Raw genomic sequence first — 72,089 nt, 5'->3', positions numbered from 1 at the left:
TATGTTGAGTTATGGGTTGATGGTAATACCTTTATGATAGATTATGAGGAAGACATGGCAAGTCTTAGAATCTCTATCTTTATATTCCAATTTTGACTAATTGATTCTAAGTCATGATATTACATTGAAGTATACCTTATACTAGAATTATATGGTGGTATGATGTTGAATTGAAATCTATTGACTATGTTGTGAGGTTGATTAAGGTGTATATGATAAAAGCATTGTGAAAACTATCAATGTGTCTTAATATGTTATGAAATGGTCATGTGTTAACCTTACTTATATGAATTGTGATGAAAGGACTTATACTCATACAACTCTTATTGAGCTATTGATGATGATGATTATACAAGGGGTATACCCTATAGCATCTAGCTATGATTGATAATTAAAGGCTTAATGACATTTTAAAAAAGGACTCTAGCTTAGAACCGAGTGAACTATATTGAGGAGTGTCCTTCCCACATAGGGAAGGTAGGAACACTACATTACTCTTTAGATTGGAGACTATAATGCATGGCGCATAAAGAGGGTCCCAACTAAATCTCCTAGTTCTTAATTTATGTTTCCCCCATAGGAATACTTGCTAGTGGATCCACATAGCAGCTATGTTCCATGTTTTGGTACTACCTTGGAAAGTAGTCCGCCTTCTTTCGGTGTAGGGTTCTATGACACTGGATTCCACACATAGTCATGTTGTCTATGTCGGTTAAGGAAAGATCTTTCCAAAAGGCATAGAGAATTAAAGGATTGAACTCTTATTTGGATAACCTAAGAGGTCTAGCTTTGTCTAGGTAGAGGTATGGGACTCTACCTAAACATTGGACTAGTTAACCTTAAGGGGAGTCTTAGGAGGAGGTTCTTATATATGTTTTTGTTATAATAATATATGATGTATATATGATGACCATGACACATTTTTATAATATATGTTGATTCGTTCAATTATGAATATGCCTTGGGTTATAATGTTAATACATGATGAAAAGTAAACCTAAATGCCATGATAAGTAAAGTTTGACATTGATCATGTTTACTTGTTGAGGACACTTTATTGAGTGAGGTTATGGAGCATTGCTTGATCATTGCACTTGCTGACTTGATAAGGACTTGTGAGTAGTTGTCTTGCTTATTATGATATGCTTAACTCTTACTCTTTCTTGTGATACTATTCCTTGATTTTAGGGTTGTAGTAAATAATGTTTTCAAGTATGTTGGGGTAAGAATTACTTGTTGAGAAATTAAGCATGTTTGGTTGATTGATATGACGTACTTGACTTTGCATTATGTCCCTAAGCGGTAAAATGACATGTTTTGATAAAAAGTCCTTTTTAGCATGTTTTGCTTGTGTATGTGCATAAGATCCCATAATTAGTACATGTGGAGTACTAACCCCATTTTCTTTCCTTTACCCAATCATTTTAGGTTCCGCTCATTGAAGAGATTGGAAGGCGACATTTTTGAAGGCTTAGATTCTTCCTTTCATCCAAATTGGGTAGGTCCTTAACTTTGGAGGGCAATGCCATCCTCTAGCTTACGGATGTTGTTATAAGCGTATTGACTCAATAATTCCTTTTCTTTTTAATTGATTATTGTAATTTCGTATGACCTATACATGGTCTTGTTGAATTGAATATGCCCATATTGTTATATTCGTTTAGATGGTATGAGATGAGAAAATCGTTTAGACTAATTCTATTATTTTTATATATGTATGTGCAATAAAAGTAGAAGGCTATGTAAACTTCCTATACGAAGGGTCTATGTATACTCGATATGAATATATATTATGTGTAAGTAGATGTCTATGTAAACCTCCAAGTAGTGATAATGAAAGTTTGAAATTTTTATGCGTTTTTCAACATATAAATGTAATGACATGAGACTAAGAGTCTAGTCTTAGTTCTTGAAAAGGAAGACAACGCTGGTTAAATCTAAGGGGTAAACCCGCATGTGACAAACTTTGTATCAGAGCGTGAGGTTGAATATTGTTGAGTTATGTCTCTCTCTTTACCACGTCCATGTAGGTTTCTATTCATAATTGTGAAGCGTCCCACACTTATGATTAGGAACCTATATGATGCTTAGGAATCACTCTCTTTCTTTGAAATCTTATATGGGTGCCAATAGAGTATACTTATGGTGTTCTTTTGCATCTAATACTATTGTTGTGCTTATAGGATGCATGAACACTCGAAGGAATATGGCTCGAATACATAAGGAGGATTTTGCTAATGGGGGAGCTCCTCCCCATGATGAGAATGTTCCTCAACTTTAAAAAGATCATAATGTGGAGCAAGCCCTGGCTAACTTTCCACCTATGACAGAGGCTGAGATGCGGTATGTTGTAGATTAAATGGACCAAGCCATGGTTACTCAAGATCAAGCCACAACGCTTTAGTCCGAAGCTATGACTGCCCCAGGCGATCGAGATATTTCTCTCCGTCCTTATAAACATGTCACTACTATGGCTTCCCGTCTAAGGGACTTCTATCGAATGCACCCTCATACATTCTATGGGTCTAAGGTTGATGAAGACCCCAAAGAATTTGGTGATGAGGTCTATAAGATACTATATGCTATGGGGATATCTTCAAGTGAGAAGGCCGAGTTGGCCACATACTAACTAAAGGATGTTGCTCAAACTTGGTATGTGCAATGGAGGGATAATATGTCGTTGAGGGGTGGTTCAGTGACTTGGTAGATTTATAAGGCAGCTTTTCTAGATCAGTTCTTCCCTAGGGAGATGAGGGAGGATAAAGTGACGGAGTTCATCAATCTTCACCAAGGAGGAAAGAGTTTCCATGAGTACTCTTTGAAATTTATTAAGTTTTCAGAATATGATCCTTCTTTAGTGTCCAATCCTAGAGACCAAATGAGTCATTTTATGACAAGGGTGTCGGTGGAATTACAAGAGGAGTGCCAATCGGCCATGCTACATGACAACATGAACATTTCCCGTCTTATGGTTTATGCAAGAAGGGTTTAGGAGGCAAGGGCTAAGCAAAAAAGTAGATATGCTTAGAGAGCAAGGTCATTTGATGGAGGTTCTTCAAAGAATAGGCTTGAGGTACAAGACAAGTCTAGATTTAAAAAGCGGGTTTCTACTCATGTCCCTTCCAAATTTTCAAGAGCTAGTGGTGATAGGGTATCTAACCCTAAATTCATGAAGGGAAAAGGTACTAACGCACCTAATGAGAAGCAAACTAGTGGAAAGTGTGGTGAAAAGAACTATAGTTATTGCCTTAAGGGGATGGATAATTGCTTTAGTTGTGGAAAGAGTGGTCACAAAATGTTAGATTGTCCAAACTTAAAGATCAAGACAAGGTTAGTGGAAAATCTCAAGCAAGTTGTTCTAGCGATGCTCCAAAGAAGAACTGCTTCTATGCACTCCGCTATAGGGGTGAGCAAGAGACGTCTCCCGATGTGGTGACAGGTATGTTGAAAGTTTTCTTTCTTGATGTATATGCCTTACCTGATCCCGGTGCTTCTTTATCATTTGTTACACCTCTAGTAGTTAAAAGTTTGAAATTTTACCCGATATTTTGCATGAACCTTTTATAGTGTATATTTCGTTGGGTGAGTCAATTGTTACAAAAAGGGTGTATAGAAGTTGTCCTATAATGTTGCTCAATAAACATTCTTATATTGATCTAGTAGAACTCGATATGCTTGATTTTGATATTATATTTTGTATGGATTAGTTGCATACGTTTTTTGAATCCATTGGTTGTAGGATAAGAGTGGTGAGGTTTAACTTCCCAAAGGAACCTGTTGTTTAGTGGAAGGGGGGAATTCTATTCCTAGAGGTCGTATTATTTCTTGTCTAAAAACATGATAATTGATCTCAAAAGGTTTTCTATATCATATAGTAAGAGTCCAAGGTCTAGATTCTGAAGTTCCTCCCATTGAATTGGTACACATAGTGAGTGAGTTTTCGGAGGTGTTCCCTAATGACCTTCCCAATATTCTTCCCCAATGGGAAATTGATCTTGGCATTGATTTGCTACAAGATAAAAATCCTATATTAATTCCTCCTTATCGGATGGCTCCGACCGAGTTGAAATAGTTGAAGGCTGAACTCAAGGTTTTACTAGATAAGGGTTTTATAAGGCCTAGATTTCTTAGAGGGGTGCTCCAGTTTTTTTTGTGAAGAAGAAAGATGGGTCCTTGAGTATGAGTATTGATTACCGCCACATCAACAATGTTACCATTAAGAATAAGTACCCTTTCCCTTTGATAGATGACTTGTTTGATCAACTCCAAGGGGCGAGTTACTTTTCAAAAATTGACTTGAGATCAGGGTATCACCAACTTAGTGTGAGAGGTGAGGATATACCAAACTCGGACATTCGGACTAGGTATGGGCGTTATAAGTTCTTGGTCATTTCTTTCGGTCTCATTAATTCTCTTGCAGCATTTATGGACCTAATTAATAGAGTATTTCAAAATTACCTACATTCATTTGCCATTGTCTTTATTGACAATATCTTGGTATATTCGAAGAATGAGGATGATCATATGGGTCATTTGAGGGTAGTATTGCAAACCTTTAAAGAACATCAATTGTATGCCAAATATAGTAGGTGTGGGTTTTGGTTTAGGTAGGTTACTTTTGATGGGCACATCATCTTTAGTGAGGGAGTTGAGATAGATCAAGGAAAACAGAAGCGGTGAAAAACTAGCCTAGACTATTGACTCCAATTGATATTAGGGGTTTCTTTTGTTTAGGGAGGTTATTATCGAAGGTTCGTGGATGTTTTTGCATCTATTGCATATCATATGACTACTTTAACCCAAAAGAGTAAGAAGTTTGAATGGTCGGAGGCATGTAAGAAATGCTTTCAATTGTTGAAAGATATGTTTACTTCCGCTCCGGTGTTGACATTACCAGAGGGTGCAAAGGGTTTTATAGTGTATTATGACGCATCCCGAGTTGGTTTGGGATGTGTGCTTATGCAACACGGGAAAGTGATAGCCTATGCATCTAGGAAACTAAAGGTATATTAGAGGAATTACCACAGTAATGACCTTTAATTAGCGGTCGTGTTGTTTGCTTTGAAAATTTTGAGGCATTACTTGTATGGGTTTCATGTTGATGTATTTGCTGATCATAAGAGTCTCCAACATGTTTTACCCAAAAGGAGTTTAATCTCCAACAAAGAAGGTGGCTAGAGTTGTTGAAATATTATGATATGAATGTCTTTATCACCCGGCAAGGCTAATGTAGTTGTGGATGCTCTAAGTCGTATGACTATGGGTAATGTATCCATCTTAACGAGGCCAAAAAAGACCTAGCAAGGAAATTGCATAGGTTAGCTAGATTGGGGGTGAGGTTGGAGAGTACTTTGGAAGAGGGTGCTATAGTTCATCATAACTCCGAGTCATCTTTTGTGGTTGAGATGAAGTCCAAACAACACCTTGGTTTAGACTTAATGGAGTTGAAAAAATTGATTCTCGACAAGTTTATTGAATTATTCTCCTTGGGGGAGATGGTGTGTTAACGTACCACGGGAGATTATGTGTTCCCAATGTAGATGTGTTGAGAGATCGGATCCTTGAAGAACCACATGGTTCCCGATACTCAATTCATCCGGGTTCGACAAAAATGTACCATGACCTAAGGCAGATATATTGGTGGGAAGGTGTGAAAAGGGACATAGCGGAGTTTGTCACAAAGTGTCCGAATTGTCAATAAGTAATCGGCGAAAACCTAAAACCGGGTGGCTTACTACAACAGCTCAAAATTCCTACTTTGAAGTGGGACGATATATATATGGACTTTGTAGTAGGTTTACCTCGTACCCAAAAGTCCTATGATTCCATATGGGTGGTTGCGGATCGATTGACTAAGTTCGCTAGCTTTCTTCCCGTCAAGTCTTCATATTCGGCGGAGGATTATGCAAGTGTCTTCATATATGATATTATGTGCCTCCATGGTATTTCGTTATCCATCATATCTTATCGGGTCGGACAATTCACATCTAGAATTTGGAGGTCGTTCCAAAAAGGGTTAGGTAATACGGTGAAGTTAAGCACCATTTTTCATCCCCAAACAAATGGTCAAGCGGAGCGTATGATAAAAACCCTTGAAAATATGCTTAGGGTATTCATTATTGACTTTAAAGGGAGTTGGGATAGGCATTTACCTTTGGTGGAGTTTTCCTACAACAATAGTTTTCGTTCATCCATTTCCATGGCTCCCTATGAAGCTTTGTATGGTAGGAGGTGTAGGTCTCTTATTTGATGATTTGAAGTGGGTAAGCCATCACTTCTTGGTCCCGAGTTTATATATAATACTTAGGAAAAGGTTCATATCATAAGGAACCGGTTGCAAATGCCCTATAGTCGGCAAGAGTCTTATATCGATAACAGGAGAAGGGAATTGGAGTTTGAAGAAGGTGATAAGGTGTATTCGAAATTTAACCAATGAAAGGGATGGTTAGATTAGGCATGAAAGGTAAATTGAGTACTTGCTATGTGGGTCCCTATTAAATCTTGCAAAGGGTTTGTAAGATTGCCTATAAATTGAAACTTCCTAGTTAATTAGCTTTAGTTCATTCAATTTTCCATGTTTTTATGTTGTAAAAGTGTATCAGTGATCCCGAGTTCATTCTTCCTATTGAGGGTCTTGGTGTCAAAGATAACCACTCTTATGAGGAAATTCCGATTCAAATTCTTATAGGCAAGTCATGAAGTTGAGGAATAAACAGGTGATTTCCGTAAAGGTGTTATAGAAAATCATCTATTTGAGAGTGCAACATTTGAGGCCGAGGCCGACATGAAGTCCCGTTACCCTAATCTTTTCGAAAATTAAAGTTAGTCATTATTTTTAATAATATAAATATGACTAGAAATTGAAATCTCTTGAATTTTTGGGTGAAGTTTTGCACATTCTTCATTTTTAAAAAACATACAGTGAAATTACTGTAGTATTTCTCTTAAAAACATGAAATTTTGCTCTTTGCTTTTTTGATTTATGATGTACATTTTGATATGGTGAGTCTTTATAAAACGATAGGTAGCATGTTGTTAAGTTGAAACTTGTGCTAATTGACTCATGTAATGTATGTTTAGCTCATAAGTGTTGTGAGAAGGAAATGCCTCATGATGAAGTGTTTTGAGCCTTACATATGGCTATACGAGTTTTCATATTTTAGTTGTTGAAAAAACATGATTTATGATTTGACATTGTAGATTGGTTGTGCTGCTAGTCTTGAACCTATTCCTTCGTTCAAAAGATTTTTGGTGTCATTCGGGGACGAATGTTCCTAAGGGGTGGGGGATAATGTAACATCTTCAAAATCCAAGACACATTGTAAAGCCTAACATTGGTGTCATAAAGTCAAAGCACTGTTTCTAAGTACATTTTTAATGAGTATTGTTATTTTAGGAGGTTTAAGAACCAAAACGTCCAAAAACATCCACGACGTACGGGAAGGTGGTTCAAATACATGTTTGAATTGTTTCATGGTTGAAACGTTCGGGTACGAGTCCCCAAGGACAAACCAAGAGCCCTTGAGGAGGACCTATGTAGTTTGATGCAACACTGCATGGTTGTGTGCATCGACGAGACAGAAGAAAGACCATGTGTGGATCGAGTGGACGTCGATGGCCCCATCATCCCACACATAGGCTGGTGGAGAAGGTCCGTTCACCTTCATAGCCTCGGAACTCATCAACGTTGTGCAGTGGTGCAGGCAACCGGTGCTTGTGTGGATCAACGGGGAGTCGATGCCACTATCATCCCATACTTAGACAATTTAGAAGAAGCCCTTGCCTGCACAGTCTCTTACCAAGACGATGAAGTGCAGGACGGAGGGGGGTTGTCCGTCGACTTATAGATAGCCTGTTGATCGGGTTTTCATTTGTGAGGGTCGAGTTTTCTGCCTAATTTAAGTTGGTCTTATTGAATTAATTAAGTGGTTTAGGGGTTGTTGGGGATTAAAGGGAGACTAATTAATTTGATTAAGTTCCACTATAAATAACCTCAACCCTCATTAACCTAAAGACAACGCTCCAATAAACTCTGTTCCTTCTCTCTTATTCACTCCCTACATGAGCTCACCATTGAAGACTAGCAAAGACTAGGGTATGGGGGCTGGAAAGGGACGAATTTAACATCAAATTGTTGACAAAATATTAAGGTATGGGTTCTAATCACCTTTGAGAAACTCTTTCCTCAAAGGGTTCCTTCAAAATAGATTTCCAAAAATTGAGTTTTCTTATAAGTTTCATTCAGTTCCAAAATTGAAGTTATGAATTGAATTGTTGATGATTTCTCTAGGTTAGAATGAGTACATTAACATGTAATTCAACTTGTTTATGGTAATTGTTGATGGTCTTGTCTAAATTCAAGAATATTATCCTTCATCCCTAACCCTAGATAGTGATCTTGACCTATATTGTATTGTGATCATTCAATTGGGTTGGTTGTTGTGTAGATTATTATTCAATGGTGTTATGATGATTAAATTAAGATTAATTATAGGCCTATAATTCTAGTTATTGAGATGTGAATTAGGTTATGAAATATAATATGAAATAAGCCTATGTATGTTGTCTCACTTTGTGATCTAAAGATGAATTGTGTTAGACATGAAATTGGCCTTGATGTTCTATTGATTATCATTGTGTGATTATGTTACTCCCAAAGTTAGGATGAGTTATGGGTTGATGGTAATACCTGGATGATAGATTATGACGAAGAGTTGGTAAGTCTTAGAATCTTTATCCTGATATTCCAATTGTGATTAATTGTTGCTAAGTCATGAGATTACGTTGGAGTACGCCTTATACTAGGATTATAGGGTAGTATGATGTTGAATTGAAATGTCATGACTATGTTGTGAGGTTGATTAAGGTGTATGTGATGTCAGGATTGTGAAAACTATTAATGTGCCATAATATGCTATGGAATGTTAATATGTTAACCTCACTTATATAAATTGTGATGAAAGAACTTATACTCATACAATTCTTACTTAGCTATTGACGATGATGATTATACAAGCGGTAGATCTTATGACCTAAATAAAGCTATGATTGATAATTAAAGGCTTAACGATATTTCAAAAAGGGACTCTAGCTTAGCTTCTAGTGAACTAGATTAAGGAGTGTCCCTTCTCACATAGGGAAGGTAGGAACATACATTACTCTTGAGATTGGAGACAATAATGCATGGCGCATACATAGGGTCACAACTAATCTCCTAGTTCTTGAACAATTTCCCCCCTATAGACTACTAGCTAGTGGATTCACGTAGTTGCTATGTTTCATGTTTTGATACAAACTTGATAATTAGTCCCCCTTCTTTCGGTGTAAGGTTTTATGACACCGGATTCCACACTAGTTCATGTGGTCTATGTCTGTTAGAGAAAGATGTTCCCAAAATGTAAACGAATTAAAGTACTTCAACTCTAACTTTGATAACCTAAAAGGTCTAGCTTGTTCTAGGTAGGGGTATGGGACTCTACCTAAACATTGCACTAGTTAGCATTGAGGGGAATCTTCGGAGGAGATTCTTATATATGTTTATGTTATAATAATATATGATGTATATATGATGATCATGACACATTGTTGATACTCTATGTTGATTAGTTCATTTATGAATATGCTTTAGGTTATAATGTCAATATATGATGAAAAGTAAACCTAAATGCCATGATATGTAAAATTGGACATTGGTCATGTTTTCTTGTTGAGGCCCCTTGATTGAGTAAGGTTATGGGGCTTTGATTGATCATTGCACTTGTTGACTTGATAAGGACTTGTGAGTAGTTGTCTTTTTTTATTATGATATGTTTAACTCTTATGCAGTGTTGTGATATTATTCCTTTATATTAGGGTTGTAGTAAATCATGTTTTAAAGTATATTGGGATAAGTATTACTTATTGAGATAGTAAGAATATTTGGATGATTGATATGACTTACTTGAATTTACATTTAGTCCCTAAAGGGGTAAAATGACATGTTTTGATAAAAAGTCCTTTATAGCATGTTTTGCGAGTGTATGTTCATAAGATCCAATACTTAGTACATGTGGAGTTCTAACCCCATTTTCTTCTCTTTTCCCAAAGATTTTAGGTTCCTGTCGTTGAAGATTTTTGAAGGAAAATTGTTGATGACTTGTAATCTTCCTTTCATGAAAGTTGGGTAGGTCCTCAACTTTCGAGTGCAATGCCATCTTCTAGCTTACGGATGTTGTTATGAGCTTATTGATTGTATCATTCTTTTCCTTTTTAGTTGAATATTTTTGTAACATTATGGAATATTTTATATCTAGTGAAGAGCCGAATAGGTCTTTAAGAAGCGTATTGGGGAAACATAGGCATTCCAATGCAAATATTGAAAATATTGGACATGGTATAGAAAAATGGCTAAGGGGTGTTAGCCAATTTTTATGTAATACCCAAATAAGAAAAATATTAGGCATATTAGAAAATATTGACTTAAAGGGTGTTAGCTATATATCTAAGTATTAATGAACTTGTTTAGGAATTGTACATGCAATGCAGCCCCGAAACTAAAATGTTTTTTCCTTTATCTCACAAAAAGGTATGAAGCATCCAAGTTTCAAGCCTAGATAGCGTGTCACATAATCAATTAAAATGATCATGTAGATTAAGCAGTGCCCAAGGACATAGTGACGATCCTTGGGAAATAAGTAAACATACCCAAAGGAATCATAAATAATAGTTAGTTAGGAAATCAAAACCAACCCATGTGCAAGCACATGTGCAAGTCATGTGAAGAAGCACCAAAGGAGGGGACCACCGTAACCGAATTCGGTAAGGGTAGTTAAGTGGTCAAAAACGTGCATAAGGAACAACTCCATGAAGGGACCAACTTCCTAACAAAGATAAGACTCTAATATACATCCCCAAATAGCTAAATAACCTAGGACTAACCGAAATGGACTCACTAGTTCACCCGAAAACCTAGGACCAAAACCGGGTTGACAGTTACCTAGTACTGTTTAAAGAGACAACTTAGTACCTAACCTAGGATGGTCCAAAAGGTTAGTTATGGTCCTATAAACTTAGGGGTACTTTATGAATTCCCCTAGGTTACCCAAATTATTACTTTATAAAATTAATTAATTATTTTAAAAGTACTATAACCAAAACTACAATGGAAATTTTCAGATTTTGGTTAAGACAAGAAAGGGACAACCTAGTACCTCACCTAGGATGCTCCAAAGAATTAGTTAGGTCCTAAAAACTTGGGGATACTTTCTTAAGTACCCTTGTATACTTAATTAAGTAATATAGAAGCTTAATTAATTAATTTAAAGGGTAAAAACAGAAATCACAAAGAAGTTTCCAGATTTCGGTTGAGACAAGAAAAAGACAAATTTATAATAAACCTAGGATGTTACAAAGGAGTAGTTATGGTTATAAAGACTTAATGGTACTGTAGTAATTTACTTAGTGCACTTAATTTATTAAATTAACCATTTAATTAATTAAATTAAAGGGGCAAACCGAAATTCTTATGGTAACCTAGTATAATTCAAGAAATATCATAGTACTTAACATAGGATGGTCTTAAAGGGTTGATTATGGTTCCAATGACTTAGGGGTACTTTAGTACTTACCCTAGGTCTCTAAATTAATTATGGATTTAATTAATAAGTATAAAGTCAAAATGTGTACCTAAACCATAGTCAACACAAAAATTTCAGATTTTAGGTCAATTCAACATTCTCCTACGTTTAGTCAACTTAGGAGGAGACTTTTAGTAATTAGTTAATTAATTTATTAAACCCTTAGTTGAATAAGTCAAGGTCAGTACCTAAAATCACGTTCAAACTTAAACAAATACACGACTAAAACCAGAAAACCTGCGTGACAAAACGAGTGAACAAAACACAAGAAAAAAAAACAAAAAAATTTCTTAGATGATTTTCAAGGTTTCTTCAAGGTTCGTTCAAGGTGGTCTTAGAAGATAATGTTATACTTAAGGTATGCATTTCTCTCCTGTAATTCTTTCTCCAAGAGTATTTTCCTTCGAACGATTCACATGATCTGAAAAACTAGGGTGGTTCCCGTCGTTCTCGTCGAACTTTCTTTCCATAGTATCCTTTTCAATTTCAATGTTGAATAGGTTAGAGATCATGTTGTTGGTATGTGGTTATGGCTGTTCTTAACATGTATTGTTCTTTAATGATCATAATGGAATGAACTTATGAACTTGTAATTGCGTAAAGTTAAATCTTATCATGATAACTAAGAATTGGCTTGAAGACATCTATGAAATCATATCTTGAATAAATTTGCTATCTTTTTCCAATAAAGTTGGCTAAATTTATCTGGTCAAAATGAATATATGCTAATAGATAGGAACTTATGTAAATGATTAAAAGATTTGCTAATGTTTCATACATATGGCAATTTAATGGATGAATTTGCTAGTCTAACATCGCAAATCTTGATCCAATACTAATCATATGTTAATTCTTGTGTAGTAAGAGTATCAAATATATATTAAGAACTTCTAAAGTAATATCAACGAATCCATAACCAAGGGATGACATTGACAACTCCCAACATGCTCCACAAGAATGAATTATGAGCACATGAAACTCATTGAATGAAGTGCTAATCGTCCATAAACAATGATAAGAAGCTACTACACTAGAGTAAGTAAGTAACGTGAGTTATAACATAATTAAAGGGGTCTAAATTAATTAAATGACTAGAATGTGGTGTTAAAGGAGGTGAGACAAGTTTTTCTTACTCCAAAGCTAATTTGTTAAAAGAATACTCATGAATGAAGGTGTTAGAATGGGTGAAACTAGTTTCATTAAAACCTAACGATGATGTAAGGACAATTCACATTCATCAATGTAAATTATGGATGATATTAAAGAACAATTCACATTTCATCAATGTAAAGTAAGGATGACCAGTCCTCAATAGATTAAGTAAATCTCAATCTAGAAGCAAGACTCCATAATGCTTGAGTCAACACTAAAAGATGATGAAATGAACATTCACGTAAAAAGGGATGAGTAAGTAAGATGTATGTAATAAAAGGATGAAACCGTAGAAGGGTTAAGTAAGAGTGTGAAACACACTATATGGCCAAATGAATTGCCATATGATAAATTGAACATTCACGTAAAAGGGATGAGTAATTATGAAAAGCAAAATGTGCTAATGCTAATGAATGTGGTGACAATATGATAAGAGGATAATGTGAAAGATGAGATCAATATCAAATGAGTCTAAGTAAATGTTACCAAAATGTACTCACCTATGAGAGTGTAAAGATAATGAAGAGACCAGTCTCTATGTACACTCTAATGAAAGGATTGAGACTGATGTATACTTAATACTAATGATGATATGAGAAATCATCTTTTGATCTATGATGTCCTAATTCTAAAAGCAGCTTCCATGACGTATGAGTTGAAGGAAATGGTGCTTTATACTTAGTACTGCTAGGCTAGCTATGAGCGGTGATGCCTTCTTTGGGGAAGGGTAGAGGTTCACGTAACTCTCATGAGATTAGACTGTCCGGCATGCCAGCTATGGTTCTCCTTATATCTCCTAGTCTTCTAACCTATACATCCAACATAAGGATCTAACGGGGTTCAATTCCCATGTATGCTAGCATGTTTTGGGTAACTTTGGCTGGTGATTCCACCTTTTTTAGGTGTGGAGTAGACACTGGATTTCATGATGCTCACATGATCTATGTCGGTTATGGTTGGAGTTCCTAAAAGTATGAAAGATAATGAAATGAACGATACTGAATGTGTTTGTGCAATATAATCAGGAGGTGAAATCAGATTCAAGTAATGACATTAGGTCATTTTTCGTCATTGTTATTCATGATCCCGATGAGAGTCTTAATCTTCATCCTAGGTATAGCTGGTCTTTACATCTTCCTACAAATGAACTAAATAAATAATGTGAAGTACGAATGAACGAATGAAGCAGACTCTGTGTTTGCTAAAGAAGGCCCTTGGGTTGAGGTACAATATGTTGGGCCCTCACTTTAAATGTCTTATTCTAAATCAACGATTCAAAAGTCTCATTTATAGGAAATGTAATATGTATAAAACATGAAAGTAATGAAATCGATGACATGATCAATAGAGAATTGCTTATGAATGGTAATGAATATATAGTTAAAAGAATGAATCACTGTAAGGTAGGGAAATCATTCCTTAGACCTTGGATTACTCACATCGATTCATTGTAGGCATGGGACTACAATTAATCATTACACTGAAAAATAATCTAAGTGTACAAAGAGTAGCTCTAGGCCTAAGAGGATAAAAAATCTCAAATCTTCGCCCGAGTTATTTTATAATTATGTTGATGATACAGATGTTTTATAACCACATAGAAAATGATTTGTGTGATTTTAGTGCATTAAAATACATCATATTCATACCATAATTAAAAACTAACGGATTAGGAAAGTCTAATGACTAGATATTCCACAAATGGCTTAGGCACAACTTTCATTCATCATGCATAGCTTTATGTGTATGTGTGCATACACCCATACTTAGTACAAATGGTGTACTAACCCCCTACTCTTTACTACTTTTATAGGTGCAGGTCAGAGGAGAGCTTGACGACACTTGCAACAGTTTGGACATCAGCATTTGTCCAAACCATTTGGTAGGTCATCATCATTTTGAGGATGCTACAGATTTAGTCTAGCCTTAGTTGTAGACATAGCTAGTAATGTTGTCCCTAGCATTTCTTTCGCAACTTCACTTCAAAGCTTTGTAATAAGGCCGTGTTTGGCAAACTATTTATTATATATTCATCTTCATTTTCAAATTGATTCTTTATGTTAGATGGTTTTTCTCTTATTATATTCATCTTCAGCTTATTATATGATGTATCTTGCTAATAATTATATGAAGTCTATGTATACTTCATACATATAAAAAGTTTTAAATTTTCCGCAAATTTAACTAAATGAATGTGATGAATGCAAGATGAGTCTTGTCTGCGACCTCTGAGAGGTCAACAACGCCGGTCTCGATCCGGATTTCAGAATCCGGGTCTTGGCACTTGAACTTTCGTATGACCAATACATGGTCTTGTTGAATTGATGTAAGGGCTATGACCATATGATGATATTCGTTTAATTGTATGAGATGAGACAATCGTTTTGACTAATTCTATATTTTTATATATGTATATGCAATAAAAGTAGAAGGGTATGTAACCTTCCTATACAAAGGTTCTATGTATAATCAATATGAATATATATTATGTGTATTTAGAGGTCTATGTAAACATCCAAGTAGTGATAGTGAAAGTTTTAAATTTTTCCGCATTTTTCAACCTATGAATGTAATGACATGAGACTAAGAGGCTAGTCTTAGTCCTTGAAAAGGATGACGACGCCGGTTACGTTGAGGAGGTAAACCTGTATGTGACAGTCCTCTGTTATTTCATCAAAAGGAAATGTTTCATACAAATGTCCTCTTAAAATGGTTTAAATTGTATGTCACTATACTTAGTGCATTCTAATGTACAAATTACATATATTTGTCTTATCTCTAAAAATGTAGATGGCAATTGAGAGGTGTCATTTCAAGTGAAGTTTGGATATTAGCTTTTATTCTAGCATGTTGTGGTATTTCCTAAATTGTTTCGAGGACATAACTATTTTTACCTTTTGTTATTAAAGATATTGTATTAGACTTTGTTATTTCTATTTTGTTTATGTATTGTCTGTGCCCAAAGATATTTTCATGTCTAAGATGGTGATTATTAGACTTAGCGTTTTCCTATGATTTTCTATATATGAGATTTTGAAGTATTATTCAATTTTTGTGAAAAGTTTTGATGCCGCACTACTTTCGATGTATACAAATGCTATAAATGATGTCAAAGAGCTTATATGTGACCTCTAAGATGTCTAATATGCCGTTCCACGAGTTGAGAATACCATTTCTTCTAGGGTATACTCTGGGTTCGTGAGAAGATTGGTACTAGATCACAGGTTATGAAGTAGTCTTTAGGAATCCAAAAGTCTCATTAAATCCACGTCTAGTACAATCTTATTTGTTGTAAGTCGCGATACATCTATGAGCGAGAGGCTATAGGATGATAGAGGTTAACTTTCTCCATCATTCTTGTGTCATAAAAATAGTGTTGAGGTTATAAGTGTCTATTCCTAATCTCTTCTCTTCTGATTATAGGATATGAATACAAGAAGGATGGCCACAAGGAAGTTGGAAGAGGAAAGGGTGAATGAGGAAGTTCCTCCCCGAGTTAAACATGTTCAACAAGGTGTCCAAGTCCCTCCCCAAGGTTATCACGTCCCTATTGTGGGTGAAGGTAATAAGGTTCCGGTGGTTCACCCGAACATGACTATTTGGGAGACTAGATAGGGTCTACTTGCTTTATCCTGATCTATGAAAACTCATGTAAATAGGGACGGTGAGCCTAGGGTGAAAGTTTTGGAGAGCACTATGACCTATAGAATTGAGGGAATTTATGAGGATGAATCCTCCTATCTTTCTTGTGTCTATGGCGGGAGAAGATCCCCAAGAGTTTCTTGATCGTGTGTACAAGGTGTTGAGTTTATGTTTATGTTTTAAAAGTAGTTTATATGGTTTTGACTCTTATATGGTCATGCCTCCATCATCAATTGCTTAAATGTTGCATCAGTCTTTTTAAAAGCATCCTTCAATGTAAGGAATTTGATGCTTCACTTCAAAGAAATTGAAATGTTATCTAAATTATATTTTCAAGATAATGGTTATAATTTGTACATAAATGATGTATATGAGCATGATCATTTGTAGGGAAAGAAGTTCCTCTTATATGGTATGGAAGATGTGTGTCTTATTACATGATTAGTTGTAGAAGTAGTTTCTATATTCTTGTTTTGTTTTGAGTCTCTTTATTATGTGTAGTTGTTATGTGTTGCTAGTGTTCAGTTTTATCTCTTTGAAGTGTATAAAATGAAAAAAGTTTCATTCAAGGAAGAATGTTGTCTGATTGAGGGAAAATGTTACACCTTTATAATGAACAAGGTGAAGCTAGAGTCTAATATGTGTGTCATAAGGTTAAGAATTCCTACAATTTTTAATTAAAGATTTTTGAGGCAGTTAGTAATGTTTTGAAGAGGTTGGAGGTCTAACGTCGAAGACATTCAAAAGTTTTGCCTTAAGACATGCTTGTGTATTTTAGTGTGCCTTTCAATGTTTTACTTGTTTGTGTGGGGTCAAATTTATTTAAGAGGTTTGTAACATCTATAAGAGTTTATTTAGGTTGTAAAAGTCCTGGCACGATTCCTCAAGAACCACCATTAGGATCCTTCAGGAGGACCCAAACTTGGGCTAAAGACTGCCATAATTGTCGCAAACCACGATTGGAAATCCACACCCCTTTGTCCCATCTATGTCCCTTATTTTGGGGGTCATTGCTCCATAAATAGTGTGGGATAAAATACCCCAATTTGAAAGGTATGATTCACAAACAAAGGACCTGCATGACGGAGTCATCGTTTCATTTTGGTACGTCTACTCTAGGCGTTGATTAAGGACCTGCAATTCTGCGGACTTTCGGCTAAGGTAAGGGGTAAGGGGTAGTTTTGTTAATTCACCTAGTGTTCTAAAAATAGTTTAGGAGGTTATTTAAAGTCTTTTTTGAGTATTTTAGGTGGTTTTATAAGTTTAGAATCCCAAGTCAAGTTCATTATTAAAAATCAAAACCCAAACCCCAAAGAAGAATGCTCTAGGACTTCATTAGATCTTCAAGCAATCTGGGAGCTTGGAGATTAATTTATCAATCAAATATTAAAACCATTTTCTTTGTTATTTATCAATCAAGGTATGGTGTTTCATCCTTGAACTCTCTTTCTTCAAGGAGCATAACTTCAAAGTGTTTTTCAAGACTTCTCAAAAGATGAATTCTTCTATTTTGGTATCTAGCCATGGTTTTTGTCATAAAACAATTTGAATCAATGATTTATGATTGAATTGATGTTAATTGAATGATTTTTTAATCAAAATTCCTATGAACCCATTAAAATCATGAAATCCTAATTTGGCTATATTATAGGTGATTTGATCATGTCTCTATTTTATTGATTTTTTGTGTAGATTACTTTTTGATATTGATTTACGTAAGAAGCATGTTAGAATTGTATATAGGTTTTTCCAATTTTATGAATTTCATATTGCATTATGTTTATTCTTTGTATAATTTGATTATTGGGTTGTATTAGTTATTAGGGCTATTGGTAAGAGCCTTTGTATATTGCATTGGTTGAATTGACTAAGGATTTGAGGTGTTGATGTTTTAATGGTGGGATTTTCACCTAACCTCTCGTATATTGTGTAGTATAGGTATTTCAATTGAGATACATGGTGTGATCCACTTATGATGGCGGTGCTTATATTCTATTATTGTGAAGGATCTTGCCTTGTCGGCTTTACAACATTAGTTAAGATGTTAGCATCTTATAACTGTGATTTTAATTATTGTGAAGGTCTAGATGACTTATGTGTATAATTTAAGTCAAAGCATGAGTTCTTCTAGTTGATGATATTAACCTATAGTAGACAATGGTGATGTCTTAATGTGTATCTACTTGACGTTTTAAGTGTGAATCTTCCTAGTTGACCATATGAGTCTTATGATGAGTTATGTTGATATTTCTACAAGAATAAGTAGGGTGACTTTTAGTATACCTAGTTTATCCTATGTGTTATTTGAATATAATTGTACATGTGATAAGATGATGAGATGTGTGTCTTGTTTTGGTAGACCTATGTCCCTCTACTTGATACATGAAGAATATGAATATGACTCTTGAGTTAGTAGTCTAAAACACTTTTGTCATATTTATGTATGTATTATTGAAATATGACACTGAACATGATTAAGAGGGTCACTAATATAGAACTTTCAAACTAGATAGAAGGTTATGATATCCTCTTAGTTTATAGTCTTACTGGACTCCATCTTGTGTGAATGATGGACTTCAGGGTAGGTTGGATTGAACGACATGAAACCACCCTTAAGAAAGTCATGAATCTATCTTAATAATCATTGTGTGGAAGCACTAGTGGACCTATATTTGGTAAGGTGTATTATGATTTTGTTATGACTACTATATGATACCTCTTCATATGCCCTTGTTATTGTTTACTCTATGAGAACAAAGGCTAGAACCGTGTTAGTATGCTATGGGAGTGACTCTACGTAAACTGAGACTAGAGTAAAAACAAATCCTTGATATTCCTTAAAAATGTGCATATATGGGACGTGTCCTAGTTCTACCCTCGGCATATAGAACACCCTCCATTGGAGTAGGGTAGACTCTAGATCCATTTTTTCTAGTATGGTCTATGTCGATTAACACCTATTCTCATCATGTGAGATACATTCTAGTGTTGGATAAGTTCTACAACGTTTAGTTAATTGAAAGGACGATATGTAGACATGATATGAGTAGCCTTTGAAGATGCTAGTATGTAGATTCTGTAGGTCTTCTCGAAGACAATTTTATGAAAGTCCATGATTGTTGGATATTTATTAAATGGCTTAATGAACATAGTTACTTAAGTTAAATACATGTAAGTCAAATGGTACTTATGTAAATTAAGGATTTCTTAGGTAGGCTTGAAGAGGGTATATGAGCGGTCTCTTCATGTCTTACTTAGGTGAGTCTTAGAGTAACTTACGGTAGGGGGTTTAATTGAATTAAGTGAATAATATTATCTTAGGGAAACCTTGAGGATAACTTAGGTGTATGTGAAGGTGTTGTATGTGAGGTTGCTTCATGTCTCACTTAAGTGAGCCTTAGGAGGACTTTTGGTAGGAGCATCTCATGCTTATATGTTTGAAGTGATATCGAGTCTATATGGTGGTTACTTGGAATGTGTTCTATATGTGATTATGATGACTTGGAATTATTTCTTATACTTATGTTTTTATGTTTTCTCCAGAAGAGCATGTTTCATACAAATGTCCTCCTAGCATGGTTTAAATTGCATGTCACCATACTTAGTGCATTCTATTATACTAATTCAATATATTTTGTCTTATATCTAAAGATTTAGGTTTCAATTGAGAGGAGTCATTTGATGTAAAGCTTGGATATTAGCATTCATTCAAGCACGTTGTGGTATGTCTCCAATTGATTCGATCACATAACTTTGTTTAGCTTTTATTGTTAAAGACATTATCTTAAAATTTGTTATTTATTTTTTGTTGATGTATGGGTCGTGACCCAAGATATTCTATGTCTAAGATGGATACATTGAGACTTAGCCTTTTCCAATGATTGTCTATAAAAGAGATTTTGAAGTATTATTCAAATGTTGAGAAAACTTTTAATTCCACACTACTTTTCATATCGTCATATGCGTTAAATGATGTCAAAGGTCTTGTATTTTACCTCCGAGAGGTTGAATATGTCATACCATGATTTGAGAATAACTTTTATTCTAGGGTTTACTCTTGGGTCTTGACATCGAGAGGGCGACATCATTCGGCCTAACGACCCATTATACAATTTTAAAGAGGGGATCAACAAGGGTCCAATCAAGGTTCATTTGGATAGCTCTAAGACTTTGTTAGAGATGATTTCATTCTGTTCCATAAAACATACCTATAAATCCATCATTCCACTAAAGAAGGGACACCATTACGGTCTTACCACTTCAAGACTATTATATTAACCTTATTTTAATAATCAAGGCTCCATGTTGATCTTTCATCTAAGGGTACCCCTTTAGCTCCACCAATCATATACATTCATTCATTCTTTCATTCATTAATACATACATTACAAGGGTGACTAACCCTACGAAGTCAAGAGATCAATTTACATAACTTTCATACATGTAACAACACTCATATTGAAATAGGTCTAACTAGAGCTTCAATTGTGTTTAATGAGTTAATAATGTGTGTAATTAGTGAATTTTAGTGCTTAAGGTCAGTTTAGTATGTTTAAAAGTCAAACATCAAGGGACGACATAGACGTTCGACGACTAGATGTGTATGCGCTTGAATGTGTTTTTCTGTTCCTTTCCATATTTCGTTAGTCGTTTGGTGTCTAAAATGGTTGTTGAGGACCCTAAGACCTAATTAGCATGTATAGGGGTTTAAAATCGGGGTATACACCTAAAAGACCACCCCACGGGTCCTTGAGTAGGACCCAAGACTTGGAAAGAAAATTGCCAAACACTGCCCAATCGACAGCCATCATAAACGACAAGTTGATTGAACTATGCCCCATCGTTCGGGGGCGTGGCTCAACTGTACGGTCGCTTGGAATATGAATTATGGTGATTATATCATCACATTTCATGAAAAAGGTTTAAAATATTTAAATAAGCTATTTACAATATGCATACTTGATTTGAAGTGATTTGTAGGTCAAACATCCAAGAACGTGTGATGACGTTTGAAAGTTAGCCCTGAGACGTACATGTGTGTCTTGGCGTACCATGGAAAGTTTTATGTGTTGGTTTTGGTCGAAATTTATATGGAAGGTACCTAACTTGTGCATGATTGTATTAACATTGGAAACGTCCGGGCACGACTCCCTAAAGACCACCCAAGAGGTTCTTGAGGAGGACCCAAAGGCTGCCTAGACACTGCCTTGGTAGTGTCAATCGATGAGCCATGAAACGGATAGTTCCTCAATCCTATAGATTGGGGAGTAGATCAAGACTTAACCATGTGAGCTTAAGCCCAAGGAAGGAACTGCAGTCCCAAATGATGGAGCAGCAGGATGAACCGTCGTTCAATCGGCGCCCCGTTGAGTGCTCCTGTCTATGCTCCTACAACTTCACTACCATGCACGCTAGTCTCTAAGGGGTGAATGAGAAATTCGCCCCACATTCGTAAATTACTATGGACGGTTTGTTTAATTGTTTTTAGGTATTTAAAGTTGGTATATAAGCCTTTAACCCGAATTAGACCTCATTGTTCTAATTAGACTTTCCCTCTCAAAACTAAAACCTCTCTTGAAACCTCCATTAGAGATGATGGTCAAGAACAGACATGGTGATGGATTCGCAAGCTTACTTCATCATGATTTTGTGGTTTTAATATATAATGTGGTATGGTGATCCTTCATCTTTAGATTTCCATTCATCTAGAGAGCTCCTTCAAAGGCTTTCAAAGAGATTTCATGATAAAATAGTCTATCTTCCAATATGTTTGTGGGTTCATTCTAAAAACAATTTCAAAAGCATGATGATAATTAATTGATGATTGGATACTGGTGTGAATGTTATTTTAAATCAATTTTCATGATGAAACCATGATTTTCCCAATTTCTCAACATGCCCTATATTGTGCTTATTGTGATCTTTATCTTAGATTTATCATAGTATGATTCAATTATGGTAAATTAATGATAAATATTGCATTCTATGTTAATTGATGATTAATTGTGTATATGAAGATCAATGATTGGAGGTTTTATAAGTTGGATAAGTTTTTGGAAGTCAAACATCCAAAACGTTTGGAAACTAGTCGAAGACGAACTAGTGTGTTGGAATGTTTTGTAGTGATGTTTTAGGGTATGATTTGAAGGTAAAATTCAGCACTGAGGGTTCCTACGCATAGAATGATATTCAATGTATTTAAACGTCAATGACAGACACCCCGAGGACAAACAAAGACTCCCTAAAGAAGACCCAAACATGGGACTCTCAAGCTACCGCGCCAGCCAAATTTTGGTAGTGGTTGCGCGTCGCGTAGCTGACAGTTAATGGGAAAATGTCATGCCCTGCGACACGGGGCTTTCACGAACAATTTTGTCTAGGGATTTTCCAAAAACAAGATTTTTGAAAATGCCTCCCTGACGCGCCGTAAACTTTCAAATTTCGTTGCGTCCTTTTTTAGTCGAATTTGAGTTGGTTAAATTGTCCAATAAGTTTAGGGTTATTTTGGGTAATTTAAGGATGACATACTGATTGTTATTAGACCTTTTGAAAACCCTTAAAATAACCAATCAAAGCAAAACCCTCAACTCATTAAAAATCCTCTCCATTGTTCTCTCCAAAACCTCCATTGTTGAAGCTTGGGAGCTCCAAGGAAGAAGAGAGATTTCTCAAGTTTTTCTCCATCAATATTTTGGGATTTTTATCACAATTATGGTATGGTCATTCATCCTTGAAATCTCTTTCTCCAAGAGGTAAATTCCAATAATTTTTCAAAGATGATCAATAACATGAATTCTTCAATTTTGTGATCTCGCCATGGTTTCTTGCATAAAAGGTTTCAAATAAATGTTTTAGGTTTGACTTGATGTTAATCCAATGTTTTAAAGAAATATTTCCTATGTACCCATACAAATCATGCAATCCTTATATTGACTATTTTATGGGTGAAGTGTTTATGTCTCTATACTATTGAATTTTAGTGTAGCTTTGTTTGGGCAATTGAATGATGTAAGAATTGTATCAAATTGATTTATAGTCTTTCTTAGTTTGATAAATATGCGTTGAATTTATTTAGATTCACTGATTATTATGATTTTTTTATTGAATTTATGATCATGGCCATGGGTAAGGGCCTTTGAGTATTGTATTGGATGATTTAGCTATGGATTGAAGTGGTGAGAATGGATTGATGGTACGATGCCCTAATTCTCTTTATTTTATGTATAGTAGGCCTTAAATTATGTTGTGATTGGTATGGTCCACTTATGGTGGCATTGTTATGTGCATTCCTTGTGAATTATGTGGCCTCATCGGCGTTACTTTATTTATTATAATGATCATGGCCTTGTTCGCACTACTTGATATATAATAATGATGTGTAAAATTGAAGTATGTGAAGTATGATCATATCTATCTATTTGTGAATAAGGTGATAGTATGTCTTCTTCTATTTATGATTATAAGAGATCATTTTAGACTATAACTATGTCCTTAAGTGTTAGTCTTAAAGTGAATACATGATTCTTCCTACTTGGTTATCGAGTCGTATGATGCTTATATTAATGGTATTGTAGTAGCGAATAGGGTAACCTATAGATGATTTTGGTCATATCTGCTTATAGAATGATATTACTTGGTTATCGAGTCTTATGATGCTTATATTAATGGTATTGTAGTAGCGAATAGGGTAACCTATAGATGATTTTGGTTACACATATGTGCTTATAGAATGATATGCTATATGTGAAGATGTCTTTGTGTCTTGTCTTGGTAGACTTGTGTCCCTTACGATACATGTATACTATAAATATGAACATCTTTACCTAGCAGGATTAAGCTACTTTGTCTTGTATGTTTATGGATGAATGTTTAATGAAAGTCTAGGATCGGTAGACCGAAGTTAGTGCCCTGCTACGCATGACTAATAGGTGGAACCTTCTATATATATAGAAGGTTAAGATGAGTTATCCTTATAGACCATTTTGTGTCAGCCCTAGTGGACCCATCTTTGTTAGGTGCTTTATGACTAGTTAATGACTAAGAGATGGTACCTTTTCCATTGCCCTTTTTATTGAACTTACTCTATAAGAACAAAGTCTGGACCGGCTGAATATGTTTGGGTTGTAGCTCTACTTAAGAAGGAGACTAGAGTACAACGTATCTGCACTTGAGAATGAGACTAGAGTGCATAAAAGACCTCGATATTCCTTAATCATATGCCTACATGGGATATGTCTTAGTTCTACCCTTGGCAAGTTGAACCTCGTCCACCGGAGTAAGGTAGACTCCGAACTCCATGCCTAGCTAGTATGGTCTATGTCGGTTATTACCTATTCTCATCATATGGGATACATTGTAGTATTTGATAAGTTCTACAATTTTAAGGTAGTGGAATGGACACTATCTACACATGGCACTAGTAGGATTTAAGGGTGCTAGAGTATAGCTTCCCTAGGTCTTTCCAAGACCATCATGTGAGGTACTTAATGAATCAAATGTCTTCTAATTGACTTAATTAATGATTATCACTTTAGCTAATGTATGTTGACTAGAATATGCTCTATATTGGGTAGATTTTAGGGTTTCAAAGGTAAGCTTGAGGAGGGTGTATGGGCGGTCTCTTCTTGTCCTTCTTAGGCGAATCTTGGAGTGGCCTTAGGTTGGGAGTAAATAAAAGGAAAAGGGAACAATCTTATCTTAGGTATTATTAAGGACTGTTTATGTAGGCTTGAAGAGGGTGTATAGGCAGTCTCTTCTTAACTTACTTAACTAAGTCATAGGATATACTTTTGCGGGATGTTTATACGTTGATATGGGTTGATGTGATGTTGATGCTATATTGAGGAATGTGACTTATGTGCATATATGTTGACTTGTAAGTGACTATTATTCTTGTCTTAAAAGGTTTTCTCTGAAAGATCATGTTTCATACAAAAGTCTGTTTATCATGATATTATGCATTATGCCATACTTAGTACAAGTGTTTGTACTAATTCCATACATTTTGTCTATATCTAAAGATGTATGTGGCAATTGTGAGTAGTCTCGAAGTGGAAGCTTAGATTAGTGTTCATTCAAGCAAAAAGTTGGTATGTCCTCAAAAGATTCTAAGACATCATGATTTATAGATTCCCTTATTGAAATTATTGTATTAAACTTAGCTATTTCCACATATGATAAAGTATGGGCCGTGTCCCAATATATTCTTATGTCCATGATGGTGAATTAGAAACATAGCATTTGACTATGTTTTTCTGTAAAAGAGATATTTTTATGTATTATTATTTAGTGTGAAAAGTTTTAATTCCGCACTAGTTTTCACACATGTATGCGATGAACGATGTCTAAGGGCTTGTACAAGACCTCTGAGAGGTCATGTAAGCCCTGTTCCGATTCTAGAAAGCCTTAACTTCTAGGGGTACTCTCGGGTCATTACATGTAGTGTACATAATGTGATATTGATCTTATGATGGCTGAGTTATGATTTCGATTATGTTTATGTAGTTTTAACTACTGTGTTATACATGAATTATGAGTATTGATCAACGATGATCAAAGATTGGTGAATTGGTAAGATTGCTCTACTTCATTTACTTGTCTATAGAATTGCTAGTAGAATTGTCCTACTATGACATTGTGTTGTATGGTCCACATATGGTGGTGGTGTTTACTTCCTTGTAATTCCATATATGATATGATCATGGAATAGAAAGCAATTGTGTTATTAATGTGTGGTAATGATTATCATACAATCTAAAGTTATATGCCTAGTCTCCAATGCTAGTTCATGATCATTGATGATGTGATTTCAATTGAATGAAGTTGTTAGGATTAGGTTTGGTCTATGTGTTGCCATTTATGAATTCCTTTTGGTGATTTACCCATACCTATGTAGCCTATATGATGTGTAATATTTGCCTATGTTAGGAGTCTAGAATACAATTGTTGAAGTTTTCTTGTCTCTATCTTATAATGTGTTGTGTGTTATATGCATGAATATGGATTAAGGTCTTAAGTGGGTGGCTGCCTCAATATTTTGTTGATAGCCATTATGTGATTATGTAGTCCAATGTACACACACTCACACCTCATGCATGCTCACAACTAGTATAGGTTCATGGTGCCTAATAAAAGGATAATTCTCATATGTACTAATGTCTATTACTATGAATCTAAAATATGTGTCAATGAAGCATGAAATGTATATTAACTAGGATTACTTGATAGGTAACTACTATAGGTAAGGGTATGGGACTTTGTCTGCATATTGCATATGTCTAGCTTAATTGAATAGTTCCTAGGGTGATTACTCTATGAACATGAATACGAATGCATGAATTAGGATATTGACATTAATGTATATGCTGTGATGTAATGCATATGATATGATGAAGTATGCATATGCATAGTGTCTAAATGTAGTATGTGAAAAATTTCCTCGTGTACGAACGTGCACACAGACATGAATGAATACATGATGATATAATAAGCAGAGGGTGTTTTGAAAGGTTTGCTCAATTATACTCTAAAATAGACTGTGCTTGAATAAGCTATGTCCATATGAAAGGTTTCCTCACATGAATTAGGTTTATGAAAGGGCATTGTCATATATAACCTATGAGCTAAGAATATGAGGGGTTAATTCTCCTAATGCCATTTCTATGAAGTAAAGTTCATAAAGGCATTCTATAAAGGGAACTTTTCTTAGATACGAGTGAACTTGACTAATAAGAGGGAGGTGCCCCTTTCTAAAAAGGAAGGCTTGTTCACCAATGTCACATATGGGGTGTTTACTTCCCTTGGAGGGAGATTCAACTTATGTTTCTCATGAGATTAAGGTTAGAATACCAATTGGCAATATTAGGGTTTCAATATATATCTCCTAGTTCCATAACTATGTTGACCCCATATGACCTAGCTAGTGGTTCCACCTAGATGCTAGCATGATGTTAATGTTTTTCTTTTGCATGTAGAACACCTCCTTTTTTGGGGGGGTTCCATTACACCAAATTCCATGTTCGGCTTACATGGTCTCATTTTTGGTTAAAGGTAGGATTTCCCTAACGTAAAATGAACAATGGAAGTAAAGTGATGGACCCTAAGTAGGATAAACTAGGGGAAGTTGCTTTTTATAGGTGAGGGTAGGGGAATTTACCTATGCATTGCACAAGTATATCTTGAAGGGTGTTTTAGGAAGGAGTTCACTATATATATATATATTTGAATATGTATATGTTTTATATGCATTAAATCATCGCATTGACTTAATTGCATTATAATATGCATTGAATGAGATTTATATTATCGATATGATGAAGTCTTACTCAAGATGTATAATGTTGGTCGTGTTTACTATGTGATGAGGATTTACTTGACATGTATGAAGTTTACCATACTTGTCTTGACGATATATGGAGTGTATTATTCTTGTAGTCTCTTTATTGGTTTATTTAGTATGTGTGAGGTTATGGGACTTCACATGTACATTGCACTAGTAAGCTTAGATTGGGATTATGAGTGGAGTTCGATAACGTTTTATGTGATGTGAAGTTAAAGTATTTTACTAGTGACTACTGTTTTACTATGATAATAATGGAAGTCTTGACTTGTATGTGATCTTTTAATGAGTTCTTCTATGTGGTTCATAAAGTATGTTGGATCAAATATGAAGACTGTGTCTTATGAGATTTTATACTTTTATGAATATATGCTTTGGGTTAATGAAGGTTGTATGTATATTTACCTTGTGTCTTTATCGTGATGCTTGAGTGTGGATAGTTTAATGGGACATTATTCATACATTTCACCAAGTGTCACTAATGGGTTACTTGGGAAGTTAAAGAGTTAAGGAAAGAATGAGGTTATTGAAAAGGAAAAGAAGTTTACTGTGAATGAAATGTAAATGTGCCTTAAATACTATATATTCCTTATGTGATGTTATAACCATTGTATATGTCAATATGAAGTATGTGAATAATATGATGATTAATGTCTCACGTTTTAAGATTTTTTACAGAAAAGCATGATGCATGGTTTAAAAGTAAATAGCCCGTTTAAATGCATGTTTTTGCATGGTTTCAATACTTACTGCATTCTTATACTAACACCATTACTAATCACCTTTTTACACAAAGTGTAGGTTGTGTATGCTTTAAGGATATCTTTAAAGTGAAGGGATTGATATATGTTTTCCAATCTCAAGGAGAGGGATCATTATGATTAAAGGATTTGTATGTTATGTTTTAATAAAAGTATATATGATAACTTAGATATTATGTTATGATTTTAAAGGTTGTGTACCTAATATACTCAAATGATGTTGAGAGACTTAGAGTCTAACTATGTACTTATATTATCTTTATATTAATGGAGTGATGATTCTAGCATACCATGTGCTATAAAAGTTTTAAATTTTCCTCCATATTTACCTATGATAAGGAGGTGAAAGATTACTATGGGATTTTATATGACAACCAAGAGGTCAAGTACCCCATATTACTTATAGGGGGTGCCCTCAGGTCATGATTAATTTGATATTAGTGCATCATGTTATAAAACTTTTTTTAGGGTCCAAAGTCTCATATTGTCATATCTAATAGTGTCTCGTTCGTCATTGGTTAGTCGCGACACATCTATGAGCGAGAGGCTATAGTATGATAGAGTTCCCCTTCGTCACTATTCTCATGTCTTGCCATAGAACATAAATTTATATGATCTCTCTCTTATGTTTTCTTGTCCAGTGGTCTTTTAGATGTGATTGCTTGTATGAGATTGTATCTCAATTCTTGAGGGAGAAAAAGGTGAGTCTGATGGTTACCTTTGTTTTATAGTTTGATGAGAATATGTGAAGGTGTATTTGACAAATGGTTATGTGATTCCAATTATGGCCTTGGTTTTATGGTTTGATGAGCATATGTGAAGGTGTATTTGACATGTGGTTATGTGATGCCATTTGTCGTCATATATTTGAATTATGTCAAATTATATGTCATGTGAGGATTTATGTCATGATATGTTTATAACTTGTTAATGGTTGTTATGCTGCAAATGTTTTCCATTTAGGAATGATAAGTTGTTATATGATTTTGTATTATGATGGTCTAATGATATGGTTTAGACTTTAAATGCTTATAAGAAGTGTGATAAATAGCTAAAGAATGCATGTTGCCTTTATATATGTGTAAACGTTTCATTGTTGTCTTGGTATTGGAGAGGTGCTTCATAGTTTCCTTGTATGGATTGGAGTCCTTTTGGACTTGATCCTTAAAGTGAAGGTAGTGAACTACCTTGTAAGGTGATTATGGAGTATGATAGCTGATGGGAGAACCCTTATGATTAGTTGACTAGTTCCCTTATGAACCTATTCTAAGAGTGTGGAAAGAGGGAAGAAAGGGTTTTACTCCATCAGTTCGTATAATGTCTTGCCCTAAGGGTTCTCTAGAAGGGTAGTATGTATCCGTTGATCCTTAAAGAGGAGGAAAGAACTAATGTTGACCTACTTTAAAGTTGTCAGTTCTCTTTTAAGTTTAATCATTAATTTTGTCATTGAAAAGTGTCCTTATATTGTAAGTGGGCATTTTTCGTATGAAAGTTCCTCTAAATATGCGAATGTGGGTTGAAATGACCTTGAAGTTACCTTCCCATAGTGTTGAATGAAAAGAAAGAGGCCTTATGACTAAGTCTCCTCTATGTTACCCTTATGGTATTCATGTTCCTTGGTATTAATGGTATGGTTGAGACCCTATGTGGTTGAATATTATGACCTAACTAGATTGTTATGGATTTCCTTTAGGTGTAAACCTTAGAGGAATGATGATGATAAAGGTATAAACCCTTGATGTTTTATTTAGAAGTCTCTTTAACAAAAGATTTGGAGTGAAAACCCTCAATGATGCCAACCTTCTTGTGTGAGGAGTATATAGGTTAATATTGACCTTCCTTGACCTAGAGATTTAAGGGCATTGTGTTATTAGGATAACCCTAAGTTGGGATAATGTGCCAAGATGGTGCAATTTGAAGTGCCATTAATGTTCTTATTTTAAGTTTCGTTGAACTTCTTGAAGTTGAGAATTACTTTTAGGTGATTTTAATGAAGGGTATGGATGATCTTGGATCCAAATGGAGGGATGATGTGCTTAGTTGCTAAGATTGGTAAGCTAAGATTTTCTTAAGGTTGAGTTGAGTTTCTCATAAATGGGTTTATCCCAAGTGGGGCATGTTGATGTGAGTAATAAGGTTTTTGATATTCCTATTTTGTCCTTCTATTCTTACTTGAGTTTGTCACTAAAGCGTTCCTCGAAAATTGTTCATGATAGGAGTCTTTCATAAAATCATATGTTGCATGTTCTCCATATGTTATGTATGTCTTTATTGACACCATGTTAAGTATCTTTTGAAGATTTTAAATGGCATGAAAATGTTTTTTGATTAATATCATTTTTTCTCATGTTGATTGTGCATCTTGATATGTTAGTTGTGCATTTAACTTCATGATATAGGGTAAGAAACATCTTTGAAGTCACACTTAATGTGTGGAATTCTATGCCGTTAATGAGAAATTGCGCCTTAAAAAGAAAAATGATGAGTGTCTTAAAAATGTGTGACTTTTATTGTTTGGGAAGTATTATTGTTCGCTTACCTTTGAGTGTGATGGTATGATTATCTATTGCTCTTTATGTGTGCCTATAAATTGTAAGATTTTCCCAAATTGATGCGTGTTTATGAAGGCTAGTTTTATGCTTGGAATCCAAACTATGTGAAACGACTTCCTATTGTTGTAGTGTGTGTTGTGTAATTTACCATTTAGACTTCACTAGGAAGGAAGTTTGAGCATGCTTTGTTAAAAAGTTGAGAAATTCTCATACAAATAAATTGACCTTTGTGCACTTCTTGTGTTTGAACTCATTAAGACATGTAAGTGTCTTGAGGAGAAGGACATTACTCCTTAAACATAACTCGGCATAAGAAGGTTGAATATGGCCTTCATGACACTATGTCTAATTTATAAGGATCCTTGTTGATCTACTTGACTGAAGTTTATTTGCATTGATGTTTGAATGCTTATTTGCTTCTTGAGTGATGTTGAACTTAGCTTTGTGTGACTTAAAGATTTTTTAATAATGAATTCTTAATGAATTAAAATTAAAGTACCATAGTATGATTAGGAGAAAGATGCTCTTCCTATGAACAAGACAATAGCCTAGGTGTTTGGTGCATTGAAGAGTGAGTGAATAAAGGTTTTTGCTTGCTTGTGTTGCATTGAGTGGTAAATGCTATGAAAGATGGTGTTCCTTATATGTTTGGTGCATTGACTTCTACGTGATGATGTTTTGAATGTTGTGAGCTTCTCTATGGGTCATTGAAGTCCTTGATATGTTTGAATTGTCCCAACTGTCATTTGAGAACAAATGTTCCCAAGTGGGGGGATATTATAAGGTTTCTCCAAAAATAAAGTAAGGTGCTTACATACTCACATGTGCATAAAAAGTTTCACAATATTTTAATTAGAATTTTAAAGTAGGCATACTTTATTTTATGTGATTTGGAGGTCAAACTTCCAAGAACATCCGATTACATTTGAAAGTTAGCATTGAGACGTGCATGTGTGTCTTGATTTGTATTGGCATGTTTTACGTGTTCATTATTGTTGAAATTGATATGGAAGGTCCCTAAATTGTAAATGATTTTATTTATGTTGGAAAAGTCCGGGCATGACTCCCAAAGGACCACCCAAGGGGTCCTTGAGGAGGACCCAAAGGCTGCCTAGACATTGTCGTAGTAGTATCAATCGACGAGCCAAGGAACGACAGACCGTTCGTCAATCGACGCCCATTCATTGGGGGCGTAGCTCAAGACTTAAAAATTAGGGATTAAGTCCCAAGAAGGAGCTGCATATTCAAACGACGCAGCAACAGGACGAGCCTTAGTCCATTTGATGCCCCATCGACTTCTCCCATTGATGCAGCCTACAACTTCAATGCAATGCACGCTTGTCACTAAAAGGTGAATGGGGAATGTACCCCACGTTCCCAAATTAATATAATGGTTTATTTAAGTGTTTTTAGGTATTTTAAGTATGTATATAAGCCTTTAACCCTAATTATGCCTTATTCTGGAAATTATACTTTCCCTCTCAAAACAAAACCTCTCAAGAAACCTCCATTGGAGATGAAACTCAAGAACAACAATGGTGATGTATTCTCAATCTTCACTCATAATGTTTTAGTAGTTTTCTCCTACAATGAGGTATGGAGATCCTTCATCTTTAGATACACATTCATCTTGAGAGCTCATTCAAAGGTTTTCAAAGAGATTTCATGATCAAATTGTCTATATTCCAATCTATCCATGGGTTCTTTCTAAAATGATTTCTAAAGCATGATGATAATGAATTGATGAGTATATACTACTTTGAATGTTGTTTTCAATCTAATTTCAAGATTAAGCCATGATCCTCCCAACTTCTCAATTTAGCCTATTTGTAATTATTGTGATCTTGATGGTACCTTGATTTTAGAGTGATTCAATTATGGTAAATTGATTATAGATATTGTCTTTTATTTTTATTGATAACTAGTTGTATAATTGATAAATGAAGATCAAGTATAAGAGGTTTGGTATGTTGAATCTACATTCCTCTACTTCCTATAGAATTAATTATGTAGTACCTAATGTGATATTTATCTTATGAACGAAGAAATATGATTTTGATTATATTAATTTACTTTTAGCTACATCCTTATACAAGATTTATTGGTGAATTATAAGTATTGATCATTGATGTTTGAATATTTGGGAATTGGTAGGATTACTCTACTTCTTCTACTTTTTTATTGAATTTCTAGTTGAATTTGCCTTGTATGGCATTGTGTGGTATGGTCCACTTATCTTGGCAGTGTTTTATTCCTTTTTATTCTAAATGTGATTTATTATGGCCTTGAAGGCAATTGTGTTTTGAATGCGGGGTTATGATGATCATACAATGTAATTTTATTTGCCTAGTCTATAATGCTAGTTCATGATCTAGGTTACATTGATTATGTAATTTCATTTGAATGAAGTTGTAAGAGTTATGTTTTGTATATGTGCTTCCATTGATGATGTTGTGATGGTGATTGACCCCTACCAATGTACCCTATATGAATGTGTGGCATTAGCCAATGTTAGGAGTCTAGAACGAAATTGTTTAAGTTGTCTCGTCTCTTATATTTTAATGTGGTGTGTGTTATATTCATGAATGTGGATTGTGGTCTTAAGAAGGTGGCTTCCTCAATATTTTTATGATAGCCATTATGTTATCATGTAGTCCAATGAACACACACTCACACCTCATGCATGTTTACATGTATTATAGGTTCATGGTGTCTAATGAAAGGTTAATTCTCATATCCAACTAATGTCTACTACTATGCATGTAAAGTATTTGTCCATGATGCGTGAAATGTATCATAAGTAGGATTAGTTGATAGGTAACTAGTATAGGTATGGGTATGAGCCTTTGTCTACACATTACGCATGTCTATATTGATACAACAATTCCTAGGGCGATTACTCTATGAACATGAATATGAATGCATGAATTAAGCTATTAACATTAAAGTATATGCTATAATGTAAAGTATATGATATGATGAAGTATGCATATATGTAGTGTATCAATGTAGTATATGAAAGTTTCCTCATATATGAGCATGTACAAACACATGAATTAATACATAGTGAAAATATGTAAGATAATCTACTAAAGAGTTTTTTTGTAATTGTTTGCTTAATTGTACTTAAAATTACATTATACTTTAATATTCTATATCCACGTGAAAGGTTTTTTCAAATGAATTAGGTTGAAGAAATGACATTCTTATCAATAACCTATGAGCAAAGCATATGAGGTTTAATTCTCCTAAAGCCATTTTTATGTAGTAAAGTAATAAAGACTCTCAATAAAGAGAACTTAGCTTAGCACCGAGTGAACATGACAAATGAGATAGAGGTGACCTTTACTAATGAAGAAGTCTTGTTCAGCAATGGTCCCATATGGGGTGTTAACATCCCTTGGAGGCAGGTTCACCTTATGTTTCTCATTAGATGGAAGTTACAATGCCAATTGGCATAAACAGGTCTTCAATATATATCTTCTAGTTCGATAAATATGTTTCCCCTATAAGACCTAGCAATTGGATCCACCTATATGCAAGGAAGATTTTAATGTTCTTCTATGGCAAGTAGAACACCTCCCTTTTGTGGGGGTTTCCATGATGAAAAATTCGATGTTTCGCTTACATGATCTAATTTTTGTTTAAGGCTAGGATTTCCCAAAAGTAAAATAGACAATGGAAGTAAAGTAATGGACCCTAACTAGGATAACCTAAGGGATGTTTCTCACTGTAGGTAAGGGTATGGGACATTACCTATGCATTCAACAAGTAGCTCTGGAAGGGAGTTCTAGGACGGTGTTCTATATGTATATGAATATGTATATGTCATAAGTGCATTTCATTATGGCATTGACATAATTTCGTGATAATATGCATTGCATGAGTCTTACAGTTTCTATATGATGAAATCTTACTATAGATGCATAATGTTTCTCTTGTTTACTATGTGATGAGGACTTACTTAACATGTATGAAGTTTTCTATACTTGTCTTTATTATATATGTAGTGTATGATGCTTGTAGTCTCTTTATAGGTTTATATAGTATGTGTGAGGTTATGGAACTTAACATGTAAATTGCACTAGTAAGCTTAGGTTGGGATTATCAGAAGAGTTCAACAATGTTTTATGTGAAGTGAAGTTAATGTATGTTAAAGTTGACTATTGTCTTAGTGTCATGATAATGGAAGTCTTGACTTGGTTGTGGATGCTTAAAGAATGTCTCTAGAGTGAAGGGCTCTATATGTGTTTCCCAAGCTCAAGGAAAGGGATCCTTAAAATTCAAGAAATTCCTATGTTATGTTTTATTCAATGTATATGTAATAGCTTATATATTATGTTATGATGTTAAAGGGTCGTTTACCTAATATACTCTAATGATTTTGAGTCCCAGATGGCTAAGAGACTTAGAGTCTAACTATGTACTTATGTTATTTTTACATTATTGGAAGTGATGATTCTAGAATACAATGTTCCATGAAAGTTCTAAATTTTCTGCTAAATTTACCTATAATAATGCGATGAAATATGACTATGGGATAATAGAACACCTCTGACAGGTAAATTACGCCATGTTACTTCTATGAAGTGCTCCTCGGTGGTGACATCAATCCCTAACCGTGGCAGGCACCACAAATGAAGCGTCTTATCTAAACGACGCCTAGCAGTGTCAAGACCCTCAAAATAAACTATGGTGTCTAGATCCTCACATGTTTCTACAAATGGTATTAACATGTTAATGAAGTGTTTTTATAGATGCTATAGTTTATTTGAAGTATTTTAGAGGTGAAACGTCCAAGAACGGCCAAGACGTTTGAAAGTTGGTCTCTAGACGTACTATTGTGTTCTAGTGTGCCTTTGTATATTCATATGTTGTTTGGGGTCTGAAATGATATGTAAGGATTCTAGCCATAATATGAGAGTATTTAGGTTAAAAATGTCTGGTCGTTACACCCCAAAGGCTCCTTTACGAGGACCCAACTGCTGGCCAAAGATTTCCTACACGGTGTCCAAATGACGCATGGCAATCGATGCTCCTTAGACAGGTCGACGCCCCTTCAATTGGTGGAATTGCTTCACACTTATAAGTATGAGATCAGCAACCAAGATGGGAGTGTATGTCACCAATGGTGGAGCATAAGGAAGGCTCGTTGATCAGACATCCCCCATCGCTAGCTTCTGTCGATTCAACCAGCAGTTTTTCTGCCTGCAAGCTGCCATGCTAGGGGTGACTTATAAAATTAATCCTTCTTCCATATTATAATATGGGAGGTTAATTTTGGTGTTTTAAGGTAATTTAAGTTATTATATATGCCTTAAATCTACTTTAAAACTAACTCTTAAAATCGAACCTTCCCTCCCTAATATGAAACCCCAAAACTACCTAATTGAGGAACAAAGAGGTGGCCTCCGTAGAAGTCCTTTTGAGAAACCACCTAGTTGAGGGAGCAATATGAGAGGCTGAGACCGACTTGAAGTCCTGTTATCCTCATCTTTTTCCTAACTAAGTTAATGGGTAGATTTGAATTTCACCGGTTTTGCTAAAATATTCACATTTATGGTAAAATCGTTATGCTAAATGAGTTTCAAGTGAAAATGTTGTTTTCCCTGAATTGCACTTATTTGTGAAATTGGTGTATTGTTGCCGTCGTGAAGTATTATTGAGCATGTTAATTTGTTATATGACGTTTTCGCAGAAGTGACTTGATGATCATGTTTAGCTTATATTGATGTTTAGAAGGACATTCCTCATGTTATGATATTCAACACTTATATGTGGTATATTACGGTTTGAGTTTCAATTTGTAAATTCCATGTTGTTAAGTTAATTTTAATTGTAAATGATGTTATAATATGGTTTTATTTGTTGAGATGCTAGATTGAGTTTATCCTTTCCCTATAAAAAGATTTAGTCTCTTTTAGGGGCGAATGTTCCTAAGGGGGGATAATGTAACACTTCGGAAGTCCAAGACCTTATCTAGAGCCTTACATGAAGACAATAGACACAGAACACTGTTTTAAGACCTAAAATATTGTATATAAATCATTTAGGATGTTTTATAGTCAAAAAGTCAAGAAACGTCCATGACGTCTAGTGAATTGTGCAATAGAGGTTAGTCTGCCATGACATGTTTCATGGGTTTTTAAGAGTCGCATTTCAATGAAATTTTGTAGAAGGTTTTAAAAATGTATTAGAGTGTGTTAGGGGTCGAAACCTCGGGTACGACTCCCCAAGGAACACCCTAAGGTTCCTTGGAGAAAACCCTTGCATTTGACCAAAAGCTAATAAATTTGACAATAGCCATCTACGGTTGCCAAACGACGAGTCGTCGTCTTGTTGATGGGGTGTCTATGTCTCCTTGGTCCCAGAATTAGCCATTTTCAAAAATGGTCCAAAACAAAACTCTCTAACACCAACAATAGACGTTCAATGGAGGAGCGTAGACTAACCTATGGACCGTAGATCGGGGTCTCGTAGGTCAGGTCTGGTTTTGGGTTATCCAATTTTAACTGAGTCATTTAATTATTTAGTTGCTTAGGTTATTAATTAAGGGATAGGGAGTGTCTAATTAATATAATTAAGGGACTATATAAGTACCTAAACTTCATTAGACTATCCTAACTCACTTCAATTCCCAAACACAAAATCCTCTTCCTTCTCTCTACTTTCTCTCTATATTTCCCAAGACTCCATTCAAGATCAATTCTAAGTCACAAGGTCTCCAAGATTCAAATTTCTCCCCATCAATATTCATTAATAGCTATGGTATGGGAACAATAAACCTTTAGTACTCCTTTCTCCAAAGGGTTCTTAAAATAAGATTTTCAAAAGTTGATAAAAACAAAGGTTTTATTCTTATACGAAATTGATATTTCAAATTGTATTTTTCTTAGTTTCTTTTTATTATTATGGATATATTATAATTGATAATTGGTTAATTAGGGTAGTTCTTGAAGTCATACCCAATTCCATAGAAGAGAACATGGATTGACCCTATTGTCCATAACCCTAGGTTGTGAATTGATGTTGAATTAAATAGGGATGATGCAATGACTTAGTTCTTGTTTTAATTAGTAGTATACGATGTTATAAATTATATCAGTGGATGGATATTTTATGTTAATGGTCAGACCATGGAAGAAAGATCAAGACGGTAAATTAGTATGACTTATGATCTTGAATCCTTAGTTCAATTGTGATGGCTTGTACTTGATGAAGACGTTCAATTGATGTATTAATTGTGATTAGATTAGATAGGTGATGGTATGATTAATATAATTGAAATGTATTGAGTATATGGATTGTAAGATTATTATTGAGGTGTAATGATAAGAGGTTTATTTTGATAACTTATGTGACTTACTATGATATGATGACGATAACGTGTTAATCTCACATATAAGGGTTGTATTGAAAGGAAATTTTCGTGGAATTCCAAATGACCTAATGATTATGATATACAAGGGTTTATTCTCCTATGACCTATACTAAGCTATGATGATAAATAATGTCTTAAAGACATTTTAAAAAGGGACCTTAGCTTAGTACCGAGTGAACTAGTTATTAGAGGTGTCCCGTCCCTATGTGGGAAGGTAGGTTAACAATAGTTTTCATGAGATAGAGTGTCAAATCTCGAAAGCACACCCTATAATGTAGGGAACTCTTAGAGTGTGGAACAGAATACTTGACCTCTCGGAGGTCTTGTAAAAGCCCTTTCTATATCATTCATTGCATATGCATACTTGAAAAGTATTGCGGAGTTTAAACGTTTCATAACATGCGAAAAGTCTTTCAAAATATATTTCACATAAACCAAAAGAAATACTAAGTTCCAATTAATCAAATCTTAGACACAAGAATAATTGGGACAGAACCCTTCCAATCAAAATATAGTACTATAAGTCAAATGCAATGTTTTAATATGAGAAACTCTAAGATAGTGATGCATTCGAGTCAAGTGATGACATACTTCAACCTTCTTTGAAAAATCCTATAATACAAGTTTTGCTCCAAAATGTGCCTTCACCTATGAATCACTTTAGAGATAGAAAAAATTATTGAAATTAGAACAAACACATGTTCTAAGTATTACTTAATGCATTAAAATCATCAGAACGGACATTTAATGGAAATATGGTGTTTTTTTATTAAGACATCATAGTATAAGCTTAAGAACAACATTAAACATGTTAGAAACACATAATATAAAACACTAACATTTATTCACATTTTATGAAACATTACACTGAACTATGTAAGTTTATACTAAAGTAAGTTCGATGTTACGATGAATTAATTCCACCTTACAGTGAACTAATTCAACCTTATAGTGACCCCCTTTTAACATGCAACCTTTCACTAACATTTGTCCTAAGACTCACATAAGTAAGACACAAAGAGACCTCCCATACACACTCTCTAAGAACACCTAATTGATCCATATGACTACCTATATTGAGATACATACACTTTCCATATACCAAACACATAATATATATAATATGACATTCTCCTTACCAAGGTTATCAAAAGACTTATGTAATTAATTCAATAAGAGAACGCTTATACAACCTCTGAACATTAACTAAATAATCCTCAAGACTTCCTAAGTTTAGATCATGTTTAATGTATCAACCAACATTCCAATGTAGAGTCATTCTTATAATTTCCCTAGGTAAGACATGAAGAGACCATACTTCATGCCCCCTTCACACATTAATTAGGGAATCCTTAAAATACTCTAGCCTAGGTACTCAGTCATTTACATACCTTCTAACTTAAATCGTTAACTTTATTAGCTCATTGAGACATCTATCACATAAGGACATTCAAGTAATGGTCTTGGAGAATACCTAGGAACTAACTCACGAATATCTTTAAAGTGTATTGTGCAATGTCTAGATAGTATCCCATATAATAACCTAAACTTCATATAAATTCTCCAATACTTGTATGTATCCCATGTGATGAGAATAGTCAATAACCTACAAAGAGAATCCTAGCAAAGCATGGAATCCGAAGTTGTAACCTACTCTGATAAGGGTGTTCTACTTTCCAATAGTTGAACTGGGATACATCCCATGTACGCACATGTTCAAGGAATATGAAGGGTATCATTGCACTCTAGCCTCGTTCTTAAATAGAGTTATTTCCCTTACCATACTCACTCGGTGCTAGCCTTTGTTCTCATAGAGTAATTCACATAAGGATCACATGAAAAGGTTCCATATCTAATTCATAAACCGATCACATTCACCTTACAAAATAGGTCCCCTAGGATTGACATTAAATGGCTAAGAAGATAACTTAATGAATTTCCTAAAGGTTATTTCATACCATTGCAGCCAACCAACCATAAGTCCATCGTTCACACAAGAAGGATACCATTACAGATATTGAGTTGAAGGATATCATAACCTCTCAACTAGATTGAGGACTCCAAATAATTGGTCCTTTTAACTATGTTCAAGGCCACATATCATTCATACATACAAGACTAAGAGGCTTTTAGCACTCTAAGTCAAGAATGTCATATTCACAATGTACGTATATCAACTAAGTGACACAAGTCAACCAAAACAAGACATATCAATACTTCACTTCATAACATATAACATATCACTAAAGAAGCACATAGGCACTACCAAGCCAACTATAGGTCATCCTAAATACTACTATAGAATCATTAGTATTACAGTCATAAGACTCATGTAACAACTTAGGAAGAATCATTCATAAATTACAAGACTAGACATATCTAGACATAGTCATAGTCTAACATGATCACCTAACAAAATCAATAGAAGAACACATAAAATCACCTTAATCAAAGTAGATAGTTATGATCATACTTCAAATAACTCAGCTACACCAATCAATATAATATATCAATTAATGACAATAAGGCTATGATCATTATAATATATAAAGTAACGCCGACGAGGCTACATAAATTACAAGTACAACACATAACATTGCCTCCTTAAGTGGACCATTCCAATCACAACATATTGAAAGACCTACATTAAATAAAATAAATATTTGAGGTAAGAATAACCTAATTAAAATCAGTTAAATCAATATTCGATGATTCAAAATGTTTTATGCAATACCCAATGGCTAGATCATAGAATTGGACAAGTTTATCTTTAGAAGACTTCAGAAATCACTTAGAAGTTTTGCTCCTTGATGAACAAGAAACCATACCTCACTGATGTTAATCCACGACATTGATGAAGAATCACCAATCATAACTTCAATTCAAGCTCTTCCTTCAGATTTTTCTCTAATGGAGTTCAAGAGAATTTTGTAGAAATATTTTGTTTTTATTTGGAATAATGAATTCATCTTGGAGTTTAGGACTTGTAAACCCACTTAAAATAACTAAAATACTCCTACGTAACCTCCCAAAGCATTATTTGGACGTGGGGTGAATTTACAAATTGACCCATTCACTTAACAACGAAGCAAGCGAGTTGCAGGCACCATCAACACCTGACCATCGACAAGCCATCTCCCGACCAAAAGACCGTCCTACTGGTCTGTGGTTTGGGTCAAAGGATGGTCTTTGGAAGCCCATCCTCCCATGCCTATGTCTTGACCAACTTCCTCCACTTAAGGGGTTTCGACCAGGCTACTGGCCGTAGATTACCATCCGTAGGTGGGACTGCTTTTTGATGTTTTTTCAACCAACATGTGTCGTTCCTCAAGAACCCTTGCTTGGTCCTTGGCTATGTTTGGTGTTCTTTTACAACATAAATATGATAGTGTATGACTTTAGTACCTTCCATATAAATTTCATCCAAAAGGAACACATAAAACTAAACTAAATATGTAATGACACACAAGGTCATTTCAAGCCAAACCTTTCGAACGATATTGAAATTCTTTGATGTTGGACCTCCAAACATCATGAAAGTTGTCACACTGCCTATACACATTATTATTACTCATATGAGGACCTAATAAGTTCATGAAACACTGATATGAGCACATTAAAACACATGAGGTACACATATGACTAGTCATTGAACGTCTTGGTTGTCCGTTGACTTTTGGCTCCCAATTCATCAAAATCATTAGAAACTCTCTCATTAACACATTATAAAATATTTTAGGACCTTAAAATCTCATGAAAAAACATGTTATTTTATATATTCCCCTATGTCATTTTAGATGTTTCATATAAAGATTACAATGAGATTTTTCATAAAGGGGGTCTCAAGTATTTCTCCTAATTCTTGAACTATGTTTCCCCCATAGGAAAACTAGCTTGTCGATCCACCTAGAATTCTATGTTCATGTTAGGGTTCTACCATTGCAAGTAGACGACCTTCTTTCAGTGTAGGGTTTCATAACACTAGATTCCACAATTACCTTATGTGGTCTATGTCGTTAAATGCAATTTTTCCCAAAAAAAAATTAATGTAATAATCGGAACTCTAACTAGGATGAATTACTGGGTTTGTCTTTTTAAAGGGGTATGTGAATCAACCTATGTATTACACTAGTTGTCCTTGAGGGAAATCTTGAGAAGATGTTCTTATGTTTTTACAATTTTTAACATATGCGAATATTGACTTCATGTGTTTAGGACGTATATGATGTTAATCTCACTTATGAACATGTTATTGTGTCCATATTGCTACATATGATGATGACCACTCACGATTCTATGTTATATGAAGTTACACATTCCTTGTGATCTTTTGTTGGCTTTACTTGGTTGTGTGGGGTTATGGGACTTCATTTGATCGTTTGTCATGTAAGCTTTGTATTGGGTTATGAGTAAGGATCTTGCACATGCTCTAATGTTATGAAATCTTATAGATGATTTGTGGTTAGCACATTATGGTTGATTTATTTTAATTATATTCTCTACTATTCTACTATGATTGAATTGATGTCAATTCGTCTATTTTAACCTAAAACTCTATGAACCCATTCGAACCATGCAATCCTAGTTTTGACTATTTTCAAGGTTAAGTGATGATGTCTCTACATTATGAAATTCTTATATATTTAGAGTAGGGCTATTGAATTTTGATAGTATCATGTTAGAATTGTTAGTATAATGCCCTAAATTCATAAATATATGTTGAATTATATTTGATTCACTGTCTATTGTAAGTATTGAATTGAATTGGTGATCATGGCCATGGGTAAGGGCCATTGGGTATTGTGTTGGTTGACTTAGCTATGGATTGAAGTGGATTAATGGTACGCTGCCCTAATTCTCTTTATATTATTAAATTTTGTTCTTCAATTATGTTTTCATTAGTATGGTCCACTTATAGTGGTGGTGTTATGTGTTTTAGTTGTGAATGATATGTCCTCATCGGCTTTGATTTATGCACTATGATGATCATGGCCTTGTCAAAATTAGTTGATATATTATTATGGTTTTTCTAGTTTAATTATGTGAAATATGATCATATATATCTACATATGAGTAATGTTAGACGATGTGTTCTTCTATTGACATTAGGTGATCATGTTAGACTATGACTATGTCCTTGTGTGTGTAGTCTTAGGATGCATTATGATTCTTCCTACTTGGTTATATGAGTCTTATAATATTTATATTAATGATATTATAGTATCAAATAGGTGACCAATAGTTGTTTTTTGTTATGCATACGTGCTTCTAGAATGATATGCTATATGTGAAGTAAGTGTGTTTCTTGCTTTAGTAGACTTGTGTCCCTTTCATGATGCATGTATATGCGAATATGTTTTCTAGAGTTAGTATGTTATGTCCTCTTAGTCTTATATATTTTATTGACATGTGACCTTTAATAGAGCTGTTATGCGGAATTCGAGATAATACGAGAAAATATAAACGCGAAAAACAAGACAACAGATTTACGTGGTTCACCAATAAATTGGCTACGTCCACGGGAAGAGGGAGAGCAGTTTTATTAAGGAGAGGCAAGAACAGAAATACAGAATAGGGTTTGCCATAGCGTCTATATATAGTGCTAAGCTACGCCCTAACGGGTCCGATTCAAGGCATTCAACAAATGTCTAGCTTGACTTGAATTCTCCGAACAGATTCTTTAGACGCACTATGATAGTGCCAGGCCTCCCCCTCTTCCTCAGAGTTGCCCCGCAGGGCAATTAACAGCTTCTGATGTTGAGCAAGTCCAAACAGTGTTGAAACTTGCTCTGTGGAACCGGCTTTGTGAACATATCAGCAGGATTATCAGCAGTTCCTACTTTCTTCACCTTGATTCTCTTCTCACTTCTCAGAAAATGATACCTTACGTCAATATGCTTGGTTCTCTCATGATGGACTTGATCCTTGGCTAGACAAATTGCGCTCAAACTGTCACAATACACCGTAGCCTGATCATGATGCAGACCAAGATCACTAACCAGCCCTTTCAGCCAAATCCCTTCTTTTGCAGCCTCTGTCAAGGCCATGTACTCCGCTTCCGTAGTAGACAAAGTCACTGTAGGTTGCAAAGTTGCCTTCCAACTGACGACAGATCCTCCAAGGGTAAACACATAGCCAGTCATCGATCTTCTTGTGTCAACATCTCCAGCATAGTCAGAATCAGAATAGCCAGTAACCAAGCACTGAGTATCACCTCCATAAATGAGACCAACGTCAGATGTACCTCTAAGGTACCGGAAAATTCTCTTCACAGCCTGCCAATGTTCTCTCCCTGGTTGTCCCATGAATCTGCTCACTACACTGACTGCATGTGCTAAATCTGGCCTTGTACAGACCATAGCATACATCAAACTTCCTACGGCACTGGCATAAGGGACTCGTGACATATACTCCTTCTCTTCTTCTGACTGTGGAGCGAACATGGCAGTGAGATGGATATTGGCAGCACTGGGGGTATCAATAGGCTTAGATGAAGACATGCCAAACCTCGCCAAGACCTTCTGAATGTAGCTTCTCTGTGACAAGAAAAGTTTCCTTCTCTCTCTGTCTCTAATGATCTCCATCCCTAGAATCTTCCGAGCGGCTCCCAGATCCTTCATCTCAAACTCAGCACTAAGTAAACCCTTCAGCTTCTGAATGTCATACTTCTTCTTTGCAGCTATCAGCATATCATCTACATAAAGCACCAGATAGATGAATGAATCATCCTTGAGCCTATTGTAGTAGACACAACAATCATATGAGCTCCGAGTATAGCCCAACTTCACCATATAGCTGTCAAACCTTTTGTACCACTGCCTTGGAGACTGCTTAAGTCCATATAAGGACTTCTTCAACTTGCAGACGTGATTTTCCTTCCCTGGAACTTGGAAACCATCCGGCTGAGTCATGTATATCTCTTCCTCCAACTCTCCATGTAGAAACGCTGTCTTCACATCAAGTTGTTCAAGCTCCAGATTCTGATGTGTAACTATCGCTAGTAACACTCGGATGGAAGTATGTCTGACCACTGGTGAGAAGATCTCATTGTAGTCCACTCCCTCTCTTTGGTTGAAACCTCTGGCAACAACCCTGGCTTTATACTTGACTCCTTCTGCTGGTGATATCCCTTCCTTCTTCTTGAAAACCCATTTGCAAGTAATAATCTTTCTCCCCGAAGGCTGTATGACCAGATCCCATGTCTGATTCTTGTGTAGGGACTCCATCTCATCTCCCATAGCGGCAAACCATTTTTCAGAATCAGAACTTAAAATGGCTTCTTTGTAAGTAGACGGCTCAGATGTATCTACCTCTTCAGCAACCTGCAGTGCATAACCCACCATGTCCTCAAAACCATACCTCGTAGGTGGCCGAACTCCAACCCTCCTTGGCCGATCTTGAGCTATACTCCGATGGATATCTGATGGCATAGATTCTGGAATATCAGTTTCTGTCTGTGGCTCTTGATCCTCCTCTTCAGGTTCTTTCAAATCGCTCTCGTTCTGAATGACTTGAAACTCCACCTGTTTATCAAGACTCCCAGTTTCTGACGTAGTTGTAGGCTTCACAATGGTTCTAAGCAGAGAACTTTCATCAAAGACAACGTTCCTGCTCATAATAACCCTCTTTTCTGCTGGAGACCAGATTCTGAAACCTTTCACTCCATCTCCGTAGCCCACAAATACTCCCTTTTTAGCTCTTGGTTCTAACTTACCTTCACTGACGTGATAGTAAGCCGTACAACCAAAAGCTTTCAGATTTGAATAATCAGCAACTTTTCCTGACCACATCTCCATAGGTGTTTTGCACTGTATGCCTGTATGTGGTCCGCGGTTAATCAAGTAGCAAGCTGTACTAACCGCTTCTGCCCAGAATCTTCTATCTAGCCCAGCATTAGAGAGCATGCACCTTGCTCTCTCCAGAAGTGTTTGATTCATCCGCTCAGCTACACCGTTCTGCTGTGGTGTATTTCTGACTGTACGATGTCGAGCAATCCCTTCATCCTTACAGAATTGATCAAATTCAGACCAGCAGAATTCCAGCCCATTATCAGTTCGCAACCTCTTGATCTTCTTCCCTGTTTGATTTTCCATCAAAATTTTCCACTCCTTGAACTTCTGGAAAGCTTCACTTTTATGCTTCATCATGTACACCCAAGTCATCCTTGAGTAGTCATCAATCATGGACACAAAAAATCTGCAGCCTCCCAAAGACTCAACACGGCATGGACCCCAGCAATCAGAATGGATATAATCAAGAGTGCCTTTTGTTCTGTGAATGGCCTTTGGAAACTTGTTGCGATGTAGTTTTCCAAAGACACAATGTTCACAAAACTCTAGGCTTTTAACCTTATGACCAGCAAGAAGATCCTCCTTTGACAGAATTTGCATCCCTCTTTCACCCATATGACCAAGTCTCATGTGCCATAACTTAGTCATATCCTCCTGGTGAACTTCTGACGATGCAACATGGGCTGAACCTGTAACCGTGGAACCTTGTAGAAAATACAAAGTACCACGCATGACACCTTTCAGAATCAGATTTGAACCCTTCCAGACCCGCAAGACTCCATCTTTTCCCGACCAGCTGAATCCCTTGCTGTCCAAAGAACTGAGAGATATCAGATTTTTCGTCATCAATGGAACGTGCCTGACCTCGTTCAATGTGCAGAAGCTACCGTCATGTGTCCTTATCTTGATCGAGCCTGTCCCAACCACCTTGCAGACAGAACTGTTGGCCATCGAGATGCTGCCTCCGTCTATCTGCTCATAAGTCGTGAACCACTCTCTCCTAGGACAGATGTGATAGGATGCCCCAGAATCGAGAACCCACACATCTGAATGATGAGTGTGCTCATCCGCAACTAGGGCAATGTCTTCTTCAGAATTGGTGTCTTCTTCAGCAACAGCAGCAGAAACTGATTGTTTTTCCGATTGCTTCTTCTTCTTCGGACAATCAAATTTCCAATGTCCCTTCTCCTTGCAGTAATTACAAACATCATCTGGCTTTGCACCCTTCGACATCGGCTTATTTTTCTTTCCGCCGTTTTTCCTTCCCTTTCCGCTACTGGTGAACAGACCGGAAGGCTGTATGTCCGTACTTGTGCCGTTAGCCTTATGCCGTAATTCCCTGCTATGAAGGGCCGATCTGACTTCTTCCAGCGACACAGTATCTTTCCCAACAATGAACGATTGAACAAAATTCTCAAACGACATTGGGAGAGATACTAACAGAATTAGGGCAGCATCTTCATCCTCGATCTTCACATCGATATTACGCAATTCTAATAACAAAGTATTCAATTGCTCTAAATGTTCCCTGAGTTGTGTACCTTCAGCCATTCGTAAACCGAATAGACGTTGTTTCAGAAGCAGCTTATAGGTTAGAGACTTTGTCATGTACAAACTCTCCAGCTTCAACCACAGACCAGCAGCAGTCTCTTCATCCGAGACTTCCGTGATGACGTCATCCGCGAGACACAGCATGATCGTCGAGTGCGCCTTTTCCTCCAGAATCGCCATCTCAGGAGTAACAACGGTGTTCTTGTCTTTCGACAACGGCGCCCAGAATCCTTGTTGTTTCAACAAAGCCCGCATCTTGATCTGCCATAAACTGAAACTGTTCCTCCCTGTGAATTTGTCAATTGTCACGTTCAAAGCAGACATCTCGAATTCTTTAAGAACACCGATTAACCGAGAGGCTCTGATACCAGTTTGTTATGCGGAATTCGAGATAATATGAGAAAATAAAACGCAAAAAACAAGACAACAGATTTACGTGGTTCACCAATAAATTGGCTACGTCCACGGGAAGAGGGAGAGCAGTTTTATTAAGGAGAGGAAAGAACAGAATTACAGAATAGGGTTTGCCATAGCGTCTATATATAGTGCTAAGCTACGCCCTAACAGGCTTGGGCCCAACAGCGAGACCCCGTCCTTTCTGTTTGTAACGAGTCCGATTCAAGGCATTCAACAAGAGCTTAGAAGTTCGTTTATGTGGAACCTTCATCCTAGATATAAGTTTATGATATCCTTGAATTTGAAAGAAAGTTGTAACGGTATTCTTTTTGTGTGAATGGTGGACATAAGGTTGGTTGGATGGAACGGCATGAAATCATCCTTAGAAAAGTCATTGAGCTATCATGTTAGCCATTGTAGTTAGCCTTAGTGTACCCTATTTGTTAAGGTGAAATCTTTTTGGGTTATGAACTATATAGAACCTCTTAATGTGATCTTTTATGTGAATACTCTATGTAAACAAAGGCTAGAACCAAGTGATAACAAAGAAACCCTTCACATTCCTTAGCTATGTGCCTACATGGGATGTGTCATATTTCTACCATTAGCCCGTAGAACAAACCTCTATCGGAGTAGATTCATGCATCCGGATTCCATGCATAGCTAGTATGGTCTATGCCGTTTATTGCCTATTCTAATCATACGGGATACCCACTAGTGTAAGAGAAATTATATGAAGTTTGGGTAGTGTTATGGGACTCTATCTAGACATTGCAGGATTAGTCTTAGAAGATGTTAGTCACTGAGTCCCAAGGTATTCCCCAAGATCATTATGTAAATTTCTCTTTAAAGGTCTAATGAGCATAATTACTTAGGTAAATAATTGTTACTGAAAAACTACTTATATATAGTATCTTTGACAATTGCTTAGGTAGGCTTGATGTGGGTGTATTGGGGCGGTTTGTTCATGTCTTACTTAGGTGAGTCTTAGTGTAATTCTAGGTAGGGAGTTTAACTGACGAAATAATAATAATCTTATTCTCAGTAGTCTAAAGGATATCTTTGGTGGGTGTGAAGGGATTGTATAGCGGTCGCTTGATAACTCACTCAAGTGAGCCTTAGAATCACCTTTGGTAGGAGAGTCTCATATTTATGTTTTTGAGGTGTTTGTCATGCTATGTAGTGTATATTATACTTATATTATGAAGTTTTACCCGAAAAGAGCATGTCTTATACAAATGCATGTTTCCCATGATTTTAGGCATTATGCCATACGTATTACATACAATATGTTAATTCCATATGTTGGTTACTTCTAAAGGTGTAGGTGGCTCATGAGAGGTGTTTGGGAAGTCAAGCTTTAATATTAACAATCAATTAAGTAAGAATTGTTGTATGTCTTCAATCTATTTAAGGAGACCAATATTATTAGCTTTTTGAGTTATAGACATTGTAATAGACTTTGTGAATTCGTATTCGATTGTGGTATGGGTTGTGACCGAAAGATGTTTCACGAGTTTAATTTGGCTACTTGGAGACTTAGTTGTTTTGAAAATTTTTAACTCCACACTACTTTTCATATATGTTTTATGCAATGAATGGTATGAAAGGGCTTGTACAAGACCTCCGAGAGGTCAATTATCCCGTGTTCTGACTTGAGAAAGCCCTAACTTCTAGGGGTACTGTTGGGTCATAACAAACATGTATTAGAGCATAGGTTATGAAAGTGGTCTTAAAAATCATAAAAGTCTCATAAAGCCACGTCTAGTAGAGTCCCGTTCAACGATTTGAGTCGCGACACATCTATGAGAGAGAGAAAATAAGATAATAGAGTTTCCCTTCTTTTTCTACTCTTATTTATTGCCGTAGAGTAAAAAGTTATGAGTGTCCTTCTTAATGCTTTCCCTTTTTTTAGGGAGATTAATATTAGAAGGATGGCCGCTAGAAGGTTGGAAAAGGGAAGGGTGAATAAGTACATTCCTTCTCAAGTTTAAAAAGATTAGAAAGTTCTTCAAGGTGCTCAAGGAGCTCAAAGTGCTAGGCATGCTCAAGTCCCTATTGTTGAAGAAGGTAATGATGTTCCGGTGGTTCCCCCAGAAATGACTAATTGGGAGATTAGAGAGGCTCTTGATTTATCTCGATCCATGACTACTCATGTGAATTTGAGTGTTGAGCCTAGAGTGAATGTTATGGAGAGCACTATAACCTCTAGATTGATAGATTTTGTGAGGATTAATCCTCCAATATTTCTTGTCTCTAAGGTGGGAGAAGATCTCCCCGAGTTTCTTGATGGTTTCTATAATGTGTTGAATGCCATGAGGATGAATCCTATGGAGAAGGCGGAGTTAGCTTTGTACCAATTGATGGAGATTGCTCAAGTGTGGTACACTCATTGGAAAGACAATAGGCCGGTTAAGTCGGGTCCTATAGAGTGGGAGAAGCTTAAGGATGCTTTCTTAGGAAAGTACTTTCCCCGGTGAGAGGGGGAGGTGAAGGTTAAAGAGTTCGTTAATCTCACGAAAGGCAATATGAGTTTTCAGGAGTATTCCTTGAAGTTCACTATGTTATCTAGGTATGCTCCATCCTTGGTGTCTAACCTTAGGGATGAGATTAGTAGGTTTGTGACCGGTGTTGCCGACCTTGTTAAAAAAGAATATTGTACAACCATGCTCTACAATGACACGAACTTTTCTAGAAGCATGGTGTATACTCAATCCATTGAGGAGTCTAATCTTAGTAGGACTTCTAGAAACTTTAAAAGGGGTGGGACAAAAGAGAAAAATCAACATAGGTTCAAGAAGAAAAATCCAATTAAAGATGAACCTAGTGCTAAAATGGTCAAACTTTAGAGGATATTGTTACCAAAGTGGTAAGCCTACTTGTTTAAATTGTGGGAAGAAACACTATGGGAAATGTCTAATGGGTAACGGGTAGTTCTCTTAATGTTGTAAGGAGGAACTTATTGTGAGGAATTGTACTACTATTGCGGCTACAGGAAATAAAGGTGAGAAAGTTCCTCCAAGTGTTCTGGGTGATGATATTCCAAAGTAGAATCGCTTCTATGCACTTCAGGCTAGAGGATAATAGTCATATGAGGGTGACGATGATGTTTACTTCTGGTATTCTCTCATTTGTTTTATGAGTTATTTCTAAGTGGGGGAGTACGATTAGTGGAGGAGCTAGATGGTAATAGTAGCATGTTGCATGTCGCATTGTGTTTAGGAATCTTGTTGGAATTGAATTTCATTGATTCCTTGCATTGTGTATTTGATGAAGTTATGTTCATGTTGAAGAATGAATTTATATGGTTTTGTCTATCATATTGTCATGCTTTTATATTCAATTGTCAAAAATTTTCATTGTTTAAATTTTGAAGCATGTTCACTGTAATACGTGGTAGTTATTGTAAAATTTTTGGGAAATTGACTAAATTGTTGTTTGGTTGAAAATTATTGTAATGTGTATAGAATTGATGTATATAAGCATGATAATTGTAACACCACAGAAATCCATGACATATAATAGAGCCTAATATTTTTAGTAATAATAATTTTATACCTACATATTTACAAAAAACTTATTTGAGATGTATTGGATCCATAGGATTAAAGAAAAGTCTGAACGTTCGGAACTAGCGAATTTCAACTATGTTGACGTCCCTATGTTTGGTGAAGGTTTCGGAGAGTCATATGAAGTCTAAAGCTTGTAAAAAGTCTTTTATTTGGTAGAATGAAGTATATAGAGTCTAAACATCCGAAAATAATACCCCAACGACCACAAAAAGGGTCCTTGGAAATGACCCAAACATGGGTGGATAGGATTCCTCGCAGCCTGCGAAAAGGTAGAATTTGAGTAACAGGTCGCGATGTGTCTTCCTCAAGAGGTGTTCTTCCTAAAGATGTGAGGGCAAACTCGTTACGCGAGGATGACACGCAACTCACCGCCTCAACAAAAAATTTATGAAAAATGACGGGATTTGGCCACGTGACGCGCACCTATTATCTTGATATCGTAAAAGTCGTATTTTGGGTGTTTGTACATAAAAATAAACCCATTTAAGTGAGGGGTCTTTGGGTTAATTAATAGGTTACTAGATGATGTATTAGGGTATGTTTTAGGTGTATTCTAACACAAAAATCAAGTCCCACAAGTTGAAATAAAAAATAACTCTCCCCCTCCCCCCAAATTCTCTCTTCCTCCAAAACTCCATTAAAGACCATTAGAGCTCTTAGAAGACGATAAAACCTTCAAGTTTTTCAACCCAATTTCGTGTCTCTCTCATAATTATGGTATGGTTTTTTTCACTCTTTGGATTCCTTTCCCCCAGTAGGTCCTTCAAAAGATGATTTCTAGATCCCCCAAAACAAAGGATTTTCTCCTCATATGGGTCTACTTTCTAAAATAAAATTGGGAGTTAATTGTGATAAACTATGATGAATTAATGTTGTTTAATTATCAATTGATTGTAGAATTGATGAATTCCTATGACTTTTGCCTTGACCCATGTCTTTCCCCCATATCCCAAATTTCGTGGATTGATTAAAGTGAATTGTTGAGGGTGATGAACATTTCCCTTGCTATTATGATCTTAGTTATGTTAATACTTCATTGGTTGTCCTATTTTCATATGTTGGTTGTGAATTCTTGGGTGTTGAAGGGTGAAGTCCCATGAAGAGGAATGAGGTATGATCTTGATTATCCTTTGATTTCAATTATGCATGGTGAAATCTACTTATGTGATAAAGATGTCATAGAAAATTATGTTGTTGTGATGTTGGTGACAGGGATCTTCATCCCTAACCTGAAACCTATGAATTTGCTATGAAGTATGTAATTATGCTATAATATGATCATTATATTATTGAATGTAGTTTCTCATGATTATAATGTTATTTCTAAAGTGAAAGGATAGTTCTCACTTGTGATTACCTATGATGTTATATGATTATTGCTAAAGAGAATAATTTCTTAAAACCAAAAGGTCATGTAAATGAGATGGATGTCTCACGTTAGTAAGTCATGGGTTTCCTCACGTCAGTAAGTCTTGATTCCCTAGTTATGTGTGTCTAATGAAATGGAAACCTCCATGTTAGTAAGCCAAGGTTTGTAGGAAAAACCTCCTTGACCCTTAACTGTGTGCTGACATAGGACTCTATCTTAGTTGATCCACCTAAGTAGCTACGTACGAACGGTTGCACCTTAGGTAAGTGTTAACCCATTTTTTCTGTGTGGGAGTAACACTTGATTCCATGTAAATAACATGGTCTCATGTATGTTACTGCACTTCTTTCCCTAATGTAAAAGTAAATTAATAATTTAAGTATGTGAACTCTTATTAGTGTTGCCTTGAAGGCCTTTACATAGGGTAAGGGGGTATGGGACCTCTTACTCATTGCATATATAGGGTCCTAAGGGATGGTCTTAATAGTGTTCTTTTATGATTATGATTATGATTAGGTTACGTTAATAAGTTTTGAGTAGGTATTGATGTATAAGCATGTTATGTAAATATGTTATAAGTATGAAGTAGGTTGCTTAATGTGATATTTAGACTTGGATGGAATTATAGGGTTCTATATTTTGTATGCACAAGTATTGCTTTGGTGATTTACATGTTGGGTTGTTATTATGTCGAATTGACTTATTTTGTTTCTCATATATATTCATGTTGAGATAAATTGATATAAACCATGGTTTTGAGTAAATTGTCTTTTTGTTATGCAATGATGATTTTGTGCATAGGAGTCATACTTAGTACATGTGGTTTGTACTAACCCATATTTTCTCCCTTTTTCCCAAACATTTTATGTATGAGCCATTTAGGAGATTCATGGTCATTGAAGAAGAAGACTTGGCTCTTTCCTAAGTCAATCGGTGAGTCCTCATGAGTTCCAAGGATAAAGCCACTCATCAAGTCTTATAAGTTTTCTTTATGTTCTGAGACAATTGTCCCATTCTCATGTCGAGACTTTCATTGTAGCCTATATGGCATATTGTAGTAGACTAAAGGCTATGTCCAAACTATTGTGATTCATTCTTTTGATGGTTTAATGTGGGACAAAGTATTAGACTAAATTCCTATATGTTGTATATTGTTTATGAGAGAATCCTATGTATGTTTCCTATGAAAAGGTCTATGTAAACATCCTTTCTCTATAAGCAAAAGTTTTAAATTTTCCTGTATTTTCTTACCAATGATGTGCTATGACAAACGTTAAGGGCTTGTCTTAGTCCTCGTAGAGGATGATGACACCGGTAACGACTAGGGTGTACTTTGGTTCGTTAATATAATGAATGTAAAAAGAGTTCATGCTATTTTAAATGAAGGATAAGAGTCTTATGGTATGATGGGTCGTAGATTTTTTTCTAAATTCTTGTTATGTTGTGAGTCTCTTGATTATATGAAATTAATGTTTCTCCTATATGTGTGTAATGTGTATTATTTGGTATGATTATGTGCTTCTTGCCCTGAGATTGGCATCTTTTGATAGTGTCTAAAAAGAATCAATTGTCATTCGAGGATGAATGTTTCCAAGTGGGGGAGTATTAGTACACCCTCAAAATGAACTAGGTTAAACTAAATCCTAGCATTGGTGTAAAGACGTTTTAAAGTTCTAAAATGGTTAATAATATTGTTCTTAGGCAGTATATAAATTTTGGATGTATTAGGACGTCAAACGTGCAAGACTTTCGGAAACTAGACGATGTTGAACAAGTGAGTTGTAGTGTTTTGTAGTGATGTTCTGGGGGATGGTTTTAGGGTAAAATTGTGAATCGAATGCTTCCGACACGTATCCTTATATACAAAGGGTCAAAATATCCAAGAAGGACACCTCGGGGACTAGCCAAAGGGTCTCCAAAGGGGACAAAAACATGGCACAGCCATGCTGCGGCACAAGCCAAATAGTGGTGGTGCCTGCGCATCGTGTAGCAGGCACTCAGTGGAAAAAATTCTTGCCCTGCGACGCTCAGTAAACTCCCAGATTTGGCCGTGTTGTTTCTAAGATAAATTTGAAATGGTTAAATTATCCAATAAGTGAAGGAGTCTTTTGAATAATTTGGGGATGAATTATTAACGGTTGTTGAGTCTTTTTATACCCCTAAACTCACCAATCAAGGCAAAATCCTGAAGTCAAAATAAAACCTCTCCATTCTTCTCTCCAAAATCTCCATTGTTGAAGCTTGGGACCCCTAAGGAAAATGACATTTTTCTCAAGTTTTTCTCCATCATTATTGTGTGACTTTCATCACAATTAAGGTATAGTTATTCATCCTTGAAATTTGTTTCTTGAAGGAGTCAATTCCAATAATTTATTAAAGATGATCAAAACATGAATTCTCCAATTTTCTGATATATCCATGGGTTCTTGTATAAAATGTTTGAAATAATTATAATATGATTTAATTTATGTTAATTCGATTATTTTAGCCGATAAACTCTATGAATCCATGCAAACCTTCAGATCCTAGTTTTAAATATTTTATGGGTTAAGTGATCATGTCTTTATACTGTTGAATTATTATTTAGTTTGAGTAGAGCTATTGAATTATGATAGAATCATGATAGAATTTTTAGTATGGTTCCCTAAATTCATAAATCTATGTTGAATTATCTTTCATTCATTTTCTATTGTAAGTATTGAATGGAATTGGTGATCATGACCATGGGTAAGGGCCATTCGGTATTGTATTGGATGACATAGCTATGGATTCAAGTGGATTGGTGGTACACTTCCGTACTACTCCTTATATTATCTAATAAGGTCTTGAATTATGTTGTGAATTGTATGAACAACTTACAATGGTTGTGTTGTGTGCTCTACTTGTGAATGATGTAGCCTCGTCGGTGTTACTTTATGCACTACGATTATCACGGCCTTGTCGGCATTACTTGATATATTATGATGGTTTGTGTAGTTTATTTATGTGAACTGTGATCATATCTATCTACATGGGAGTAATGTGAGAGTAAGTGTTATTCTATTGACATTAGTTTATCATATTAGACTATGAGTATGTCCTTATATGTGTAGTTTTAGGATTGATGTATAATTATTCTTATTTGGTTATATGAATCATATGATGGTTATAAGTATGATATTATTATAGTTAAAAGGTGACATATAGATGATATTGGTTATGCCTATGTGCTTCTAGAATGATATGTTATATGTGAGGTAAGTATTTTTCTTGCTTTGGTAGACATTTGTCCCTTACTTGATACATATAGAATGTGAATATGTTTTCTATACTAAGTATGATAAAGTCTCTTAGTATTATATATGTAATTAACATGTGACCTTGAACATAGCTAAGAAGGTCCTTTGTGAGGAACCTTCAACCAAGATTTAAGGTAATGATATCCTTGAAGTTGAAAGACATAATGGTATCCTTCTTGTGTGAATGGTGGACTCAAAGTAGGTTTGCTGGAATGAAATGAAATCATCCTTAAGAATGTCATTATTTTATCCTCTTTACACTTGTAGGTAGCCTTAGTTGGACCCTCTTTTATAGGGTGAAATGTGATTGGGTTATGAATTAGATATTGAACCTGTTCATGTGATCCTTTATGTGAAATACTTTGAGGACAAAAGCTAGAACCAGGTGAGTATGGTTTTTGATGTTTATCTATATAAGATTACTTAAGAGAACAAAGATATCCTTCATATGCCTTAACCATGTGCTTACATGGGATGTCTCCTAGTTCTACCATTGTCTCCTTGAACAAACCTACACCATAGTAGGTTCATGACTCCAGATTCCACACACAGCTAGTATGGTATGTGTCGGTTATTACCTATTCTAATCATTTAGGATACCCAATAGTGTTAGAAAAGTTTAAGGATGTTTTGGTAGTGGTATGGTACGCTATCTAGACATTGCACGATTAGGCTTTGAAAATGTTAGTCAGTTAGTCCCAAGGTCTTCTCAAGAACATTATTTGAGTGTGCTTAACTGTTTAATATCTATTAAATGGTCTAAAAATCATAATTACTTAGATAAATAAATGTTAAATAAAAAAGCATTTATAAATATTAGGTTTGAGGATTGCTTAGGTAGGCTTGAGGAGGGTGTATATGGTGTATCATAATGTCTTACTGAGGTGAGTCTTAGATAAATTCTAGGTGGGGAGTTTAACTAATGAAATGGGAGTAATCTTATCCTAGGTAGTCTAAAGGATCTCTTTTTTGTGTGTGAAGGGAATGTATGGGCGGTTGCTTCATAACTGACTCAAGTAAGACTTAGAATCACTTTTGGTAGGAGAGTCTAATGTTTATGTGTTCAAAGTGTCCATGATTTTATGTGTTGTTGTATATTATACTTATATTATCAAGTTTTACTCAAAAAACCATGTCTTATAGAAATGCTTGTTTCTCATCATTTTGTAATTTTTTCCATACTTAGTACATACAATGTGCTAATTTTATATGTTGTTTAATTCTAAAGGTGTAGGTGGATCTTCATAGGTGTTTGGGAAGTAAAGCTTTAATATTAGCTGTCATTCAAGCTTTTCTCCATAAATCTTGTGGGCTTTTCATCAGTATTAAGGTGTGGTTATTCATCCTTGTAATCTCTTTCTTCAAGGATTCAATTCCTATGACTTTTCAAAGATGATTAGAACATGAATTCTCCAATTTTTTGATCTATCCGTGGGTTTTTGCATAAAATTTTTTTAATCATTGCACTATGATTGAATTGATGTTATTTTGATGATTTTATCCTAAAAACTTGATGAACACATGCTAACAGTGCAATCCTTGTTTTGACTATTTTATGGGTTAACAAATCATGTCTCTATACTATTGAATTCTTATGTAGTTTGAGTACGGCTATTGAATTATGATAGAATCATTTTAGAATAGTTAGTACGCTACCATGAATTCATAAATCTACGTTGAATCATTGTCTATTATAAGTATTAAATTGAATTGGTGATCATGGCCATGTGTAAGGGCCATTCGGTATTATGTTGGATGACATAGCTATGGATTGAAGTTGATTGGTTTTACACTACCCTAATTGTCTTCATATTATGTAATTTAGGTCTTGAATTATATTGTGATTGGTATGGTCCACTTATGGTGGCGGTGTTATGTGCTTTACTTGTGAATGATGTGGCCTCGTCGGCATTACTTCATGCACTATGATTATCATGGCGTTGTCGGCATTACTTGATATATTATGATGGTTTGTGTAGTTTATTTATGTGAAGTATGATCATATATATCTACATGTGATTAATAAAATAGTATGTGTTCTTCTATTGACATAAGGTGATCATGTTACACTATAACTATGTCCTTATGTGTGTAGTCTTAGAATTGATGTATGATTCTTCCTACATTGTTATATGTGTTTTTTGATGGTTATATTGATGATATTATCGTAGTGAATAGGTGACCTATGGATAATATTTGTTATGCCTATTTGCTTCTAGAATGATATGCTATATGTGAAGTAAGTATGTGTTTTTCGTTGGTAGACTTGTGTCCCATACTTGATACATGCATAATGTGAATATGATTTCGAGAATTAGTATGCTAAAGCCTCTTAGTCTTATTTATGTGGAACCTTTAACCTAGATGTACGGTTATGATATCCTTTAAGTTGAAAGACATAATAGTATCCTTATTGAATGAATGGTGTACTTAAGGATTGTTGCCTGGAACGACATGAAATCATCGTTAGGAAAGTCATTGAGTTATCCTATTTTCCGTTGTAGGTATCCTTAGTGGACCTTGTTTGGTAAGGTGAAATGTGATTGGGTTATGAACTATCTATGGAACCTCTTCGTGTGATCCTTTATGTGATATACTCTTTGATAAAGAAGTCTAGCACTGATTGGTATGGTTTTTGAAGTTTCCCTATATCAGATGACATAAGTGAATAAAGAAACCCTTCATATTCCTTAACCATGTGCTTAAATGGGATGTGTCCTAGTTCTACCATTGGCATGTAGAAAAAACTCCATCTGAGTAGGTTCATGACTCCGGATGATATGCATAGCTAGTATGGTCTATGTTGGTTTTTGCCTATTCTCATTATATGGGATACCCACTAGTGTTACAGAAGTTCTATGATGTTTTGGTAGTGGTAAGGGACTCTATGTAGACATTGCATGATTAGGCTTTGAAGATGTTAGTTAGTGAGTTCCTAGGTCTTCTCCAAGACAACTATGTGAATGTACTTATGGTGTGAATGTCTCTTAAATGTGTAATGAGCTTAATGACTAAGGTAATGAAATTTTATTTAAAAGTACTTATCTACAGTAGCTTTGAGGATTGATTAGGTAGTTTTGAAGATGGTGTATGGCCGGTATCTTAATGTCTTACATAGGTGAGTCTTAGAATAATTCTAGGTTGGGTTTTAACAAATTAAATGGGAATAATCATATCCTAGGTTGTCTAAAGGATTTCTTTGGTGTGTGTAAAGAGATTGTATGGGCGGTTGCTTCATAACTCAATCAAGTGAGACTTAGATTCACCTTTGGTACGAGAGCCTCATGTTTATGTGTTCGATGTGTTCGTCATGTTATGTGTTGTATATTATACTAAAATATGAAGTTTTAATCATAAAGAGCATATCTTATATAAATGTATGTTTCTCGTGATTTTATGCATTATGCCATACTTAGTACATACAATGTGCTAATTTTGTATGTTGTTTACTTCTAAAGGTGTAGGTTGAACTTCATAGGTGTTTGGGTAGTCAGACTTTGATATTAGCAATCATTCAAGCAAGAATTGTTGTATGTCTTCAATCTATTTGAGGACACCAATATGTTTAGCTTTTCGAGCTATAGACATTGTAATAAAATTTGTCAATTCTTATTTAATTGTGGTATGGCTGTGACTCAAAGATGTTTCATTAGTCCAAGTTTGCTAATCAGAGACTTAGCATTTCTATTGTTTCTGTAAATGAGGCCTTTTTGATATGTTGTTAAAAGTTTTAATTCCTCACTACTTTTCATATGTATATTTTATGGAATGAATGGCATGAAAGGACTTTTAGAAGGCCTTCGAGAGGTCAAGTACGTCGTGTTTCGATTTGAGAATGCCCTCACTTCTAGGGGGTACTCTTAAGTCGTAACAAAGGTCATAGGAGGCCGATTGAAGAATACTTGGACTCTTTTCTCCAAGTATTTGTACGACCTATGTTCGAGGCTATTACCTTCTTTATGCTCTAGCTTTGAAGTTGTATTATCATAATGATATTTTTCATTCCTTTATCATTTAAACATTGATATAATCCTATAATGGTATAATGATTTTATATTGGCTTTGTCCAACATTGGTACTCACTTTAGATATTTCAATATGAGACGAATTATTTGACTAATTCATATGTATCTTATGTTTTCTAAATCAAAAGCATGTGTATGCTTCATATACGAGGAGTCTAAGTAAACTCCCTATGTAGTATGCTAGAGGTCTATGTGAATCTAACTATATAGATAGTTATGAATACTTAATTTCCACACTTTTAACGTATGAAATGTAATGACGAATGCTAAGAGTCTAGTCTTAGTCCTATGGAAGAAGATGATGCCAGTTACATCTAAGGGGTGCTCCCTGGTCGTGAGGAGTATTAACCTACTATAGGTATGAATTTAAATTTTTCTGCACTTTTTAACGTATGAAATGTAATGACGAATGATAAGAGTCTAGTCTTAGTCCTATCGAAGAAAGATGATGCCAGTTACATCTAGGGGGTGTTCCCTGGTCTTGAGAAGTATTAACCTACTATGGTGGCGGTTTATAGGGAAAGGATGAAGAAATTTGTTATGGGGATATCTTATCTTGTTGTTAATGAATGTAGGTCGTCTATGTTGATTCGTAGCATGTACATCTCTCGTCTTATTGTCATGCCGAAAAAATTAAGGAGCAAAAACTTAAGCAAGTTGGTAGGAGTTCTAAAGCACAAGGGTCAAAGATAGAAATTCTTCTAAGGCGAGAATTGTGGTGTATGATAACAAAAGGTTCAAGAAGAAGTTCCCCATTAAACGCCCTTGTACCATTCAAAGGATCAATAAAGGTGAAGGGTCTACACCCAAGGCTCAAGAGGAGAAAGGTAGTGGTCTCTATGTTGAGAAGTCTACTTGTACTAAATATGTTAGAAAATATGAAGGCAAGTGTCTAGTTAGTACAGGAAATTCCTCTGGTTGTGGTAAGAGTTGACACATAAAGAGGGATTGTCCTACGATGAAGTCTCAAGGAAGAGAAAATTACAAAGCACAAGAAAGTTCTCCCAATCCCGATGATCCTATGAAGAATTTCATCTATAGCTCTCCACTGTAGTGTTGATCAAGAAGAGTCTCCTGATGTTGTCAACGGTATGATACAATTTTTTCCATAAATATGTATGATTTATCATTTGGTACCCCTTTAGTAGCTAGAAAGTTCAATGTGGTACACAATGTTCTAATTGAACCTTTTTTTTAAACTTCGATGGGTGTCTCCGTTGGGGCTAGAAGAGTCTTTAGGAGTTGTCCTATATTATTGCCCAATAGAATTTCTTGGGTTGATTAAGTAGAACTTGATATGGTCGATTTTGATGTAAGCTTGGGAATGAACTCGTTGCATGCTTTTTTGCGTCCATTAATTGTAGGATAAGGGTAGTAAAGTTCCAATTTTCTAATGAACCCGTCTTAGAGTGGAACGGGGGTGACTCAATCCCTAGAGGTTAAATTATTTAGTGTCTAAATTCTTAAGATAATCTCTAATGAGTTTCTTTACCATATTGTGAGGGTCAAGGACCTTAACTCCGAGGTTTCTCCATTAGATTCGGTACCCGTAGTGAGGTTTTTTCCAGAAGTTTTTCTTCATGACATTCCCGGATTTCCTTCCGAACAGGAAACAGACTTCGGCATAGAATTGTTGTCTAATACAAAAGCTATCTCAATCCCTCTTTACTGGATGCCTCCTGCCGAGTTGCAAGAAATAAAGCTTCAATGTAAAGATTTACTAGACAAAGGGTTCAAAAACAAAGTATTTCTCCTTGGGGCGCTCTGGTGTTTTGCATAAAAAGAACGATGTATCCCTTAAGATGTTTATTGATTACTGTCACCTAAACAAGGTTACCATAAAGAACAAGTATCCTCTTCCTAGGATCATTTATTTCTTTGATCAACTCCAAGGAGCAAGTTACTCTTTGAAAATTGATTTTAAGGTCGGGATTCCATCAACTTAGGGTGAGAGGTGAAAACATACCTAAAATGACTTTACGAACTAGGTATGGTCATATGAATTCCTAGTTATGTTTTTTGGTATAACTAATGTCAATGCAGCTTTCATTGACTTATGAATAGGGCTTTCTGAGATTACCTTTACTCCTTTGAAATAGTCTTCATTTATGGTATGGCTGCATATTATAAGAGTGAGAATTATCACATGGGTCATTTAGGTTCGGATAGGTTTCTTTTGTTTGTCACATATTTTCTAGTTATGGTATGGAGATCGATCCGAAGAAAATAGAAGCGGTTAAAAATTGGCCTAAACCTTTGATTCCAATCGTTATTAGAAGTTTCTTGGGTTTAGCTGGGTATTATAGGAGGTTTGTGGACGGGTTTGCATCAATTTATTCTCCTTTGACTACCTTAACACAAAAGAAAGTGATTTTTTAGTAGTCGGAAGATTGTGAAAGAAGTTTCCTAGATTTGAAAGATAAGCTTACCTCCGCTCCGATGTTGACCTTGCCAGAGAATACCTAACGGTTCGTAGTGTATTATGATTCTTTACAAGTAGGTTTGGGTTTTGTACTCATTCAACATTTTAAGGTAATAGCATATTCCTCTAGAGAACTCAAGGTGCACAAGAAGAACTATCCAACCCATGACCTTGAATTAGAGACCATAGTGTTTGCCTTGAATAGATGTATGAATTATCTTTATGGTGTCCATGTAGATGTATTTACCGACTACAAAAGTATTAAGTATGTGTTCATTAAATAAGATTTAAATATTCGGCTAATTAGATGGTTGGAACGCTTGAAGGATTAAAACATAAGTGTTCGCTACAACCCCGACAAGGCCAATGTTGTTGCGGACACTCTAAGTCGAATGTCAATGGGTACTGTACCCCATGTTCCCAATGATAAGAAAATTTCTGTGAAAGAGGTTCATTTAAAAGATTTTGTAAAGGGAGGTTCCATGGTTCATCATAGCTTCGAAAAATCTTTAGTGCTTGAGGTAAAGTCTAACAAACATCTTGATCCTCAATTGATGAAATTGAACGAATCAGTTAGTGGCAAGTTTCTTGAGTCATTCTCCCAAGGTGGGATAGGTTACTTAGGTACCAATGTAGTTTGTGTATACCGGAGGTTGATAACTTGAGGGGATAAATTTTTGAAGAAGCTCATGGGTCCCGATATTCTATTTATCCGGGTGCCAAAAAGATGAAGTGTGATGTACAAAAAGTCCTTTTGTGGGATGGATTTAAAAGGGGCATAGCCAAATTTGTGGCTAGATGTGTTAATTTTCAAGAAGTAAAAGCCAAGCATCAAAATTCTGGAGGTCTAACTCAAGTCATGAATGATCCTACAAGGAAGTGGGAAGTATTTAATATGGACTTCGTTGTTGGGTTGCCTCAAACCTCTAGACCAAATAACCCAATTTTGGTTATCGCGGATAGGTTGATGAAATCTGCTCACTTTATCCTGTTCAAGTGTACTTATTCAACAGAGGATTATGAAAGAATATACATTAATGTGATTGTTTGCTTACATGGGATCCCTTTGTCCACTATTTCAGATAGAGGTGCCCAATTAACTTCTCTCTTTCGGAGGTCTTTTCATAAAGGGTTTAGGTACTCAAGTGAATCTTAGCACATTTTTTTATCCTCAAAAGGTTGGTCAAGCGGAGCGTACCATTCAAACCCTAGAAGATTTGTTAAGAGCTTGTGAGATAGATTTCACGTGTAATTGGGATGATCACCTGCCCTTAATTGAGTACTCCTATAACAATAGTTACCATTCTAATATTTCCATGGAACCTTTTGAAGCACTATATGGTAGACGATGTAGGTTTCCGGTAGGGTTGTTTGAGGTTGGTGAGTTTTCACTCGTTGGTCCCGAGATAATCTATGAATCTTTTGAGAAAGTTCGCATGATATAAGATGGGTTTAAAACTGCCTAAAGTCGGCAAAAGCCTTATGCCAACAATAGATGGATAGATATTGAATTTTAAGTAGTTGATATTGCGTAATTGAATATTTCACCTCTTAAAAGGGTGATGAGATTCTGTAAAAAGGAGATGCTAAATCCTCGATATGTAGGTCCTTATGAAATATTGCGACGTGTTGGAATGGTCGCTTACAAGTTGTAAGAACCTAGTTAGCTTGCTATGGTTTATCCGCTATTTCATACCTTCATGATCAAGAAATGTATTGGCGACTTGATGTCTATTTTCTCCATTGAAGTGTTAGGGGTGAATGAGAAGGTTTCTTATGAAGAGGTTCCAGTTGAGATCCTAGATCGTTAAGTCAAAAGGTTTAGGAACAAGAAGGTGTCCTTCGTAAAAGTCCTATGGAGAAACAATCCTGTTAACGGTGAAAAATGGGAGGCCGAGGCCGACATGTAGTCCCGCTAGCCTCATCTCTTCCCTGATACTACTAGTCAATGTTGAGGTTATTAGTTCCTCTTAAGAATAAAATCATGAATTCTTAGAATTCAAAAATTTTTCTAAGTACGTGCATGTCTTTGTAAAGGTATCTGCTAAAATGGGTTTTCATGAAAAATGATTTCATGTTAAAATTGCATTTAGCTGTAGTGCGTATAGTTATATTTTGGACATTTCCATGTTTTGGATATTGTCTTGAGAAGAAGAATTGCATGGTAACGGTTTATGTTCATGATGATCTCGTGTTGATATTGAGAAGGTAGTTTCTCATTATGATTTGTGAGATATTGAGCTATTATACGTGGTAAGTTGTGAATTGAGTTGTTATGTTTAATGTCATGCTTATGTCTTGAATGGAGTTGAGAAATACTCCAATGAGCTGTGACTCATGATTATTATATTCACGTTTTTGTTGTTGAAGATTGGATGCTAGTATTGAGTATTTCCTCTCCGTATAATAATATTTAGATGTCATTCGGGGACAAATGTTCCTAAGGGGTGGGGAAAATGTAACACTCCTGAAGTTCCATGACTTAAAATAGAGCCTCACCTATTATATATTGGTCGAAATGATGTTTCCAGACCTAGAGTAATGTAATAAACTTTACTTAGTAGTATTAGAGTCTAAACGTCAAGGGACGACCATGATGTCCGGAAAATAGAGTAATTGAACTAGGAAACATCGTTAGGTCTTGTGAAGGTTTGGGAGTGTATTATGGAGTCTAAAACTTATAAAATACTTTAAATAAGTAAAATAAAATTTATAGGATCAAAACGTCCATGTCCGACACCCCAAGGACCGCTCTAGGGGTCCTTCAAGGGACGCCAAGTTTTTGCTAACAAGCTATCAAAGCAGTAGCAAAGTTGCCCAATGATGAAACCATTTCGCGTCGCGGACAGGGTTACCATGGTCCAAAATCTTGGTCTGCGTCACGGACACGACATGGAATCTACTGTCTTAATATTAATTTAGGAAATCATGTGGGCACAGCTACGTGACAGGGACTTATTTTTGGATTAAAAATCTGAAATTTGAGTCAAGTTTGACTTCACTAAAAAGTAAAATTAAGTGACGTCTTTTGGGTATTTCAGGGGAGGATTGTATATTGATGTTGAATAAGTTTTTAATCGATATTTCCCACTAAAATCAAATCCGCAAATCAAAACTCAAAAGATCTCCCTTCACTCTACTTCCTCTCTCAACACAACCTCCATTGAAGAAGCTTTCAAGCTTGAATAAAAAGACAAAATTCCCATGTTTTTATTCAAATTGGTCGCTAATGTCTTGGTTAAGAAATAATTTCTTTCACTCTTGGCATTCCTTTCCCAAAAGGTCCTTTCAAAGAGATTTTATCACTTTGCCAAACTAGGGTCTTTCTCTACAAATGGGTCTTCTTTGAAAAACGAATTAGGAATCAATTGTGATGAAGTATGGTCAATTAATGTTGCTTAAGTATATATTAATTGTCAATTCTTGTTATTTACTCAACATTCCCATGGACCCCTTTATTTCTCCCAATTTCATGAAAACCATGAATTATATGGCCAACTGTGAAGAGGACGAATATGTTGAATGATTACATTGATGTTAATTATGTTATTTTCCTCTTGAATTGCCTTATTATTGCTATTTATTACGCATTATTGGGTGATTTGATGTATGAGGTCCCATGAAAGGGCAAGAAGGTATATATGATTATTCTTTCTTGAATTCAATTATTTAAGATGAATTACTTCAAAAGAATTGATGAGATAGCTAGTGTGTTGTTGTGGTGTTTATGTAAAAGTTCCCTAATCCTTAACCCTAGACACTTTAATTAGGTATGAAGTTTGTATGTGTATTATGATATGAGTATTATATGATTGAAAGTAGTTCCTCATGATTCTAATAAGGTTTTGAGTTAAAGGTTGACTCACTTGTATGTGATTTCTAAAGTAAAGGACAGTTCTCTGTTATGATAACCGATGAGCTATAATGGTGAGATGTTTACATAGAGATATAGAAGAGATTAATGTGAAAATTGAATGATGAGTATGAATATTACTAAAGGCAACAAATGATTAGCACCGAAAGGGCATGTTATTGAGATTAGGGTCTTATGTTTACTATGTCTGGCTCCGCACATGGGTTTCCTCACATTTAGTAAGTCCGGATCTCTAAGATATGTGTTTTTTCATGAGATGGGAACCTCCATATTAACAAGTCGGGGTTTCTCCTAACAATCTCATTGACCCTTTACTATGTTCCCACATAGGATTATTTCTTTGTGGATCCACCTAGGTATCAATGTACGAAAGGGTAGAACACTGGATTCCATTTACACATTGTCTCATGTCGGTTATTTCACTTCCTTCCATAATGTATAGGTAAATGGACAAGTTAGGAACGTGAACTCTTATAAGGCTTGTCTTAAAGGTTACTATATAGTGCGAGAGAGGGCATGTGACTTCTCTTATACATTGCACATGTGGGATACTAAGAGATTGTCTTTGTTGTGTTCTTGTATGATTAAGTTTATTATCTGCTATGTATTTCAAGTTTTGTATGATCTTATGAGTCAAGCATATTATATCAAATATGAGGTCATGTCATATGTATGAAGTAATTGCCTTAATATGATACTTAGCCTTTTATAGGGTTATGTAGTTCTATTATATGCTTTGAACAAGTATTTTTTTGAGTTGCTTATGTATTGGGTTAATATAATGTTTGGTTTACCAAAAGTTTTCTATATATGTGGGTTTTAAGGTTATTTGACACTATGCATGGTTTTAACTAAATTGTGCCTTTTCTCATCCAGTGATGATTTTTTTGCATATGAGTCATACATAGTACATGTGGTTTTTACAAACTAGTATTTCTTCCGTTTTACCAAAATATTGTAGGTTCCAGCCATTGAAGAGCTTTTAGGCCACTTTGCAAGAAGAATTAGACTTTTCCCCCCAAGGCATTAGTGAGTCCTCAAGTTTGAGGATGGTGCCATTTGTTCTATCTTAGTAGTATTGCTTATTTCGAAAGATACACTTACTGTTATCCCTATTATTGAAGGAAATTCTTGTAAGCCTATATGTGGCATAATGTACTTGTATTAGGGATATGCCTGAATGTTTTAATTCTCTTTAGATGGTATAATGTGAGATGAAGTACTAGACTATTTCTTATGGATATTAGTTATATAGTGTAAACGAGAAGTCTATATAAACTTTCACAAGAGAGCAGTCTATGTAAACTCCGTATATGCTATGTGAGAAGTCTAAGTATACTTTACCGTGTAAAAGTTTTTTATATTCCACATTTTTTCACCTATGATATGTGATGGTGTATTATAAGGGCTATTCTAAGTTTTGTTCGAGGATGGAGACGCCGGTTAAGTCTAGGTGGTGCTCCTCGGTCATGACACTTTTGCACAAAACATGTGGGCCTTCTAGGACTAATCGACTCCCAACTTTGACAAGGCTTCAACTAATTTAGTGGATATCCATTGTGGTCGTCCTTTGATGCTGCCAGGCAGCTTCTTGGCCAAGAGATGGTGTCCTTCTGAAGGTACCCTCATAGGTCATTGGGGAGACGTACCCAAAAGTTAAACCCGGAAATATTCTCATCTTGATTCTAGGGTCATGACCACTAAATTAGACCTTAAACAACACCCTTAGCTTCCATCCAAACACATAACGAACACACAAGCACATAGTCGATTAGTCTCTGAACGTCTTGGTAGTTCCTTGAAGTTTGACCTCAAACTCAACCAAACAGACCTATAAACTCATTAACAAAATTATAACAAGTTAACAGCCTTTCAAACACAAGTGATGATTTAGTTCACCCTAGTTCATTTTTAGGGTTGTTACAGTCTCCCCCATTTTTAAACATTTGTCCCCGAATGACACTACGCACGTAAAGAGATAAGAAACAAAGAAAAATGACCACATGCATGCATATACTATGATAAATCATTGACATGGTTATGAGGAACACCACTCCACAACAATAAGGCTCAAACAAATTCATGAAATTCAAGAATGTAGAGCTATATCTACGACCTCCATATGCATCATTCTTTACAATTTATCATAATATTTGAGTAATGTCCTTCTCCAAGTTACATCATGCTCATTTAAATATCACTTAACAGATCATGCAATTTGATATCAAATAACCATCACGAAATATTCCAGTAAGGCACATTTAGAGCAATTCCCCCCATAAAGGCTCAACATGCAACTTCTCAATAACACATTACATATGCTAAACTAGTAAACTCATGTACTACTTAGGTATGTTTACCATTTAACCACATGAAGAAAACAGACAATCTATACTAAATGCACGTGAACTTGAAAAATACAATGCATGTAAAACTCATTTTCTCATTTAGCAAGAATTCAGCCAAAACATCCATATCTTAAGGAGAATATTTGGAAGCTCATTTTTCTAGAACGACTCCAACATGAACCAAGATACTAGGAACTCTTGGTTTTAGCCTTGAATATGCTCATAAGTAAAATATAAGGACATCTCACTCCCGACACCCTTACTACTAAATATACTACCCAACTTGGGAGAAACCCATCTAAGGTCAACATGAACATACTATAAGAATCTCCATCAATAAACCATCAACCTTAACAACACCATTCTCACCCAGCTCTTCAATTCACTATACCTCTTGAAACAACATCAATCATCCATATCTCATTAAAACCAAAGACTCTCAAAGGCTCATAATCTACCCACAACATCTCCTATTAATATAACTCAAACTCACACTTCAAATCATCACCTCCTCCATTTCTGAGGTCGAATCAAGATACCATCAACTCTCCTTACTCATCACACATACATTTCTAACATCATTACTCATTATCATAAGGCAACTCATCCAACCTAAGGTCATTATAAAAACCTTGCATATCCCATCTATCAAGTCACATATAACCTTTTCTATCTCTCCCTCTACATCTACAACCAAATTTACCAAAGGCCCCATTGTAAAGACTATCATATAAGGATCAAGGGAAAGAGTTCATAAAGCAAATCACCTAGGCACGATTAGAAGAATGAAGAATTGAAGCATATTTACCATCAAATAGCCTCTTATTCATAATGTGGAGCGCTTCACATTATGAACAACACTAGAGGATTTGGTTTTGAGATAAACCTAATACAATCCTATAACCGTTTGCATTGTACAAAATTTGTAATGACTGAGGAGCATCGCCTAGCCTTTATTGGCATATTCGACATCTTGGAGGTCTTATACTAGACACATGGATCATTCATTGCACACAATACTCAAAATGAGTAAGCATTTAAAACTATCTTCAGACAAGAAGAATACTTTCATTGATAAGCAAGAGGAAGACTTTAAAACATCCAACTTTACAATGTGTGTCATCAAAAAATCTAATAACTTTAGCGTACAACATAAGACTAAGCCCATACAACACATAAAATAAAGACTAAAGAATATAAAAGAATGTGTGGGTCTTGTCCTCGAATATATGAGGGCTCAACAAAACTTCATCTTCAACCCTTAGAACCTATCCATCATCCATAGCATACAACGACTTTCAATCCCTACACATTAGAAAAAAGGTTAAATGAAAGGGTTAGCACATGAAATACTAGTATTAAATCAATGCAAAAACCATGCAAAAAGGGACATTTAGAATAGATATATTCTTTCATGACATTTTGATAAAAACATTCATCATAAGAGTTTAAGTATACAACACAAGTCAATAATCCTATATACGACATATTAAGCTAATATCAACATATAGCACTGAACTCCATATTCATGAAGTAAGCCTTTTCATTATTTAGACTCACAACGTAAAGTTACTCTAAGTACAACCTAAGTAAGACATGTAGAGACCTCCCGTACACCCTCTTCAAGCATAGCTAAGTGATACAAATCTATCCTAGATAAGAATTTTATATTCATTATGCTTTAACTAAGTAAACATTATTTATTAAAGCCATTTAAGAGATAACTCGACCATAATGGGACTTCACATAATGTTCGGGGAAGACTTAGGGAAATCACTTTAGAATTTTCAAAGCCTACTCTACCATGTGTAGATAGAGTCCCATTCAACCACCCACACGTTGTAGAACCTATCCAATACTAGAGAGCACGTCCCACATGATGAGAATAGTCATTAATCGACATAGTCCATACTATCTAGGTATGGAATCAGGTGTCATAAAGTCCCCACACCATGGAAGGTGCTCTAAGTGCGAAAGGTAGACCTAGTGTCACGACTAGGGAGTATCCCATAGAAGAAACATGGCATAATTCACCTTTCGGAGGTCGTATACACTCCCATAGTTATCAGTAGTAACATTATCATCGGTAAATTTTGTGGAAAATATAAAACATTCATAACATATTATATGCAAGAAACATCACTTCCATTATATATAAAATATCATAAATACATAGTTAGAATCTAAGTCTTTTTGTCATATTAGACTCAACATCATTAGATTACATTAGGGACACAACCATTATAACATAATAAATAACTAAACTATTGCATGACTTTAACATAAACTTGACATAGGACATCCTTAAATAGTAAGGATTCATTTCTTTGAGTATGGGAAACACATATCAAGCACTTCACCTTAGAGACATCATTTAAGAATCCATAACCTACACTTATGTAGAAAAGAAGAATGATGTTAGTACAAAATACACTATGTATGGCAACCATGAAAAAACATTCATTTAAAAGGGGACAATTTACTTTGAAAACCATACATCATGCCTTTTTGTGAAAACTTTGTAAACATTGATAACATAAGCATCATACAATTCACATACTTCATTAACATTCACATTACCTTCATTTACTTTAACATAGGCATTCATACGAACATAGCATATCCTACGACACCTACTTCACATATGAACCAACATGTTCCATCAAAACATATATAAGACTCACTTTAAGGCCACATGAAAGTCAAAACTACTAATAACATCATAGTAGGCCATTGTCAACAAAAGCGTACTTGGACTTAATATGACATAGTCATCACTAGATCTTTCTTATAATGTCATTCTAAGCCTACTAATGCAATGTGCATGTGAAGTCCCATAACCTCAAACATACTACGTAAACTCACGAAGAGACCACAAGCATATTATTTACTTTATACAACAACATAAAAATATAGCAAACTTCATACATACCAAGTAAGACCTTCATCATTTAGTCAACAAACAACATTATACATATAAGGTAACAATTCATCATATAGATTGAATAGGACTCATAACATGC

The sequence above is a fragment of the Solanum pennellii genome, chromosome 8 (assembly GCF_001406875.1).
Source record: "Solanum pennellii chromosome 8, SPENNV200".
Lineage (NCBI taxonomy): Eukaryota > Viridiplantae > Streptophyta > Magnoliopsida > Solanales > Solanaceae > Solanum > Solanum pennellii.
This window is presented reverse-complemented; position numbering follows the sequence as displayed.